Source organism: Mytilus trossulus, chromosome 1, assembly GCF_036588685.1.
Source record: "Mytilus trossulus isolate FHL-02 chromosome 1, PNRI_Mtr1.1.1.hap1, whole genome shotgun sequence".
Taxonomy (NCBI): Eukaryota; Metazoa; Mollusca; class Bivalvia; order Mytilida; family Mytilidae; genus Mytilus; species Mytilus trossulus.
In genome coordinates this window covers 7,136,453-7,208,541 of record NC_086373.1, presented here as the reverse complement: position 1 = coordinate 7,208,541, position 72,089 = coordinate 7,136,453, and the positions used below count along the sequence as shown (strand labels likewise).

The window sequence follows — 72,089 nt, the reverse complement described above, 5'->3', positions numbered from 1 at the left end:
AGTCTAAAACCTGCATGTAGTGCTGAGGTACATATATTTATATTCTGGGGAAAACCGTTAATGTACTCTGTGTAAGTGCACTAAGTGATCCCAGAGATAACAGGAAACGATTACCTGTAGGTATATATAGGTGTTTTGCAGCCTGAAGTTTTACCAAACAAACTAAAGTCCGTTATTCTGTTGCCAAAATAATTTGGTTTTATTTCTTTACCTGTACATGATATTATATAAACTACAGAAATAAAGGACTTTAAAGAAACATCAACATTTGTAGTTAAGGGTGCAATATATAGCAGTTAAAGTACATACAAATGTTTATCTTTGCCGACACCAATTTGCATATATAGTAATGACATACATAATGACTTCCTTGTTTTGATTATCATTCTGTTTCTTGTTCTATATGACAACATGTCTGCTTATTTCGACAATCAATTAAAACACAAGGATGTCTTGGAAAAGATGATTGATTGATTGTTGGTTGATTAACGTCCAGTGGCAAATATAACATGCATGTTCAGGACGAAAACAAGATAACAATGAATATAATAGGGTAGGTCTTGTAATAGAAGCCATCCGGGATGATTGTCGGGGAAATTTGGACTGCCATTGGAAAATGAGGGTATATTGGATAGGCACAGAAATTTACCCTCGTTTTTCAGTGGCAGTCTGAATTTTCTGTCTTGCATTCCAGAATATTTCAGGACTTGCATGACATATATGCCACTGGACGGATTGATGTTGAAAATTTGAATATGACCCGTGCCTCGATGTATTGATGTACTGCTGAAAACAGCCGTCAATATTGTAGCTAACTTACAAACAAAAGATAATTATGAAATACTTGCCACTGGACGTTAGGAACACTATAAAGTTTACTATCAACATATTTATTTGCGATTGTTTATTTGAGAATTAATATAATGTGTTAAAAAAACGCTTTTTGGTGTTTAAAACAGTGTACATATGCAATTGAAAAAAATCAACTTTCCGAAAGGCTTTCATTTGTCATGCAAAAGGAATCTTGATTTTATTTGTATTTTTATTAAAATAAGGTTTAAAATATCAAACAAGTTTATCTGATAATATGTACATATTGCAAAAATAGCAAAAAATCAATACCACAAGCATGTTACTATACAATCGATGGTAATATGTTGAATCAACTTACAAGTATGTGCTTTGTAACCTTATTTTTTATTACCCTATTTCTATATAAAGTATTATATCTATATAACTCATGACTAAACGTACAACATATTTTGAGTCTTGTACTAAATTTAGAACTAAATAGGGATAAAATAGAACGATATTTGTTAAATATCTTAATACTATAAAAGGAACCATAAATCCAGTATGAAATAATCATTATTTTAAACTTTTTTCACTTGATAGATCTGAACATAAATATAATGAATATTTCCTTCTTTATAACGGTCGGGTAAGTTCTTAAAATAGTAAAATAAAAGTTTCCTAATACGGTAATGGACATAAGGGACAACATAGATTACCTTCTCAAAATGATAATGAAATAATGAATAAGTATGCATAGGGTGTACATATATGGTTAGAGTTAAATGGCGTGACTATATACGGTTGTTGATATATCTACCCCATGGTCTATTATAACAATCTAGGAGATACCTTTAAAGTTGTATGGTCTATAACAATCTATGATCACCCCGTATAACCCCGATACAAATGAAACCGGACGTTGACGCGTTCGAAGCGATAATCAGGACAACATTTGGGATGACAATAACTTTGAATGCCTCTCTAGAACTTATTTGAGTATATATAAATATGTCAATGAGCATGTTAGTATCTTTATTCAATTATACAGTTGTTGTGAGTTTTAGATATTGTTTAAAACGTTTGATTAAACTGCTAGATGCAAAACGCACAGACATGGTGCAATTTCATACGGTTTACGATGTAAACAATGCTGAATATCTTTTCGTGCATACACCTTTGTGTATTAATACCTTAAGCAATACTAAATAACTATACATTGAATTACTACGTGCCTTCAAATGTGCCCTAGAACTTAAAATAAACGCAATATCATACAAAATAAATTTTCTCGGACTGTATTGTTCGTTCCACCAAATGTGTCGCGTTCGTTGTGCGTTTTGAAATAACCACTGTACAGTTCGTTGACAAAAACCGTGACAAACACTTTCTTGTCAAGGTTTTCGATATGGTGTCGGCGACCCTTTTTCTGTATTTTATTGTAAATGTTTATCTGTTAACTTAGTCAAAGTAGTTGAACTTAAAATATCTGTCATACAAAGCCAAATTTGAAATATGTAACTCGCGTACATGTACATCTGCTTGGAATGTTTCTATTGAAAATTGAGACTTTCAATGTTTTTCCAGATGAAATGAACAGTTAATAAATATATTCCAGAGGAAAGAAAGTTTCAAAAAGTATAGTACAGTCATTAAAACTTTAATGACTTCCTTTTCACAATTTGAGGCTCTTCCAAATGCCGATGTTGGTCCAATTTTGCCTATACGAAAGCAGACATACATGAAGGAGCTCGTTGAACTTAATTTGCCGAATGCCATAGATGGCATTCCAACTGCTTTAAATTTTTTATTACTTTTTGTTACACGTGGAGCTTTGTAGATGTGGTGTGATGGCCAGTGAGACAACTGTCCATCAAAGTTTAAATGAAGTTGAGGTATAAACTATTATAGTCCAATGTACAACATTTAACAATGAGGGAAACCTATACCATACAGTCGCCTAAAAAAGGCCCCGATATGAAGAAAAAAATATGAAAAAAAAACGATAAAACTTACGGTTAATAATTTATAACTTATGAATTATGTAAAGAAGAAAAAAAAATGACAGATTTATATAACCAATGTACTACAGGATTCTGACGTTGGACCGACAAAACAAAGTGCGGCAGGTTTAAACATGTGAGCCCCCAACCCCCTCCTTAACCTAGAACACTGGTGTAACAGCACAACATGATAAAAAAGTTCAGTTGCAATTGGCTAAACTCAAAATGTCGGTACAAGGCACAAAAACCATATACATAAAATATCGACAAAGGAGTAATTGTAGTAACTGATAGTTATTTCAAAGCGAATTACAACTAAGAAATAAATCGTGTATCCAAAGTGTTTTAATCAGTATATCCTACACTTTTAGGTAAAGACGTAATAAAACGCACGAACTTGTGCAATGCCAAATATGAACAGTATCGAGTTTGCTCAATCCATAATTTACCAATGACGCCAAGGGTAACTGGGGAATATAGATATGGTCCCTGTGGTCTTCTGTGAAAAAAATCAAAATTTGAATGAAATGCATATGGGTGAGTATAGACTTTAAAGGTGTTTATAATAACCAGAATGACCTGACCAATCATTTAGATTTTTGCACCACAGTAGAAAGACTGTAATGTTCGAGGAATTTAAGCATAATCTTTATACCTTAAAAATTAAACAAACACAAAAACATAATTGAAGAAAGCAAACCAGTTAATATTGAGTGTTGTCTCTTCACCTTTATATCTTCACATTAAAGTTACTATTGATGGCTATCAGTTACATGTTCCTTGCATACACCTATTCTCGAGCCTTAATGTAACTCTATGGTAATCTATGACCCCTAGGCCTTGGACCCGCCTCTGAGATTCAGGCCAAAAGGATTAACCTATAATCCATTGATTATTTTTGATTGCTTTCTATATCAAATAGAAGATGCGGTATTGAAACAGCTCTCCGCAAGAGACCAAACGAAACAAAAATGAACAACTTTAGGTCACCGTACGGCCTTTAACAATGAACAAAGCCCACACCGAAATAACAAATGTAGTCAGTGCATACCAGAAAACTAACGGCTCAATTTTTGCACAAAAGTGTGAACAAAAAAATATATACAACCACTGAATTACAGGCTCCTGGCTTTGGACAGGCACATACAGAATATGTCAGGATTAAACATGTTAGCGGGCACCCAACCCACCACCGAACCGTACATTGACTGTTGTATGGTAAACACTTTCAAATATGCTATGAAATTAGAAATCGGACGTGTGTATCTGTATGCTTTGTCATATATATATAGTTGCATCTGTTGAATTATTGTATTTTCCTACCAATTCACACTTTTGTATACATAAGGATTTTTTTAAATGTAAAAATTTCCTTCAAGTGTTTTTCAACAATACAACTGACATTATGGGTTGCTGTCTGCATGTTATGGTGTTGAATTATTTTTTTCAAACATGCATATTGGTTATAATCATATCAAAGCATAATCTAATACATGCAAAATTCATTGACAAACGCAATATTTTGTCAACGAAGCGTACAGTATAAAAAGGTGTAATGACAACGAATCGTACACAACATGAAAATAGAGACATTTTAAAACGTGTATTTTTTTGTTTCTAGATACAACATAAACAAACGATCTTTATAAGTTTGTTAATTTATACTATGAAGTTTTCAAAAATGTATGTTTTAAAAACTATGAGGTACGAGAAACATTAAGTTTTGAATGTTTAAAAATATCAAGCACGTTTTACCATTGATATCGTCGTGCGTTTTTTGATGTTTGTATAAAAAAATGTCACATTTTTGAAAAACCTTTTAGTAACTCATGAGTATTATGGCAAAGAATATATTGGCGCAAAATATACGAAGAATAGATATTGGATTGTCTTTAAAAGTATGAATTCCTTACTGTCTGAACTCAGCGCTATACGGTGTGCTCGACTCGAACGCGTCAACGTCCGGTTTCATCTGTATCGGGGTTATACAGGGTGATGATATACCTTTAAAGTTGTATACGTCCATATACAGGTCAATGTTATACCCGATATTTTCCTTGTTTACATTTCAGTTTGTTTTTCTACATTGCAATTGTTGCTATATGCCCTAAATATGTATACTGGTATGTAATTCGATGGTGATATCTTAGTGATAAGAGGGGTTAAAAAGAACGACACTTTAATTTATGAAAGAAGAACGAAGAATACCACTGGATTCAAACTCATAAATGGAAAGTAAAGTGACAACGCCATGGCTAAACAAGAAAATGATAGACAAACAGAAAAACAATAATTAACAAAACACAACATAGAACAATAAAGACTAAGCAACACGAATCACATACTGTGGGTGAATCTGTCTAATCTTGAATATACTGCAGTTTGATTTGTTCAACTAACTCGAATCTTTCGCAGATTGTATGCCATTATTTCATGCAATATCTAAAAAGCTAGACAGCAGTATGCATGACCAAACTACACGATACTTGAGAATTGCATATACATATATATATATATAATTGTATAAATGTGTTTATGTCCTTGATCTAAGCCATGAGGATATATATGTTGTCTCAAAGGTCGATGTAAATATTTGTTTAACATCAAGGTCATTTCAAGTATCAAAATAAATGAAGTCGTGCCAAGTTTATAAAAGGCTCCAATTTTCACAGTCAGGATAAATGTTAAATTAAAGGCTAATAACTTATATAACAACTATAACTAGAAAGAACTAGTTACAAAAAAAGATACATCTTAATACCCAAATCATGTAAATTAGTGAAATGATTTCGCAGTTTGATATTTATCTAACAGTTTTTTTCGTGGAATGCGTTTGACAAGTTTTAAGTGATCATATTTTGCATCTGTGTATAGATTGCATACCAATATTTACTTCTTAGCCTCTAGTATGGTATTGACTATGAAGAATACAAGCACCCAATAAATAGACTATGCTACCGCAATATTAATTGACTATTGCTTAATTAATTCTTATTCAGAAAATGACAATTTTTATTTTTCCCTGCATAATATTGAGATAAGTTTTGGTTTTTAAGATTACTTTGTTGCTTCTATTATGAATTAACCAAATTTGAGTGAAGACAACGAAGTTTGATAAAATTGCTTGCACAAAATTCAAAAGTTTCAAGAAACAACTCAAAGAAAATACTCGTCACTCGTAAATTTTACGTGCAGCTAAAAGAAGAAAATAAGCCCAAACCATTGAAAGGTTGTGGTCAAACCAAATTAATTGCCTGAAAACAAGTAGAAACAGAAAAACATATATATTGATGAACCAAACTGAACCTATAGCTTATCTGAAAGGATATACAATGTTATGAACTATATAATTCAATCATGATGGTATACATATTTTAGGAAGTAACAACAAACCTTTTAACCTGTTTCTGTTTCATAGAATTTCCATAAATGTACATATTTTTAGCATTAACCAGAATCCTACTGTATAAGCTTTACGTTAACAAGGAAAATTTATGGATTGTATAAGGAGTTTTTTTTAGTTGTTACCAGATGATACCTGTTTCTGTCATATATAAATATAGTGTCAATGGTTAAGTTCATGATCCACATTAACATTGTTATTCGACATAACAAAAAAAAATCGTCATAATGTACCATGATGTGCAGTTTCAAAACATACAAGCTCATTAATTGGTTGTGTTAGCGTCCAGTGGAAAATATTTCAGGAATATTCAGAACTAGTGGAACACACGAACGACTTTAAAGAAAATGCTCTGACGTGAAATAAATGGAAATAAAGCATAGAATCTACGTCTTACATGTCCTTTGGTTTCCACTGAAACAGGATATCTTGGATAGGAAGATCCGTTGCCCTAAAAGAGGGGCAAAAGATACCAGAGGGACAGTCACACTCATAAATCGAAAATAAACTCACAATACCATGGCTAAAAATGAAAAAGACAAACAGACAAATAATAGAAAAGAAATAACATATAAAACTAAAGACTGAGCAACATGACGTCCACAAAAAAACTAAAACCTAGGTTCTGGGTTACTTAAATGTTAAAATAAAAACACAGGATCTGCACTATTCGGTTTTTAAAATAAAACACAGGCCCTGCATTACCCGGAGGTCCAAATAAAAAAACAGGTTCTGCGCTATCCGGATGTCAACATAAAACACAGGTTCTATCCTGTGATAAAAAAAATACATGTCACATGATTGTTTACAGTTCTGCATAGTAACAGTCCACTTGTTAGTTCTATTGTGCCTTAATTTAGAAAACACTCTTTTTTATCAAAATATTTTAGTTAAATTAACAATTGCCTTTTCTTATTTTCTTTTTGATTTACTTGTTAGTTCATTGTCCTCGTCTACTGGAATTAGCTCGTTGACGAACGTCATATGATATAACGTATTGTTTTCTGTGCGTCTGACAAAAACAAATCAAATCGAATGTGTTGCTTGTTACGATGTCAATTAACTAGCTATCTCCAATGTTAAGTAATTACGTAATAGTTCAATGACATCAATGATATACTTTTAAAATACAGTCTGCAACCGATATCACAATTAGCAAAGTCGTTAGGCGGAAGGCGGATAAACCGTTTGTCGCATCAAGTCAGTAATGCCGACTAACATAGGCGGCTGTATGAGGGAAGGGGCAGATATCCGAACCCCCTTGTTGAGCTTCATGTATGATAAATGCATAGACTTTTATATGAATAGCTCTGAACGTTGGAATGCATATCCGCTTTTCAAACTCCTGGATCTGCACAGGACTAATTTTTCAAAATGCATTGCTTTTGTATAACTTTAAACTTGTATATATGGAATGTAAAAACGATCGTCTTCCAAGAACTCTTACATAAAGTCCAGTTGTATAAGCAGCTCAGTTGCACCTATGTTGTCTAATCTTATCTACATATCAACAGGTTCTTGTTGTGTAAAAATTGAGTTTAACGGACATTTTCTGTACCAAGGAATGTTATATAAAACATCATTTAAAAAAAGAAAACTGTGTATCCGAAATGAAAGCACAATTTGCATGAATTGTGTCTCGTACCCACCCCACCCCCTTCCCAACCAAAAAAGAATAAGACTTTGTTTTAATTGAGATTCTATAGAATTTGTTTTAACTAAGTGATTTACAATGATTAAATATCCCTTCTTAGTTTCTTTTTTATATGTAATTTGCTTTTCTCCTTTGTACCCTATCACAGAAGTCTATTTGAATGCCTCTGACTGTGTCTCGTACCCACTCTATTGTAGGTTAGCATTCAATATTGGTTTCCTGTAGACACGTGGCCAATTTTTAGCATTGTGCCTTGATGATAATTCATTTGATGTAATATTGTCTGAAAGAGGGGATGCACCGAAGAAACTTGCGTTTTCTGTCGGCTGATACCTTGCACTTAAACACATTATTTACTATTTATAATGTTACTGAAATAATTCGTTTGAAGCTGTTTTTGTCATCAAACTGTAATTCCTTTGATTTTCCCGATGAAGCATAACCTATTTAACACTCCTCGCTCTTCATTGTAAGGTCTCATAGAGTTCAGCTTGTTTGTTTCGTGAATTGTTATTCATATGTATCTTATATAGATTGTGTATATCAGTAGGTAACTGGACTTCATGCAGAGTCCAATTTAACGGTTTATTTTAGAAACCCAAGGTAATCAATCATTGACTTAAATAGTCTGTTATTAAAGTATAATACACTCCTCCCAGACACAGATAAGCCGCATAAAGTCTTTTTATCTCTATATTTCTATACAAGTACTGAATGCGTTATAAGGCAAAACATCCGGTACACGTTACTTTTATCTCTTTTGCAACAAACTATTGAGAACTATATTTGAACCAAGAAACCTTTTACCTTAGGATATACTTACACAAAATTATGAACCACAAAAGTCGGTCTTAGCAATTGTATACAGTTCAACATCAATGAAGGTCACTCTCCCGCTAAATAGATTCTCTTTTTTTATGAAACTTCGACTTTTTTGGATCTCCTGATGAGCGAGAACAGTTGAATTTGCAGGATATTAACTAAGGAAGCATCGATCGTCGCATCTTGAAATTCAAATGCCCCGTACGACAGCAGCTCTTTCAGGGGTTATCTGGCGACCTTTTGCATGACCAATTGTCAGACCCGCTTTCTAGTGGCATTCCAGACTCCTTTCCTCCAACCTTCCATTCATCCTAGTCGGTCAGCTTTCGTAGTGCTTCAGGTATAATTGATTAATTGTTGAAGTAAACATCATCAATTTATTGGAAATTTCGTCGTTTAACTACCAGAAGGATTATAATACAGAACGAAAAAAGAAAAAAAACGTTCAGTATGTGAAAGACACCGACGATATCAGATATATTGCACATTACGGAAACAAACAATGTGAGAGGACAAGTTGCATTCCATGGCAAAATATTGACAAATTTTACAATTTAATGAAAACGGTCTGGGAAAATTACTAATTGCATATCCAAAGTGCAAATGGATTACAGAATACATTGCGTGGGGCATCACTGATGTCTTTTTTGTAATTTTTATTATTTAGCGTCGGTGTGTTATATAGATAATATCTTAACCTTTAATTGGTTTCCTCCAATTGACATTTATCTGTAGTCTAGTTAATATTCCCTAAAGCACAAGTCGTGGTAGATGGTATTCAACTGTCATTTTTAACATTTCAAATCCCGAAGATTATAAAGTTTATGTTTTCCTGCTATTTATTTCCATCTATTACATTTTCTTCAGTATAAAGTGATCTGATATTTTCATTCGATTTATGTAATTTCTGACTTATATATTTTAAACTTTAACGCATATAAACTATGTCAACCTACTATATATATACGTATCCTTTATCGATACACTTTGTCAGCGATTTACAAGCGTATTTTTTCAATCATGTTATGTAGGATCAATATAAAAACAACACGAATTGAGATAAAATTCTAATCAATCTTTTTATCATAAAAGTATGTTGACTGTACATTTTTAGATGACAAGTCTGAATATAGTAACAGTTTTCTATATATAGCTTGAACATGAATAAATGTTTCCTAATAGAATTATTATCAAAGAAACTTTTAAGTGATAACTTTATTTTAAGAAGTCATAGATTAGAAATTTATAATTATTATTTGACAATTCAGCGAAGTAATTATGTATAATTTAATCTGTAAATGTATGCTTTTGTACTATTCAAAATTGAGGGGGAAATTAAAAATAAAAACATGTATTCATATAGTTTATGGTTCTGATCCTGTCCTGTATAGAATGAAGATAATAACATCTGTCTGAACTTTTTTTTAATGTTTCATTTTGGTATATAAAAATGTTTTTCTGTTACAAATCATGATGTATTGTTTCATGTGTACATGTTATGCTGCCCATCAAGGGCCCTTGATTGGAATAATAAATATTCTTGTTCTTATATGTATAACAATATAATATTTTACTATGACGCAAACATTTTGGTGGAACCCAGGTATAATCCGAGAAAGCATGTACACCAAAGTTTTTAAATCTTTTTTTATCAATAAATATAGCATATGATGATCAATTGAATATGTAAACATGAAGTGAAAGCCCCTTATTCTAGTACAGCAGTTATCATATTGTTTGGATCAGTAGGTAAATTGTACCACAAGTACGGAGGTAGTTAAATGTAAAAAAAAAAGTAAAATCACAAAACTACTGAGGAATTTTCGGAACAAGAAGTCCCTTATTAAATGTCAAAATCAAAATATCAAACACATCCAACGAATAAATAACAACTGTCGTATTCCTTACTTGGTACAAGCATTTTCTTATGTAGAAAATGATGGATTAAACCTGGTTTTGATGCTAGCCAAACCACTCAACATTATAATGACAACGGTGTGTGAACAAAACAAACAGACGTAATAGATAAAAATGTCAATAATAGGGGTACAACAGTTAAAGTTGTGTTATAATCATAATCACTATAAAACAAACAAATATGTAACAAAGAAGCACAAAATAAAAAAGACAAATAACCAAAATGAAAGACAAGAATTTAGAATTTCGCCATTGCATATAACATGACGAATTTCAAATATCGTTCTTCTGCACATCTGTATATAGTGTAGAAGTCCTGTTGAATGTTACTCTTGATTTTGTCATGTGATTATGGACTTTCCGATTAGATTTTCCTCTAAGTTCAGTATTTTTGTGATTTTACTTCTTAATAGTTATCAAAGGTATCAATCTAACAATTCGAGTTACCAAAAAGTTAAAAAGCCACACAAGTATAAAGTTGGAGAGCATTGAAGACCCCAAATTCCCAAAATGCCTGGGATAAGACACTTTTTTAAGACATGGCATCATATCATCAGTTCAACTATAAAAGACAGTTACATCGTCTGAGGCAAAATCATTATGTTTGGAGCATTAATTATTACTGCTTATTGTTCGAAAGTTAAAAACAAATATTTTTGCCATCTAACAAAGAATGAAAACAGAAGTTTAAACAAAGTAAAGTTAGAAATGTTTGGAATATGTAATTGAATCAATAATTCAGCGACATATATATTAACTAACGTAGTCATTCATGCAAGAACCATTATAAGCACATATAGCAACAATAAATCAAAGGACCAACGCTTTTGTTCGTCATTTTTTATGACGACTTTAAAATGAGGAACACAGATGCGGATCAAAAGCAACATAGTGCATACATTAACGAACACAGACATCTAATAAAAACTACCGTCATAATTCATACCACAATTTCAGAGTAAAATACAGAAACGGAAACTTGGAGAACAAAATGTATCGACACAATTTTTGAACAAATTCAGTTCATTCATAAACCCTGACTACTAATATGTCTCCCATGTGAGCGTATTTAACAAATCAACAAAACTGAAGTAGTGTATATAACCGTTATTTACATACATAACAACGCACCATATCACCTCATACGATCTGTTTCCAATTATATTTAAAGTCACGAAGATTTGACGTCACAAGATAGAATACGTAAACAGTAAATGTCGGCAAATAGCTATTTGACAATTCTTCACGATTTTATGATATTAAAAGGGAATAATTTTGATTTTACAACATAAATGATTTTCCCCGCGAGAGCACGAGCATGTGTTCTAAAGTGTCAAATGGCATTGTGATGGCTTCTAATTAACTGTCACGAAAAAAGAACCATTCTTAGAGAAACAATACTTGTTTAATGGTATCTTTCTTAATACCAACATGGTAAATGTTTTGCAAAGAAATTCTGATTCCCAATATCAAATCAACGTACTAATCCTATAAAATATAATATTTTAATATTCATCAAACAAGAGCCATAGAAAGGCATATAGCACATAAACAATATCAGTGTAAACAATAACATATGCAATGAATCTAGATAATATATATCAAATAAAAAAAGAAAGAAACACATACACACCAAAATACAATGACAACAATATATTATATTTCAATTAATATTATGTTGACATTGACTCAAGTAAGTGTATTTTTGCTATTTAAATAAACAGAAGACTCCAGTAGAATGTTGCTTAATGGAAACATATATATACACATGAATTTCGGTTGCATTTAAAGATATATTTGAAACATTAGAGTAATAATAAGTATCTATACAACAAAACAAATATGTTAGAGTCAATGGGGTTTTTTAAGCGACCGACATATGCAAGTGCAATGGTACTTTGTTTTACCTTATATCAACAATGATTTAAACCATGTAGTTATTGATATTATACACGGATAGAGCGATCGCTATGTTGGCTAGCGTAATTAAAAGGTGGCCTTGAACACTGTCAATACATTTTTTTAATTACGTAATTTTAACTGTAAACAGCGTTTGTAACAACAATTAATTGTGTCATTCTACTGCAAACAAAATAACAATTTATAAAATTACATTTAACCCTGTTCTCGTGTAAACAACCCGTATCTTACTGCCATTGGAGACGCTCACAGATATCTTCCATTTCTTACTACCATTGGAGACCCTCATAGACATTTCCCGTATCTTACTACCTTTGGAGACCCTCAAAGACATCTTCCGTATCTTACTATCATTGGAGACCCTCAAAGACATCTTCCGTATCTTACTACCATTGGTGACCCTCATAGACATTTCCAGTATCTTACTACCATTGGAGACCCTCATAGACATATCCCGTATCTTACTAACATTGGAGACCCTCATAGACATTTCCCATATCTTACTATCATTGGAGACCCTCATAGACATTTCCCATATCTTACTATCATTGGAGACCCTCATAGACATTTCCCATATCTTACTACCATTGGCGACCCTCAAAGACATCTTCCGTATCTTACTACCATTGGCGACCCTCATAGACATATCCCGTATCTTACTAACATTGGAGACCCTCATAGACATTTCCCATATCTTACTATCATTGGAGACCCTCATAGACATTTCCCATATCTTACTATCATTGGAGACCCTCATAGACATTTCCCATATCTTACTACCATTGGAGACCCTCAAAGACATTTCCCATATCTTACTACCATTGGAGACCCTCATAGACATTTCCCGTATCTTACTACCATTGGCGACCCTCATAGACATTTCCCATATCTTACTACCATTGGAGACCCTCAAAGACATTTCCCATATCTTACTACCATTGGAGACCCTCATAGACATTTCCCGTATCTTACTACCATTGGAGACCCTCAAAGACATCTTCCGTATCTTACTACCATTGGAGACCCTCAAAGACATTTCCCATATCTTACTACCATTGGAGACCCTCATAGACATTTCCCGTATCTTACTACCATTGGAGACCCTCAAAGACATCTTCCGTATCTTACTACCATTGGAGACCCTCAAAGACATTTCCCATATCTTACTACCATTGGAGACCCTCATAGACATATCCCGTATCTTACTACCATTGGAGACCCTCAAAGACATTTCCCATATCTTACTATCATTGGAGACCCTCATAGACATATCCCGTATCTTACTATCATTGGAGACCCTCTTAGACATATCCCGTATCTTACTACCATTGGAGACCCTCAAAGACATTTCCCATATCTTACTATCATTGGAGACCCTCATAGACATATCCCGTATCTTACTATCATTGGAGACCCTCATAGACATTTCCCATATCTTACTACTATTGGCGACCCTCATAGACATTTCCTGTATCTTACTACCATTGGAGACCCTCATAGACATTTCCCATATCTTACTACCATTGGAGACCCTCATAGACATTTCCCATATCTTACTATCATTGGAGACCCTCAAAGACATTTCCCATATCTTACTACCATTGGAGACCCTCAAAGACATTTCCCATATCTTACTACCATTGGAGACCCTCATAGACATTTCCCGTATCTTACTACCATTGGAGACCCTCAAAGACATCTTCCGTATCTTACTACTATTGGAGACCCTCAAAGACATTTCCCATATCTTACTACCATTGGAGACCCTCATAGACATTTCCCGTATCTTACTACCATTGGAGACCCTCAAAGACATCTTCCGTATCTTACTACCATTGGAGACCCTCAAAGACATTTCCCATATCTTACTACCATTGGAGACCCTCATAGACATATCCCGTATCTTACTACCATTGGAGACCCTCAAAGACATTTCCCATATCTTACTATCATTGGAGACCCTCATAGACATCTTCCGTATCTTACTACCATTGGAGACCCTCAAAGACATTTCCAGTATCTAACTACCATTGGAGACCCTCATAGACCTTTCCCGTATCTTACTACCATTGGAGACCCTCAAAGACATTTCCAGTATCTTACTACCATTGGAGACCCTCAAAGACATTTCCAGTATCTTACTACCATTGGAGACCCTCATAGACATCTTCCGTATCTTACTACCATTGGAGACCCTCAAAGACATTTCCAGTATCTAACTACCATTGGAGACCCTCATAGACCTTTCCCATATCTTACTACCATTGGAGACCCTCACAGACATCTTCCGTATCTTACTACCATTGGAGACCCTCAAAGACATTTCCAGTATCTAACTACCATTGGAGACCCTCATAGACCTTTCCCATATCTTACTACCATTGGAGACCCTCAAAGACATCTTCCGTATCTTACTACCATTGGAGACCCTCAAAGACATTTCCAGTATCAAACTACCATTGGAGACCCTCATAGACCTTTCCCATATCTTACTACCATTGGAGACCCTCAAAGACATCTTCCGTATCTTACTACCATTGGAGACCCTCAAAGACATTTCCAGTATCTAACTACCATTGGAGACCCTCATAGACCTTTCCCATATCTAACTACCATTGGAGACCCTCATAGACCTTTCCCATATCTTACTACCATTGGAGACCCTCATAGACATCTTCCGTATCTTACTACCATTGGGGACCCTCATAGACATATCCCGTATCTTACTAACATTGGAGACCCTCAAAGACATTTCCCGTATATTACTACCATTGGAGACCCTCAATGACATATCCCGTACCTTACTACCATCGGAGACTCTCAAAGACATTTCCAGTATCTTGGTATTTCAACCAAAGATGAAGAACTGGATCTTCCATCACTGTATTGGATACCTAAACTACATAAGTGTCCTTACAAACAACGGTATATTGCTGGGTCTTCAAAGTGCTCCACGAAACCCCTTTCTAAATTATTAACATCCATTTTATCAGCAATCAAAGACGGGCTTCAAAGTTATTGTGAAACTGCCTATTCTAGAGGTGGTGTGAATCAGATGTGGATACTTAAAAATTCCAAAGATCTTTTAGAGTACATACAATCTAACTCTCTTTCATCTTGTAACAGTATTAAAACATTTGACTTTTCTACTCTTTGCACAAGTATTCCACATTCCAAACTAAAAGACAAATTAAAAGAGTTGGTATTACTTTGCTTCATAAAAAAGAATGGCCAACGTAGATACAAGTATCTTGTCTTAGGGAGGGATAAATCATACTTTGTAAAGAACCATTCTGATTCAAACAAAAAATTCTCTGAAACCGATATTATCAAGATGCTTGATTTCTTGATTGACAACATATTTGTTACGTTCGGAGGACGTGTTTTTCAACAGACTGTCGGCATCCCAATGGGAACAAACTGTGCCCCTCTACTTGCTGACTTGTTTCTTTATTATTATGAGGCTGACTTCATGCAGGAACTTCTTAGGAAGAAAGATAAGAAGTTAGCAATATCCTTTAACTCTACTTTCCGCTATATAGATGACGTTCTTTCACTAAACAATTCAAAATTTGCTGACTATGTGGATCGCATCTATCCCATCGAATTGGAAATAAAGGATACTACAGATACAGTTAAGTCGGCTTCATATCTTGACTTACATCTAGAAATTGACAATGAGGGTCGGTTGAAGACAAAACTTTACGACAAAAGAGATGATTTCAGCTTTCCAATTGAGAACTTTCCATTTCTAAGTAGCAACATTCCAGCAGCACCTGCATACGGGGTATATATCTCACAATTGATACGATATTCCCGTGCTTGCATTTCCTATCATGATTTTCTTGAAAGAGGGTTACTGCTCACAAGGAAGCTATTAAACCAAGAGTTCCAAATGGTGAAGTTGAAATCATCCCTTCGTAAATTTTACGGACGCCATCACGAGTTGGTTGACCGTTATGGAATAACCGTTTCACAAATGATATCAGATATGTTCATTACGTCGTAACTACAATCCCCTTCCCTTTCATGAATTTGACCTACCGAATTAGACTATTTACCGGATTTGTAATCACATAAGCAACACGACGGGTGCCGCATGTGGAGCAGGATCTGCTTACCCTTCCGGAGCACCTGAGATCACCCCTAGTTTTGGTGGGGTTCGTGTTGTTTATTCTTTAGTTTTCTATGTTGTGTCATGTGTACTATTGTTTTTCTGTTTGTCTTTTTCATTTTTAGCCATGGCGTTGTCAGTTTGTTTTAGATTTACGAATTTGACTGTCCCTTTGGTGTCTTTCGTCCCGCTTTTACTACCATTGGCGACCCTCATAGACATTTCCCGTATCTTACTACCATTGGAGACCCTCAAAGACATCTCCCGTATCTTACTACCATTGGAGACCCTCATAGACATTTCCCGTATCTTACTACCATTGGAGACCCTCAAAGACATCTTCCGTATCTTACTATCATTGTAGACCCTCATAGACATCTCCCGTATCTTACTACCAATCGAGACCCTCAAAGACATTTCCAGTATCTTACTACCATTGGCGACCCTCATAGACATACCGTATAGCGGTTTATTTTCGCGGGGTGCAAATTTTCGCTTATTTTCGCGGACAGAACTTAATCGCCAAAATAAATTCCGCCAAATTAAAAGTGTACATACAAAGGTATTAATAAAAGTTTTTAATCCGCCAAAATAATAATCGCCAAAATATTTCGTATACCTTGTTCAATGAAAATCGCGAAATTTTACACCCGCGAAAATAACCCGCTATACGGTATCCCGTATCTTACTAACATTGGAGACCCTCAAAGACATTTCCCGTATCTTACTACCATTGGAGACCCTCAATGACATATCCCGTATCTTACTAACATTGGAGACCCTCGTAGACATTTCCCGTATCTTACTAACATTGGAGACCCTCATAGACATTTCCCATATCTTACTACCATTGGAGATCCTCATAGACATTTCCCATATCTTACTAACATTGTAGACCCTCAAAGACATTTCCCGTATCTTTCTACCAAAGGAGACCCTCATATACATTTTCCTATAGTAGTTGTTTTATTTCTCCCGATTTTGTTTTGTGACCCTGAATAGTTTCAGTTAAATCGATATGTAGATATAGGAAGATGTGACTACCGGGTATTTAACAGCAGTATATACAACTGTTGCCTTCACTATATAAACATTTTGAAATTAAATACTTTTTGGTAAACAATGACATTGCATCTTTCTGTACAGGTTGCTAGCAAACATAATTAATTTGTGTAGATCTTTGGACGCATTTAAAATAAAGTTTATATCAACAAGATGTTATATTTTATAAATAGACCAGGTACCTTCTTAGTTATTAACAATCCCTTACTACTGGTGTCTGTATTCCAATATACACTGACTATGATTCGATTTCAATGTATAATGTCAAAGGATTTCACACAAAGGATAATATTGTGTTTTGTTAAGTAGATGTATATTATAATTTTGACCAGATTATATCGTTTACACGAAAGTGTGAATGACCACGAGGTCAACAAGGAAGAATCAATATCAGAGCCGATAACCACTGGCTATCAAAATCGGTTAACAGCAAGCCACTGACTTTATATTTCCTACTGTGATCTGCTTTTATTAAGTTGCAGCATTAATCTCATTGGGAAAGATCAAGTATCATTACGCGCGTCTGGTGTATATACAAAACTTAGTCCTGGTATCTACGATGAGTTTATTTACAACCACCGGGTCGATGCCACTGCTAGTGGAGATTAATTTCCGCGAGGGTATCACCAGCACTTTTTTGTGCTAACATGAATTATCAGTGATATGGTTATATTTATAAATTAACTGTTTACAAAATTTTGAATTTTTGAAATACTAAGGCTTTTCTACCTCAGGCATAGATTACCTTAGCTGTATTTGACAAAACTTTTAGGAATGTTGGTCTTAATGCTCTTCAACTTTGTACTTTATTTGGCCTTTTTAACTTTTTTGGACTCGAGCGTCACTGATGAGTCTTTTGTAGACGAAACGCGCGTCTGGTGTATGTACATAATTTAGTCCTGGTATCTAAGGAGTTTATTTACAAAAGAATGTTCCATTCTCATTGCTTTAGTATTGGAAAAAATGGTGATTGTTACGTTTATTAAAAAAGTAAAATCACAAAAATACTGAACTCCAAGGAAACATCAAAACGGAAAGTCCTTAATAAAATGACAAAATCAAAAAATAAAACACATCAAACGAATGGACAACAACTGTCATACTTCTGACTTGGTAAAGACATGTTCAAATGTAGAAAAATAGTAAATAGAACCTGGTTTTAGCGCTAAACCTCTCACTGGTCCAACAGCCGCATCAAATTCCATTATATTAACATCGATGCGTGAACAATCTATCCATTTCATATTAACCCTTATAGGATTCTTCTCATTGATATTGCGACTCTTGTATTCATAAGCAGAAATTAATACACATATTTGTATTACCTCCTTTACGATATAACTTTCCACTTCTATCTTTGACCATTTTTCTATATTTAGCATGCAATTTCTCTTTGTGATTGGATATATCATATTATGCTAGAAAGTGCAATTGTTTTTATAATAGATTTAGATGGTTTTTACTGAATGATTAGATGAGGTATAAAATAATATCCCCCTTCGATTTTAAAATACTACTAATTTTTTGCTCCCACGATGATTTATATTCGTATATATCATTATACGTCCAGTGGGGGAACTGATCGACGAAGCGGGTTTTAAAGACCCCCTAATGTGTATAGTATTGTTTGCTGTCATATCAAATCAACCATTCAATGCAGGTTATTGGGTGAAACAATTTACAAAATAGCGTGTATGACAAATTTAAAATAAATGATTCCTTTGTATTTGCAATGACGTTTTCAAACTTTCATTCTCTAGGCTAATTCATTGGGGTGTTTTCTAACAACATATTTACCGACTATTCAAAGTAACGGGTTGACTATTTTCAGAAGATATACACAATATTTCTGATGACATTTACGTACAATCTAGATATTGCTTAAATGACACAAGAAGATTGAGGTACTCCTGGTACGATGAAAAGTAATTAAACAGCAATCAATCTATCAATCGTTATCTTAGAAACCTACCGTATCGGGATATTTTCTTTGTTTTAGAACTTCTATTTGCATTTTCTTTCTTGTAGTTATAATTGTGTTTTCAATGTTCTGACACCTTCTTCTTATATAGATCATCTGCTTGTTAATTCATGCATAGCAGAAGCTGATTTGCAAGCTAATAAACATGTTGGTGTTTATTTGCTCAGTTGTTTTCGTTTGATTACCGTCTAGACATTTACCTTTTTGAACCTTGCAGTGATACTATACATGTATGATATGATCACATACAATTATATTGTTTTGGTAATAATATTTTTACAACTTAATGGAATCAAGTATATCGGATTTTTTTCCATTGACGTCTATATCGTTGTTGAATATACGCACATTAAAACTTCGTGATGCTCTTCTTTAAATTTCAACCTAGATAGCTTGTACAAGGTTTAAATTCGTGAATAGTTATCAGGTACCAGGATTATAATTTAGTACGCCAGACGCGCGTTTCGTCTACATAAGACTCATCAGTGACGCTCATATCAAAATATTTATAAAGTTGAAGAGCATTGACATCATCATTAAAATTTTGCATATCTTATCTGTGTATTGTGTTACATTATCCGAAAACTTATTTTTCATAAACATACACTCAAAAAGATTTTGAATAAAGAATGTAGAAGTAAATTAAAATCAACCTCGTTAGTTCTTAAGTTTTAGCCTACCAATATAGATCGATACTTTTGTTTTACCATGTGGTGACATTTTCAACATAACATGATTTGAAATGAAAATAATATTGTATACATTCCATGCATCCGCTGACCTGGATTTATCTGGATTTTCATACACCAGGAATGCTCAAACCAAAATATTTTAAAGCCAGAGATGTATCGAAATAGGAATAGTCACGTTCGTAGCTTTATGACAAAAATGGCCCTCAAATAATAACCAAATTCATAAAAGGTCAACCTCGCCTCTTATTTACATGGCATTTTAGATTTAGATGAATGTATAATGATTCATGTCAGTACCAAAGCACTGTATAGTGAGCTGATGACACTTGCGGGCGACTAACAGTCAAACAACAGTGTTATCAACCAAGTGCTTATAAGTGAAAACAATACCTTATAAATCTCATGCATTCGTACCACTTATCTGCATGCATCTTCACACGCAACGCTTAAAGCTAAATATTTGACAGACAAGAATATAATATAAATAATTGTTTGGTGAACATTTGCCTTAAACAAGAAATCAGTAGCTTAAGTACTATGAGATGGCTGATTTGCGTCTTAGGTCATTTTTTTTACTGATTATAAAAAGAAAATCACAACAATACTGATCTCCGAGGATAATTCAAAACGGAAAGTCCCTAATCAAATGGCAAAATCAAAAGCTCAAACACGTAAAACGAAAGGATAACAACTGTCATATGCCTTGCTAATGTGCTTACTTTCGAACTAAGGGTTTGTTCGTTTGTTGTGCTTAAATAAGAACAAAAATGAAAACAAGACGTTAAAAGTTTTATTGCTCCGAAATGTGTTTTTTTCTTCTTCTGGATTTACCTTCATCAAGGAAACCAAGGATATATAAGAAACGAAACATATCAAGATCTAGTTGACCAAAAGAGGACTTATATTACCATCCAATTCAACTCAAGTTCAACTTAAGGGAGTTTAAACATATCTTTCGATATACTAAATTCATAAAATCATAAACGGATAATTAAAAAAAAAACGATTGTTTTAAATCATGTCCGTTCTGCAGAACTTTTCATTAGAAATGGTATCACCCAAACTTACATTTCGGTTTGTAATGTCTAAATACGTAAAGGGCTACATTTGTTTTTTTTCAGGATTTGATTTATCATAAACAATTGTTTTCCCTTTTTTATCATCAAAAACCCAGATTGGACTGCTTGCCTACATCATGTAAAATTTCATTTTCCGAATTTGTTTTGTCCATTCCTTATCCATTTCTTATCAATTAATAAACAGATCCTATTTCTAAGACGATGATTCACACTTCATCTAATAGACATCAAAAGTGGGATTTAATAAACTCATCATAGATACCAGGATCAAACATTTATATTTACACAGACGCGCGTTTCGTCTAAAAAAGACTCATCAGTTACGCTCGAATTTTTTTTTAAATGCTTAAAAGGCCAAATAGAGTACAAAGTTGAAGAGCATTGAGGACCAAAAAGGTAAAGGAGGTAAAGTGTTTTAAACAACAAATTATAGCCGAATTCAAATTTATTAAAAAAAAGACATACGATTAGTTACGTCATGATGCAGTAGAAAAAAATCAAATGATACATATATTGAATGTTAGTCGAATGTCGTAGATAGTTTTCATTTTTCATTTATTTACCAATTCTAATTAAACATTAGTATTATCATTGCTTTTTTACGGGTTTGTCTTTATCTTTTTTTTAAATTAATTATCATGTTGTATACGTTTAAGAAGTTGACATTTTGATATATATTTCTGTGACTCGAAGGCTTTGTTATCATTATCATGAATACAAATTGAAGTATAATTTATTACGATCATTGCCATTGTCCTACTTTACAAATTGGCTTGAGCGGTTTTATATTTGAATGGACACAACCGTAAATTACAAAGAGTGAACGATTTAAATGGAAATTGAATAAACATTTTTGTAAAACTTTAGTTTTTGTTCATTTTGACACAAAGCATTTGACATTATTATGCTTATTTTTTTTGGAATCAGTATCGTTATAATGTCAAGGACCGAAATGGACAACTGCAATTCCTAGAATAGAAATGTTAAGTTAATATAGAAGTACATTTACATAATTGTCAAAAGTTTTAAAAAGCTGTAAATAGTCATGCCGTTGGTATGTGTCTTAACGGTTGTGTACATTTATAAGTAAGGGAACATGATTGGGTGTTAATGTTGCAGTCCTCGTCAATAACTTTAAATTAATCAAACAGTCTAATACATTACAACACAATGCAGGACAAAATACATCAAGATGCAGATTCAGAGAATATCATTGAACATGGAGAAACTTGTTTAAGACAATACAAAGGTACAGAAGACCAAACAACACATGTATCACAAGTAGTAGAATCTACCTTCCAATCCAAGGAAGTAACACTGGCTGTCTTTGTAGTTTTACAAAGAGCATTCGATAAGGTATGGAGAGCTAGACTTTGTCCAAAAATACTTCGATATGGCACAAATGGGAGAATGTACAAATGGAGCAAACCATATTCGTACAATAGATCAGCTAGAGTACTGGTAGATTGACAATGTGGACGAAATGTACTCTTAAATCAAGAGTCCAAAAGACGAGTATTACCGCCATCGATATACATACTATTTATGAACGACCTAGTACCAGATCTTCCAAAAAAAGTAAAATAAAACAATACTCCAAAGAAAATGCAAAACGGAAAGACCCTTATCATGAAAATGCCTGGTGAAAGTAAGAAATATCCCAGCTGTTATTCATCCGTTTGATGTGTTTGATCTTTTGATTTTACCTTTTGATCTTAGCCTTTCTGTTTTGGATTTCATGGAGTTCAGTATTTTTGTCATGTAACTTTTCGAGAACCCCAACGTAGATCGAAAATCAGACGCAATACCAACAGGCCTACATTGTTGAAAAAAAGAGGGACAGTCAAACAACCAAGCTGCACACTCCATCAATAACAAATTTGATAACGCAACTCAAGTAGCGTTCCTAACTGGAGCCCTCTCTGTGTTACAAGCTTAGAAAAAACAACAAGAAACCTCAACTCCAACAAGATTTATACACCATATCAAATCTGACAACACTAATATAGTGTATCTTTTCTCAGTGTGGAGGTTGAGGTTATTAAAAAGCCTATAAATTAGCAATGCATTGAGCTGAACTACAACAGGACGAAAAGAAAGCCAGACTGCTATACATAAAAGATAACTATCATAAAAATCTGTCCAACATTTCTCACCAATAAGACAGTTACCTCCAGCTAATAAGATCTACACAAAATATTATATTTTGACAAGTGATTTTGGTTTGCTTGCATACCTTTGATAATATTGCATATTTCCAAATTTCTCTTTGTCCATTCTTTATCCATTGATCTATATGTCCTGTTTCTAGAACGATGATTCACCCTTCATAGAATGGTCGTATTAAAAGTGGGATGTCAGCGTTAACTACAAACAATAACCGAATTCAAATTCTTATGAAAAAAGACATAAGATTAGTTACGTCATAATGCAGTAGAAAAAATATTTAAAGTAGTATAAATAAATGATTGATATATTAAAAGTTAATCATGTGTCATTTATTATTTCTTTTTTCAATTATTGACCAATTTCCATTAAACATTATTATCATCATTGCTTCTTTACGGGTTTGTCTTTATTTTCCTGAGAGATGAATTCATCGTCATGCTGTATACTTTTTAGTGGTAGATATACTTAATATATTTCTGTAACTTGAAGTCTTGTTATCATTATCCTCAATATAAATAGAAGTATAATTTATTAAGATAATTGCCATTATAATGAAGAGCAAATTGGCCTGAGTGGTTTTAATTTTGAATGGACACAATCGTAGATTACAAAAGGTAAACGGTTTAAATGGAGCTAAGATCAACATTCTTGTAAAACTGTAGTAATTGTTCGTTTGGACACAAAGTATTTGACATTATTATGATTATTTTCTGTGGAATCAATATACTTATAGTGTCAAAGACTGAAATGGAATCATTAACTGCGACTCCTTTTTTAGAACTGTACATTATATATAGAACTATTAGTATATTTACTTAATTGTCAAACGCTTTAAGAAAGCTGTATTTAGATTTGCCGTTTGTTTTTACTGGTTTTTGTACATTATTTGTAAGTGATCATGATTTGATATCCATGTTACTGTACACATCAATAAGTATATATTGTGCAACTAGTTAAGTAAATTACAAATCAATGCAAATAATTTTTTAGATAACAATGCATGCATTTGCTCAATTTTTAGATAAATATTTTGGTGTTAAGATAATTCGACCACAGAAAGTTCTAACATCTTCCTAGAATCAACTGAAACCAAAACATGCCTGTTTACCTATCTCTATTATTTTCTTTTTTCGAATTCCGTTTTGTCCGTTCCTTATCCATTAATGTACAGATCCTGTTTCTGGGACGATGATTCATCTTTCATTGAATGGTCATATCAAAAGTCGGATGTAAGTGGGACCAGCAATAAAAAAGAAAATCACACAAAATACCGAACTCCGAGGAAAATTCCAAAAAGAAATAGCCGAATTCAATTTCTCATAAAAGAATAAATAAGAAAAGTTTTGTCATTATGCAGTACAAAAAATAATGAAAAATTTCAAGAAACAAATATTCTAAGGGTTTTTTTCCTTGATTTATTAACCTTAATTAATAATGTTTACCAATACATCTTTAAGGTCGTGTCTTTACTCTTTTAAAGGAGGAATTCACCCTCATGCTGCATTTTTCAGCAGGAATAGAGACATTCTTAATGTACACCTTTTTACTTGAAGCTTTATTAGTTGTTTCGATCCAAAGTTTTAGTACCTACAATGTAACAAATTTCATTAGCCTGCATACACAAAGGAGTAATGCGTGAAGGGTCATTGCCATTACTATATTGAATGACAAATGGCCTCGAGTGGTCTTTTATTTGTATGGACACAATTGATTACAGAGTTGAAATAATTTAAATAGAACATAAATAAACTTAAACATTTATTTAAACACCTTTTTGGTTTTTGTTCGTTTGGACTGGATGCATTTGACATTATTATGCTTATGTTATTATCCTTTTCTTTGGGAATAATAGAGTGATAGTGTCAAAGACCGAAATGGACATACCAACTGCGATTCCCGTTATAGAACTGTCAGTTATATATAGAAATATCCGTACATTTCCTTAATTGACAAATGCTTTTTTAGTCCTGTCGTTTGTAAATACTTGTTTTGTACTTTTATGATTAGGATATTGATGTTGCAGTACACTTCACTAGATATTATGTTAACATTAAAATTAGTTACAAAATAATGCAAAAATTTAGATTTTATATATCCCGTATCAATTATTTGTGGCCAATTAAAATCTGTACATATGGCACAATGTTTACATTTCAACTTTGATTTCGATATATCGTGTATTGCATAATATTAACGGTACCGGATGCAGACTTAAGGAATGAATGTTTGTCTAGTTTTAAATTGTTTGTATGGTGTGTATATAACATGAACAACCAGTATATGAATAAATCAAAATTTCCTTTTTTTTCTGTTTTAAATGAACATAAAACAAATGATATATCGTTTATTAAACTTGTGTAGATAGGTTAAAAATATCATTCAACAGTGACATGTCAACATAGTTCTAGTTTGTGTTCAACCCTTGTCGAAAGGTTAATGCAAACATGCACATGGATATCTTTAATTCTGGTAACCTTTCACACATCAAGTCTATAAGAAAATTACATGTCTGTCTTTATATTTTAGCATTAATTTTTTTACATTTCTAAATTCGGTTTTTGATGAAACTAAAAATAAAGAAATGATAGATTTCAGTTTATTAGAAATATTGATATGATTAAAATCAATATTATAGTGGATTTTTTTATGAAATTAGCCAAATCATTATATTTTTTTTCAATCATATATAATGCACCACCCCTGGGTTCCGTCTCTTCTCCTTGAAATAAGATAAACACATCCTTTGTTAGTTAAACGTTAGTCCGCCGTCTTAAATGTAATCAAAAGAGTTATGTTCTTCTTCGCTATACTCATACGAACATAAAAATTGTCTTAATAATACGTAAATAAAACAAAAGAGTTAATCACTGTGAAATGAACTGTAAAATAAGGTCATATCGTAGATAATTTCATTCACTAAAACCATACAACGGTAATATTAAATCATAGTTCAGTTCAGTGGTTGATTCTTGTTGGATTTTAAACCCGATCGCATTTCATTGTTTTACCACTGCAATGGAGTACTGATCGGAAAAGTACATGTTATCGTTTGTGGTATTTCACAGCTGAACCCATTTGTTTTACTTAGATAAGATACAAGTATAAAGATTGTAACTTTTTTTTGCCTTTAAAGTAATTTATAGGCATTTAGTAAGCGTAGATTGCTGTATGGTTAATACTTACTTATTACCTATAAATTGTAAATTGTTATTTTTGATGATGTGTGGCTTTTTGACATTGGGCTGCCATAATTAGTTTCAGTTTTAAATTTCTTTGGACACTAAAACACATTTTTTCCAATGCCTAATGGCTTCGGGGGTGTTTAAAAATCAATCTATTCATGACAGAACAAAAAGCACTCGTAACAAGCACTACAATGCGGATACTTGAGTCATATTTTTTATTGCATACCAGGATCGAAAATTATTCTTTTTTGTTATATATATGTATTGCAAGACAGTTGATGATCCTGTTACAAACAACTTAATTCTTCATATAAATTACATAAATTTAGTGAAAAAATATACAAATTTCAATCCTGGTTTCTATGATAAGTTTAAAAATAACGCTCGAAGCATTATTTTGTATGTAGCTTAACTTTGAACGCAAAATACAAAATCTTTTGATACCCAGCGATGAACTACATTAAAAGAAAGACCGCAACCCCTCTAAACTAAGTCAGCTTTGACTATTGTCCACCAACAACTGACTTAGTGCTTTAAGATTGAAAAACACTTTTTGTGCGTTAGAAGACATTTGCTGGATCTACCTTCATCGAGAGCAGTAAAACCCAAACATTTTGAAATCAAGATATGTATATAAGCCTGAAGAGAAAAAAGGATAAAAAAGGAAATAAAAGAATAGCCTAAGCCATTGAAAATTGACTTCACCTTAACTTCATTGCATTAGATGCGCACTTTGACAACTAACTAGTGATGATGTAGACCTAAATGTTTGAACAGCCGAAACTTAATGTAAACATTAGAGGGCTAATTTAATCGAAAAAGACAATTTGTTTAGCCAAACCTGGACAAAAGTCAGCGTTTTGCAGGATGCAAATTAAAAAACTATCCACATTACCATATCAGTACGGACTACTGATCTATTTAATGATACGAAGATTAACAATCTACCATCATAGATAGAGACATTATAACTATAGTAATAGTTGTTCTGTATTTCACAATTGATGTCTTTTCAGTGATGCTTGAGGCGAAATCTTTTTTAAACCCTTACCGTAAAAATAAAATAATTCAATAGATTCGTTTTAAATTTATACCAGGTGAAACCAAACAGCTTTCAAATTATAATTTCTTCTCAAATAAAACTAATGTAAACTGTTGTATACTGCATGATGTGCTAAATATATTAAAACATTAAAATTGATTTACATACAAATCGGTCTTTCTCTCTTTTTTTTCAAAAGAACTTAGTGAGCAAATGTCATAGTTTTTGTCGAACATCTTTGGAAAGGTTAAATATAATCATTTATATAACATAATATATATTTAGTTATTGACACCTTAACCAAAGCTTATTTCATACCATTTTTTTCAAAATAGAATCCTTCTAATGAAAACAGTTTTGGTTACAACGCTCTGTTCGACTGTTAATGAAGATCTTTAATAAAAAAAATGTAGAGCACATTCCTTTATAAGAAAGTTTTATATAAACATAGCATGCAACTAATGAGTTAATTATTTACACCACTGGGTCGATGCCACTGCTGGTGGACGTTTCGTCCCCGAGAGTATCACCAGCCCAGTAGTCAACACTTCGATGTTGTCATAAATATCAATAATGTGGTCATTTTTATAAATTTCCTGTTTACAAATCTTGGAGTTTTTCGAAAAACTAAGGATTTTCTTATTCCAGGCATATATTATCTTAGCCATATTTGGCACAACTTTCGGAATTTCGGATCCTTGATGCTCTTCAACTTTGTACTTGTTTGGCTTTATAAAAATTTTGATATGAGCGTCACTGATGAGTCTTATGTAGACGAAACGCGCGTCTGGCGTACTAAATCATAATCCTGATACCTTTGATAACCATTAGCATTGAGGCATAGCATCTGTAGGCTTAAAAACAACTACTTTTTTTTTTTTTTTAAACAAGCAGAAAGGTTACACATTGATTAAATCGTGTAATGTGCAAACCCGTGTGGTCTACCGACGTCTAATTATTAAGTTAAACCATACCATGATAATATACAATCACAGTTCATTATATTGGTTCATACTTTGACAGTCGATCAAGTTTCAATACTGTTACTAGTACAATGCACAGATTGGCAAAAAATAATTGTGAATGTTTAACGTCATTTTCATTTTGAACCTATCTATATCTCGAAATGAAATATAAATCTATAATTCATATTTTTATTGTATTTTTTCTTTATATGGATAAGTAAATATAAAACTAAAAGGATGTAGTATGATTGCCAATGAGACAACTCACAACAAGAGGAAAATATGACACAGAAGTTGACAACTATATGTCACAATACGGCCTTCAACAATGAGTAAAACCCTTTTTGCATAGTCAGCTTTAAACAGTCCCGAAATGCAAAAGATAAAACACCTCAATCTTAAAAAATTGATGATGTATGTAAAACACAACAAGCACTGGATTAAAAAGCTTGGAAATATCCGTATATGAATATACGGTTTTAATAAATACAATCATCAAAGATTCCATGCCTGTAAATTTGAAAACCATACGCTCATTTCGTGTTCAAAAGACTCGCAAGTGACGCCTCAATCAGAAATATTAATATGCAAATATAAAATGCAAAGTTGAAAATCATTGAAGACTCAAAATTCCAAACGGTTTTACCAAAAACCACATCAAGGATATTTTAAATTACTACATGATGATTGTATTTTATGTAAATTATTTACTTTTTATGATATATTACTCAAATCAGTGGACTTCTAAAAGTGACTTTAGTTTCAGAATTCTTTAAAAAATTCACCTAATTTTACTCCATTCCATGGGCTTTTCGCTTTACAGGCGTTTAAATGTATAATAAAGTCCAAATATCGAGCATTTCAATCCGGATTCTTGAGTCAGTGTCTTCTTAGAAAAGAAAATCGACACCTGTTATATATTTGATATGTTTCCTTCATTGTTATGTGTACAGGTACGTGTGGTATAGTATTATTCAAATATTGCAGAAATGTCGCCTACAAGTTTATTTAAATGCTGATATTGCACAATAGTTTCAACAGGATTTAAATCATAACATATTTGTATATAAAAATAATGAATCAATATTTTGTATGCCTTATTTGGTACGGGTATTATCAAAGGCGAGTGATTAGACTAGATATTTCAACACCGAATATTAATTCATGGGACTTATTTAATCACGCAAATAATCAAGGAAATATGAATACATGTTAAAAGAGAAAATATGATAAGACCACTTTTTGACCCCTTAAATTCAAATATCGAAAGGTGAATTTATAGATCTATCAAATGAAATTCGTCAGAAGTGTTTTCACATGACACAATGCTTGTATGTATTGATATTCATATTTTCAAATTGTGCAGGACAAAGTTTGATTCGGGCTTCTAATTTCGACAATTTAATTCAATACTACATTGCTAAAATAGTTTCTTGAAACATTGTCATTAGTATTTGAATATGATGCGCAGCCTGATCAAAAAAGTAGTTTGCTACAAGAAAAGATAAGTTCATTGCTAAAATGTCGGGTATCATCAAATCAAATAGTTTATAGAAAATATTTACCCCACCTAGTTAATAATATCCTTAGTAAGTATTTTGCAAAACCTTTCGGAATTTTAGTCCTGAATGTTTTTAAGCTTTGAACCTTATTACTTTTGTTAATTCGAACGTCACTGACCATGATGAGTATTTTGAAGACGAAGCGTGCATCTGGCGTACAGAGTTATAGGCCTTGCTTTTTTAATGATTTTCTTTTATTGGTACCATACATATTAATACGCATATATTTTTCTGCTTACATATAACCTCAAAGTAATATTATAATAGTTTTCATATAATGTTGGATGTTAAGCGTCTTCTGATTGCCTGACGATGTTTATGTAATCAGCTCATTGTTTAGTCATGTGACCGTGACGTCGTTTACGTTTTTTCATAGTTTACTCTGGTTTAAAAAGGAATTTAATATTAAATTAGTAGAACTAAATGTAGTATTTGATATGCCTATTCGAAATAACATGAAAAATGTGGTGCACACTAAATAACTCGCGTAGCAATTATTCTTTGCCAATCCGTAAATTGCAGAATAAATACTACTGAAACTTGATTGGCGTGAAATCCACAATGTATCAACAAATGAACTGAACTGTCTTAACGATATAATTAACTGAATAGATCAACGTCGTATTTGATTTGGTCTACAACTAATGATTTAGGTACACGTCTTGTTCATGTAAACTCATTGACTCATAACTGAGTTTGCTATAAAACTACAATGCAAGCAAAAAGCCCGTAACATGTAAAAAAAAAAGGATTGTCCTTATTCCTTGTGCGGATTCGGGTGTTATTTGTCTATTTGTTTGTTTGGTTTTATCAGCTCGTCAATTTGTATAAGATTTTGAATTTTATAATATAATATAATAATTTTTTAAATATGTTGGCCATACGCTTCACTGGAGAGACATTAGTTGTTTAAATGCGCGCATATGGTGCTATAAATATGTATAGCACCGTTAACATTATTTTAATATGTTGATGACATAGTGATTTGCAAAACAGACTTTCTGTTTCAATCGTTGAGTTTAGTTATTCACTAGACGATATCATCCTAAGTTTATTTATCAATATATTTATCAAAATATTATCAATTTATTTGTCAATATAGCTAATATTATTTTACAAGGATTAAACAAATTTACTATTTTTGGAATTAATGGACAATAACATTGCTCTCATACTTCCTTCTTTTAATGAATTGATAAATGAGACAGTTTAAATATAGACGATCTGAAATATTTATAGTTTGATATGTTTTCAAATATAGAAATGTGGCAAGGGACATATACAATCCGATCTTTTTCAAAGTGAATGACAATAAACAGCAGACTTCATAGACACATAAAGTTGTGGTATCAATAGCACGTGATTTATAAATCAAATTTCGATCACTGTCATCATACATAACTCCCTGCAAGTATTACAAGTGGCGTTACTTGAATTAAACATTGAATCTAAATCTTAATATATGATAAAAACAAGTATCTTCAAATTAAATGTTTCGTTCATACTTAAAGTACCGTCGCTTAATTAAGCTTTCCAAATAAAATACTGAATTTTGTTTGTTTCATTTACTGAATATCTTTTATTGTTTATAGCAAGATGTCTGCAAATGTCTGAAATTTCCTCAAACACAAAAACATAAAAATAAAGTTATATTTTGATTTTGAAAAAAAACTTCCTGTAGCAAATTTACATTGCCTATTTTAAGTGACTTACATGAATCTAATTATAACTTTAGGAAATATTTAAAGTTCGAGTTTAGTTTGTATAATTATAGACACGATATAAATTTTTTTATATTAGGCATACATTTTGAAGGTCTAATTAACGCTAATCGTAAACAGGAAAGATGAGTATTTTTCTTAGACTAGATGAAAAAGCATTATTTAAATTCGTCAAATAACACCACTCAATGTTCTAAAGACACTTTTGCTTATACATAATTTCCATAAACTTAGTAACATATGTCTAATACGACATGTGTCCTTTATTATAGGGACTTGAAACTAATGTTTCTGCACTTAAAGTGTACTACCGATATTTTGATATAATTACAATCTAATTAACTTATATTTCTGCACTTAAAAGTTCTATTGATTTTTTGTATATATATATTCAGAATTTACTAAACTGATATTTCTGCACTTCAAGTGTAATATAGATTTTTGTATATAGTTCGAATCCATCTAACTGATAGTTCTTCACTGCAGGTCTGCTATTGATTTTTGTATATAGTAAGAATCCATGTAACTGATATTTCTGCACTTCAGGTGTACTATAGAATTTTGTATATAGTTAGTGTCCATATAACTGATATTTCTGCATTTCAGGTGTATTTTTTGTTTTTGAATATAATTAACACCATTTTAAAAGGTAGAAAGAATGTAAGTCGTTTCTCCATTTAGGAGTCATGAAAAGAATCTCAAAGTACCATCTTTTCCCCTATGTATAGTGTCTGCATAATGGGGAATACATAACGTTGAATGTATAAATGAATGCAACTAGTATACCGCTGTTCGAAATTCATCAATCGATTGAGATAAAAACAAATCTGGGTTACAAACTTAAACTGAGGGAAATACATCAAATATAAGAGAACTACGACACAACAGAAACCCAACACTAAAATGCAACACACACAGAAACGAACTATAATATAACGAACTACAATATGTGTACCAGGGTAAATTATTTCAATTGATCTACTAGAATGACATACGTGTGTCGGATTCGAGATTTGATATAAATGAACAGAAGTTATTGAATTAAGTCCTTCAATTGAGTGAAAACGGAAAACTAACATGTGTCGCCCAAATCGTTATCCTAACTTTGTTCACATAAATAACAAACATTAAAAAGCTACAGTTTTACATCGTTGTCAATATAATAGAATTGTTTGCGACTGTTATACAAGTGAGATATTTAGCTAGCTATAAAACCGGGTTGAATCCACCATTTTCGTCAAAGAAAATGCCTGTACCAAGTCAGGAATATGACAGTTGATACCCATTCTTTTGATATGTTCGGGCTTTTGATTTTGACATTTGATTAGAAACTATGTTTGAATTTAATTCAAGTCATCTTTAGTTATGTCCTCCTTTCCCTCCATTTTGTTTAAAGTAAATAAAGAAGTAAAACCAAAAAAATATATAAAATTTTTAATTGCATATAAATACAGATTTGTATTAAGAATAATGATTGTCAGTAGTGAAATGTTACAAATGTTACACAGTTTTCGAGAAACCGAATCAGTACTGCGAGACCGAATCAGTACTGCATACTCCTCCTCACGTTAGTTCTGAAGTACAGGTTTTTATTGATAACCATTGGTCGAGTTTTCATACAGCAACATGCTATCACCAGGTCTTATTATTAGGTGCATAGGTCACAAGAACTCTATATTGATCGTATAAATAACGAATCTTTAATGACTTCTAAATATCCAGGTTTGGTTTCCTGCAAAAAAAATGAAGTTATGTTTATTACAAATAATGTACTTGCACTCAATCATCATATTCATGTTGAATGCAATCTTTTGCATAACAAGAAATGCTTAAAATGTTTAAACAACGTTGGTTTGTCATATATTAGCATTTATGTATGTTGATAGTTCTATTTTACACAACTGATTCAGTGCTTCAAACTTCTTTTATTATTTGAGAACTCCGTTAATACTGGTCTCATTTTGTGATCTTGTTATCAATAAAGCAACAGCTTTAAATACTTCAAGATGATTCATACAAACAACAACAATAAGCGTCTGTACAAAAATACTCAAAGGTCAAATATAACGAAGAACAACATTTTCATGACATCATAGAGACATCTCAACATTTCTGCGTATTGTTTTTATATTATTCTAACTATAAAAATAACACCTTTATATAAATGCAAAATTTTTATTATTTTTGCATTTTAGAAGTGAAAATTGTGAGATCATGGCCTTTTTCTCGATATTGTTTTTACATTATCCTTTGTTTTGCTTCTAACTGGTTTTTGTTTAATCTTAAAACTAATTATGCAGAGCTTTTCATGTAATTACCTGGTGAAAGGTCATAGGCACTGTAATTATTATCAATCAGGTAACCGGACAACTGTACACTGTGACATGGGGTAGTAATTGTTGATGAACTCTTCAATACTGTCGGAATTATCATTGTGTATCAGAACACAGTCTATTTCTTCACTGCCATCTGCTTTATTTGTTGGTGAAAGCACGCTTTCGACAGTTTTCAAACAATCGACCTAAAAAGCAAAATAAATAAGGTAAGTATTGTGAATGTCAATTCAAACCTACGAATTAACATTATAATCATTTAGATTTTTATCCATTTTCTTTTGACAACACAAAGTTTACTATTATTTGTGATAATAGAAAATAATTCTTTACTTTTTTTTCAGCTCTGACTTTACTATATTTCTATGTTTTTTGATGACCTTTAATTTTTAAAAACAATATATTCATAATTAATCACCTTGATAACTTCAATGTCGTTTTCCCAACAAAATGCTTCCACAAGTTTCTGATGAATTTGCACTGTAACATCTTCTGTTTTATTTTGCAGCAAGCAAAGTCCAACATTTTCTGGGGAGCTACAATAGAGAGTTTAAGATTAGTATTAAAGTTATAACATTGATTGTTTTTTAAAATAAATATTCTTTAGCAATATTCATTAAAAGATTTTGTTCTTTATTAAACTTTCTAATGATATAAGATACTCGAACATAATAAATTCGGGGATTTTTTATCACCGTGTGGTTATTACGTTATTAGTGCAATATAATCTGAATTTTAATCAAATTGCGCATTAACATATCTCTATATATAGAAAAAAAATATATTCTCCAGAGTCTTAGTCAGCGACCTTGATTTATTTTCTATATATAAACATAATATTGACCCAAAGATTTTTCAAAATTGCTTCTATTGTTAGTATGCATAATTTTTCCCATTTATTTTCTTTTTACATTGTTTACAAAAAATCGACTTACTTCTGTAATATTTTGGCACATTCATAAACACCAGCAACAACTCTGTCCTCTTTTTGACCTTTTTTTAAGACTTCTTTCAACGCAAATCCCAAATTGTTGACAATATTTCTGTAAAAATAAAAGGTAAACAACATTAAGGTAAATTCCCCATTTCTATTTATAGCACACCTTCCACATCAGCTGATATGATCTGGCAGTTTAAATCAGTCAATACGGTTTGACGTCATACAACAGCAGACGTGTCTTGGGTTGATGTGTACTGGGTTAGAACGAGCAAGTTTTATCACGAGTTTTCATATATAGACACCAGGAATCACGAGGACTTGGTAATATGCAAATTAATCTTGTGTTCCATCATGTTCATGTCATTTTATTCCTAGATGCACTTTAGAAATTTATAATCTGAATTTATTTTTTTAATTTCGATCAAGACACTATGAGCATGTCAATAGCCTAATTCATTACCATATTTTTCATTAAATATATCGTGAACTGCAATTCCATTTCAAAAGGTTTCATGTAAAAGAATAGAACTAATGGGGGAACATACATAGGACATTATATTGACCCTGAAACATGGACAGTTCTGTTAAGAAAATCCTCTGAGAAAATCATATTCATTATAAGTAGCCCAAACAGTTAGGAAGAATGAATACTTCGTGAGGGAATTTTTCTCAGCAAAAGCGGATTCTAACTCAGGGTTGCACCTGCTCGGAACGATTGTGTACACTCTTTACCCTTTTTAAAAAAATAAATTACACATTTTTCAAAGTAAGTATTTTTAGCGCTTCTTTAAATGCATTCAAAAAGAATGACCCCATGTCCTTGTGTATTTTCCCTCGATGCATCATTGTTTAAAATATTTTGACTGCAGTTTGCTAAAAAAAAAATCACAGTCTATATATCTTCATAAAAAAGTAAATCTATAATATATTATATTAAATGTCTTACCTGTTTGAATCCATGAGAACATCAATTTCTTCAGGAAAAGTCATTTTGTAATCTCGTACCAATAAAGAATAAAAATTTCGTAACGCAGTAATCCACGTGCTTTATGAACAATGATATATATATTCTGAGTTCCGTTGAAAAATCACTTCTCATTTATACGTACAACAACAAAAAGGAATTTTACTGGATTTTGATTGGCCAATATTTATCAAAGTCGAAGGTATTTGTCCTTGACACATATACATTTTCATTTTAATTTTTTAATTGCATATCAAATAAACAATACAATTTCCAAATAAAGCGTAAAATAAATATTTCTTTAACCGTGCAGTCATAAAATATTATAACTACTAAAGTTATGTTCTTCTCAGTGAAATATGTCAAATTCTCCCAACATATAGAGTGCATTAACCCAATGAGAGTGCTCGGTTAAATCAGACGTTCAGTGCACTGTTCTACATTTGATCGGTAGTACAAAGCATGTCTGTAGTCATTTATCTTAGTTTTTAAAGTTCAATTACACGCTAAAATTCATAATCAAGGAGATGAAATAATGTAGAGTGGAGAGAAAGGTGGAGCAATAATAGTAGATGACTATATATATGACAAGACTTAAGATCTTTAAAACATGTTTGTTGTAATCGATTATTCATTGTCTTATTTTTTTGGTAGAGTAAACAGATTTCATTTAAACCTTTAGCTGTCTTCATAAAAAAAGAGAAATTAAAATGCATCGTTTTCCTAGATAAATTTTTTTTTCAGGAATTCTCGGATCATTGTCTTTATATGCAGACAAAAGCATATATATATATACATATACATATATGGTGAGCTAAAACACACCCCCATAGATAGTTCAAAACATTTACAATCGTCTCTGGTCAACCGAGAAAACCCTTTGTTTATTTCTGTACAAAGTTAAAAATAATTAACGAGCGTTATTCACATTACGACACCTAGATCGTTATTAAAATCGTTTTACGGTGAAATGTCAATTATTCCACGTGTTGTTCCATAAAATATCAACTATTTGGAAAGACTACCAATTTCCATTTAACAGTGTAACATATTGCCAGTACATCTTGTTTGGTGTGTTACCAATGATTCAGTGTTGCATGAGAATGCCAAAACCCAACATCATCAGGCGTAGATTATGTTATTCCATTTAGCAGTTTAGTTTTGGTCTCGGTAAGTTCTCTACATACGTAAATCATATAGCCGGGGCATTCCAAAATTTTGCAATGAAAGTAATTTTTGCGTTTATTTGTTTATTTAGTGCGATACTTTAAAGTCCCAAACGGTGAATCCCGAAAACGCAATTATGAACTCCGATTTTTCAAATAATCTATATATAAAGAAAAAGAAAAAGAAAGAAAGATGAACACCAGTTAGATTATTCAACACTATTAAAATGTCCAACAAAAAACCCGTCCTTTGCAAGGTAAATTGAAATGATCCGAAAAAAAACGAAAAAAAAACGGAAAATGAGAATTTATCGCATAATTGAAAAAAGGGGAAAAATTTTGCGTGGTATATGATGACCAAACATAATAGACACTCAATTGTGAAGACAGTTAGGAAACAACACAGCATACAAGATAATAATTGTCACTTTATTGCACATTCTTAATTATGTAGTAATGAGTCAATGTTTTACCCAAAACAACACGCACCCAAATTAAAATCTCTGAAAAAGATATCTTGTAGCAAATTATCTTTTGATCAGGCTGCAATTTATATGACCAAATGTTCAAATGAGACTATTTTGTGATGGTCAAAGTTAGATGCTCTAAAGCAAATACAAATACATATACAAGACACAATTTTAAAATATGATTATTGATATCTGATAGATAGTGTCCTGTGATAGTGCATCACGCAGATGTTATTTATGAGAATTATAATTACACATTTTGATATTCGAATACAAGGGGCAAAAAGTAGTCATAACTTTTCTTTTACATGTATTCATATTTCCGTGATAGTTTAAGTGAACACATAACTCCAAATAAGTAAAGATTTGGGACTAAAATATCTTGTTTAATCTCTCGCCTTTAAAAATACCTGTTCCAAAAAAGGAATAAACAATATTGATTCATTATTGTCATATACAAATATATAATGATATAATGATATAAATCCTGTTGGGCTAGTGTACAATAATTTATGCCAACATTTAAATAAATTTGTAGGCGTCAATTTTTGTTATTATTTAAATTCGACTATATCACTCATACCTGTGTATTAAAATTACAGTTGTTGATTTTCTTTTTCTATGAAGATAATGACTCAAGCATCCGTATTGTAGTACTCGATATTAGGACTTTATTGTGCTGTAAGTTTTAAACAATCTTAAGCATTTGAACGCCTCTATCCGTCAAGTCCCGGGGTAAACAAATCCTTGGAAAATATTCGTCACTAAAGGATGTCCACTGTTAAAATGTCCCATGTTATGGGAGAGTTGGCGCCTCCAAACATGTTTAACCCAATCACAATTTCTAAGTGCTGTGCCAAGTCAGGAGAATGTAATTCAATGGTTGTCGTTTTTTGCTTTAAATCATATTTGTTTTTGTTCATTGTATTGTACTTTAATCAGACCTTTAGTTTTCTTGTTTGTATTGTTTTATATATGTCATTCCGGGGCCTTTTATATATAGTTAGAAATGCGGTATTGTGTTTGCTCATTATCGAAGTCCGCATGGTGACCTTGATATTTTAACTGTCAATTGGTCTCTGATGGATAATCATCTTATTTGCAATCATACCACATCTATTAATTTTTATATCAAACTTAATAGCTTACATGATAGTTGTCCATTCGTTTGATGTGTTCTATTATTTGATTTTGTCATTTGTTTAAGAACTTTCCGTTTCGTATTTTCCTCGAAGTTCAGTATTTTTGTGATTTTACTTTTTATATTTTTTGTTTAGTGTTTCGTGTTCTGTTGTTTGTCTTTTCGTTGTTTGTCAATGTTTTGTCGTTGCATTGTCATTGTTTTGTCGTTGCATTGTCATTGTTTTGTCGTTGCATTGTCATTTTTTTGTCGAATATCCATTTGTTATCTTTCGTCTGTCTTTCGATTTATGAGTTTGACTGTCCCTCTGGTATTTTTCGTCCCTCTTTCATATTCGAATTACTTCTACGTGCCTTCTTTAATTCAGACCTTTGATACTTTTTGACAAGGTCAACGGAAACCATCAGCCATCAACTGTTGGTTATAAAAGCATATTTTGTAGATATTACTAATGAAACATAACAATATGACATACGACCTTGATGAGCTTATTATTGACTATAACGTAGTATATCTATTTTTGCGTTTTTGCATAACAAAACAGGACTTCATCATATTAATACATGGCACCTGTACGTCTAATTATGGAACATGCCTGCAGATACGATAAGTATTGTGGAATTAAATATACAATTATTACTTAACATAACTGAACTTTTAACGCAAAAAGAGTATGGTATGGTCGCGATGTTGCAGGGAAATCAATACAGAGCTAATAACTTGTTTTTTTTACATTATGTGAATAAAAAGAAGATTTTTGAGAAATGTCAATGACAAAATCAACCGACTTTTAGAGGTCAATATACGATCTCTAAGAACTATATGTGGAGTTGTAAATTCATTCCGTTGGTTGACATAGTCTATAGTTTGGTTTTGTCAAATTTGATGGACCACTTCCTTTTAAAGTTTACCTTGATATTTTTTTGTTTTTTTAAATATTTTGTTTACGTATGCTTCACTGACAATTTTCGATGATGAATCCAGTTGCCTGGAACATAGAAATAAAGGCATTATTGGACTTCATACAAGCAGTACATCCATTTGGTAGGGCAGTACAGGACGTGTTAATACGCAGTCACGTCTGGTCAGAGTGTGGAGACGTTAAAAGAGAGATATTCCGATACATCGTGAGGTTAAAATGTATGGCTCTCTGCACACCAAAGAACCATTGAAAGAACTGCTTGAGGGTTCTATAGTTTCTTCCTCTATCATAGCCCTTATTGGATATTCAAAAATATATTTGCTAATTTGTTCTCGTCTTGATACACTAGAATAAGTCAAACGGTAATCAATCATCATTTTGAAAATAGATTAAACGTTTACTTTAGTAGTTTGCTATACTTTACAGTTAAGATGTTCAAAAGACACAAAGAAGCGACACGATTAAAGACACTCCTGTCCATGTTGAACTATACAGGTTCCCTTTGGGTCATTTACTCAAAATTACATCCCATACGCAGTAAGTCTCTTTATCTTGTTATCATACAGTACTTAAAGTTAATCGGATGGTTGCATTGTAATTGTTAAAGTCAGTAATCCGTCATTATTTGGAATAAGTATGATGAAATATGACCTGACCGTCTGACCTTACACTGTCTGACCTCACATAGTGGTCAGTTTATTCAGTAAGTAACGTTATCTTAGTACACACAGATTATTGGATCATCAATGAAAATAGTTTTATTCAAATATTATTGAAAAGACTACCGATATTTTCCATAGAGAACCCATTGTAGTCCAACTCCTTAAAATAAAAAGGACATGCAGTTTTTGTACTATTGATGATAATAATTCATTTAAAACACATACATACAAAAAAACTCATAGAATAATGCTTTTATTATAAATTATAACAATAGTTAATAATATAATCATATGTATATCATTTAAATGAAGAATGTATTAGAAGCAAGCAGCCAGCATTATATTCATAAATTTTCCTGGGAGTTTAATGCTTTTGTTATTTTACTTTTTACATCCTTTTCTGGCATTTTTCACTCAATTGTGAGGAGAAAATTTAATTCTACAATATTTTGAAAAAAAAAAAAAAAGTCTCTTTAATTTATTCAAGGACTCAGCTTGTCAACGGGGGGAAAACAGTGGACGTGTATGACGACCATGGGGAAACAAATAAAAAGGCCGCAAAGTAATAGGAATATTAAGACGTATCTATCAGCATGCAGCTCAGTATAATCAAATACAGGAAATGTACAATGGAAGTTATAAATATATCTCAACACTGTAAAGGTACGTGCCTTTCTGATCATGATATTGAATGTCGTCCAGTAAAAAGAACAAAAACTAGCAGTGTGATTTACTGTTAAAATTGTACTTTTATGGTTTTCTTAAAATATAGGCTTACAAAATATTGATTCAAATTTTAACTTTTCTTACATGGGACAGTGACATAGCTTTAAAATGTCGAAATTAGTTTGAAAGGTTGATAAAATCGTATCAGTACCAATAGATAAGAAAGATAATACATATATAAAGAAGCAATAAAGTAAAAAACTAACTAGAAGAACAAAAACACAATGTACATTCAGTCTTTATAGTCGAATTTATCTTATCAAAGTAGCAATGCACAAATACATTATAATCACAAATGGACAAGAAACAAAACCGCTATTATTATTTGGTTAGACAAGAGCAGACGAGTGTAAATGGGTATGGTATCATAGTGTTTCTTTTTTCTTGTTTTTTATATAGTTAGACCATTTTGGCGCCCTTTATAACTTGATGTGTGGTGTGAGCCACGACTCCGTTGAAGACCGTACCTGGACATGGATGGACAGTAACTGTTGTCTTATTGACACTCATACCACATCTTACTATATCCATGACAACGAATCGTCGTTAATATTGCTTTTTTTTCAGCCTTCGCACCGTAGACATATAATTGGAAGAACAATGTAGATATAATGATGCTCTGTGCTATAGGTTTACTTATAATAATTGATGATTATGATTGTTATTCGCATTGTTTCCAGAGGTAAATACTTTACCAGACACAAGTTGGTTCCTTTTTCCTTTTTCCTTTTTCGATATTCAAATTTTGAAAAATATTACAAGTCCAAACTAAATTTTTTTTTGCTTCAAATTTTTTTTTCCTCAAAATTTTTTTTCCTCAAAATTTTTTTTTCCTCAAAATTTTTTTTCCTCGAAATTTTTTTTTCCTCAAATTTTTTTTCCTCAATTTTTTTTTTTCTCAAATTTTTTTTTTCCTCAAATTTTTTTTTCCTCAAATTTTTTTTCCTCAAAATTTTGTTTTTCTCAAATTTTTTTTCCTCAAAATTTTTTTTCCTCAAATTTTTTTTCTCAAATTTTTTTTTTCCTCATTTTTTTTCGTTTCTTTATTCAATTTCTTTTTCCTTATTCGGTTTTTATTTCCTTTTTCATATTCATTTCCTTTTTCGGTTTCTATTCCCTGAATCGGATTCTATTTCCTTATTGGGTTTCTATTTCCTTATTCGGTTTCGATTTCCTTATTCAGTTTCTAGTTCCTTATTCGATTTTCATTTCCTTATTCGGTTTCTTTTTCCTTTTTCAATATCCATTTCCTTTTTCGGTTTCTAATTCCTTATTCGGTTTCTTTTTCCTTATTGGATTTTCATTTCCTTATTCGATTTCCATTTCCTTATTCGATTTCCATTTCCTTATTCGATTTCCATTTCCTTATTCGGTTTCTTTTTCCTTTTTCAATATTCATTTCCTTTTTCGGTTTCTATTTCCTTATTTGGTTTCTATTTCCTTATTCGATTTTCATTTCCTTATTCGATTGCTGTTTCCTTATTCGGTTTCTATTTCCTTATTCGGTTTCTATTTCCTTATTCGGTTTCTATTTCCTTATTGGATTTTCATTTCCTTATTCGATTTCTATTTCCTTATTCGATTTCAATTTCCTTATTCGGTTCCTTTTTCCTATTTCGATATTCAATTTTGAAAAATATTACAAGTCCAAACTAAATTTTTTTTTGCTTCAAAATTTTTTTTCCTCAAAATTTTTTTTTCCTCAAAATTTTTTTTTCCTCAAACATTTTTTCCTCAATTTTTTTTTTTCTCAAATTTTTTTTTCCTCAAATTTTTTTTTCCTCAAATTTTTTTTCCTCAAAATTTTTTTTCCTCAAAATTTTTTTTTTCTCAAGTTTTTGTTCTCAAATTTTTTTTTTCCACATTTTTTTTCGTTTCCTTATTCAATTTCTTTTTCCTTATTCGATTTTCATTTCCTTTTTCATATTCATTTCCTTTTTCGGTTTCTATTCCCTGAATCGGATTCTATTTCCTTATTGGGTTTCGATTTCCTTATTCGGTTTCCATTTCCTTATTCGGTTTCGATTTCCTTATTCGGTTTCTAGTTCCTTATTCGATTTTCATTTCCTTATTCGGTTTCTTTTTCCTTTTTCAATATTCATTTCCTTTTTCATTTCTATTTCCTTATTCGGTTTCTGTTTCCTTATTTGATTTCTTTTTCCTTATTCAATTTTCATTTCCTTATTCGGTTTCTATTTCCTTCTTGGATTTTCATTTCCTTATTCAATTTCCATTTCCTTATACAGTTTCTTTTTCCTTTTTCAATATTCATTTCCTTTTTCGGTTTCTATTTCCTTATTCGTTTTTTTTTCCATATTCGGTTTCTTTTTCCTTTTTCAATATTCATTTACTTTTTCGGTTTCTATTTCCTTATTTAGTTTCTATTTCCTTATTGGGTTTCTATTTCCTTATTCGGTTTCGATTTCCTTATTCGGTTTCTAGTTCCTTATTCGATTTTCATTTCCTTATTCGGTTTCTTTTTCCTTTTTCAATATTCATTTCCTTTTTCGGTTTCTATTTCCTTATTCGGTTTCTATTTCCTTATTGGATTTTCATTTCCTTATTCGATTTCCATTTCCTTATTCGATTTCCATTTCCTTATTTGGTTCTTTTTCCTTTTTCAATATTCATTTCCTTTTTCGGTTTCTATTTCCTTATTCGGTTTCTTTTTCCTTATTCGATTTTCATTTCCTTATTCGATTGCTGTTTCCTTATTCGGTTTCTATTTCCTTATTCGGTTTCTATTTCCTTATTCGGTTTCTATTTCCTTATTGGATTTTCATTTCCTTATTCGATTTCCATTTCCTTATTCGATTTCCATTTCCTTATTCGGTTCCTTTTTCCTATTTCGATATTCAATTTTGAAAAATATTACAAGTCCAAACTAAATTTTTTTTTGCTTCAAAATTTTTTTTCCTCAAAATTTTTTTTTCCTCAAAATTTCCTCAAAATTTTTTTCCTCAATTTTTTTTTTTTCTCAAATTTTTTTTTTCCTCAAATTTTTTTTTCCTCAAATTTTTTTTCCTCAAAATTTTTTTCCTGAAAATTTTTTTTTCTCAAATTTTTGTTCTCAAATTTTTTTTTTCCTCATTTTTTTTCGTTTCCTTGTTCAATTTCTTTTTCCTTATTCGATTTTCATTTCCTTTTTCATATTCATTTCCTTTTTCGGTTTCTATTCCCTGAATCGGATTCTATTTCCTTATTGGGTTTCGATTTCCTTATTCGGTTTCGATTTCCTTATTCGGTTTCGATTGCCTTATTCTGTTTCGATTTCCTTATTCGGTTTCTAGTTCCTTATTCGATTTTCATTTCCTTATTCGGTTTCTTTTTCCTTTTTCAATATTCATTTCCTTTTTCATTTCTATTTCCTTATTCGGTTTCTGTTTCCTTATTCGGTTTCTTTTTCCTTTTTCAATATTCATTTCCTTTTTCATTTCTATTTCCTTATTCGGTTTCTGTTTCCTTATTTGATTTCTTTTTCCTTATTCAATTTTCATTTCCTTATTCCGTTTCTATTTCCTTATTGGATTTTCATTTCCTTATTCAATTTCCATTTCCTTATACAGTCTCTTTTTCCTTTTTCAATATTCATTTCCTTTTTCGATTTCTATTTCCTTATTCAGTTTCTATTTCCTTATTCGGTTTCTATTTCCTTATTCGGTTTCTTTTTCCTTATTCGGTTTCTTTTTCCTTTTTCAATATTCATTTACTTTTTCGGTTTCTATTTCCTTATTTAGTTTCTATTTCCTTATTGGGTTTCGATTTCCTTATTCGGTTTCGATTTCCTTATTCGGTTTCGATTTCCTTATTCGGTTTCGATTTCCTTATTCGGTTTCTAGTTCCTTATTCGATTTTCATTTCCTTATTTGGTTTCTTTTTCCTTTTTCAATATTCATTTCCTTTTTCATTTCTAATTCCTTATTCGGTTTCTGTTTCCTTATTTGATTTCTTTTTCCTTATTCAATTTTCATTTCCTTATTCAGTTTCTATTTCCTTATTGGATTTTCATTTCCTTATTCAATTTCCATTTCCTTATACAGTTTCTTTTTCCTTTTTCAATATTCATTTCCTTTTTCGGTTTCTATTTCCTTATTCAGTTTCTATTTCCTTATTCGGTTTCTATTTCCTTATTCAGTTTCTATTTCCTTATTCGGTTTCTATTTCCTTATTCGGTTTCTTTTTCCTTATTCGGTTTCTTTTTCCTTTTTCAATATTCATTTACTTTTTCGGTTTCTATTTCCTTATTTAGTTTCTATTTCCTTATTGGGTTTCTATTTCCTTATTCGGTTTCAATTTCCTTATTCGGTTTCTAGTTCCTTATTCGGTTTCTATTTCCTTATTCGGTTTCTTTTTCCTTTTTCAATATTCATTTCCTTTTTCGGTTTCTATTTCCTTATTCGGTTTCTATTTCCTTATTGGATTTTCATTTCCTTATTCGATTTCCATTTCCTTATTCGATATCCATTCCTTATTCGGTTTCTTTTTCCTTTTTCAATATTCATTTCCTTTTTCGGTTTCTATTTCCTTATTCGGTTTCTATTTCCTTATTGGATTTTCATTTCCTTATTCGATTTCAATTTCCTTATTCAAATTTCATTTCCTTATTCGGTTTCTTTTTCCTTTTTCAATATTCATTTCCTTTTTCGGTTTCTTTTTCCTAATTCGGTTTCTGTTTCCTTATTTGATTTCTTTTTCCTTATTCAATTTTCATTTCCTTATTCGGTTTCTATTTCCTTATTGGATTTTCATTTCCTTATTCAATTTCCATTTCCTTATACGGTTTCTTTTTCCTTTTTCAATATTCATTTCCTTTTTCGGTTTCTATTTCCTTATTCAGTTTCTATTTCCTTATTCGGTTTCTATTTCCTTATTCGGTTTCTTTTTCCTTATTCGGTTTCTTTTTCCTTTTTCAATATTCATTTTCTTTTTTGGTTTCTATTTCCTTATTTAGTTTCTATTTCCTTATTGGGTTTCTATTTCCTTATTCGGTTTCGATTTCCTTATTCGGTTTCTAGTTCCTTATTCGATTTTCATTTCCTTATTCGGTTTCTTTTTCCTTTTTCAATATTCATTTCCTTTTTCGGTTTCTATTTCCTTATTCGGTTTCTATTTCCTTATTGGATTTTCATTTCCTTATTCGATTTCCATTTCCTTATTCGATTTCCATTTCCTTATTCGGTTTCTTTTTCCTTTTTCAATATTCATTTCCTTTTTCAGTTTCTATTTCCTTATTCGGTTTCTATTTCCTTATTCGATTTTCATTTCCTTATTCGATTGCTGTTTCCTTATTCGGTTTCTATTTCCTTATTCGGTTTCTATTTCCTTATTGGATTTTCATTTCCTTATTCGATTTCCATTTCCTTATTCGATTTCCATTTCCTTATTCGGTTCCTTTTTCCTATTTCGATATTCAATTTTGAAAAATATTACAAGTCCAAACTAAATTTTTTTTTCCTCAAATTTTTTTTCCTCAATTTTTTTTTTTTTTCAAATTTTTGTTTTCCTCATTTTTTTTGTTTCCTTATTCAATTTCCTTTTCCTTATTCGATTTTCATTTCCTTTTTCATATTCATTTCCTTTTTCGGTTTCTATTACCTGAATCGGATTCTATTTCCTTATTGGGTTTCTATTTCCTTATTGGGTTTCTATTTCCTTATTCGGTTTCGATTTCCTTATTCGGTTTCTAGTTCCTTATTCGATTTTCATTTCCTTATTCGGTTTCTTTTTCCTTTTTCAATATTCATCGTCCTGAGCACTATGTGTTTTATACCAAGGCTAAACTAATGAGCACTATGCTTATAATGTCTAGATCTCAACCTATAACCCAAACCATACGTAAAATTGAGAATGGAAATGGGGAATGTGTCAAAGAGACAACAACCCGACTAAATAAAAAAAAACAGCAGAAGGTCACCAACAGGTCTTCAATGTAGCGAGAAATTCCCGCACCCGGAGGCGTACTTCAGCTGGCCCCTAAACAAATTTATACTAGTTGAGTGATAATGAACGCCATACTAATTTCCAAATTGTACACAAGAAACTAAAATTAAAATAATACAAGACTAACAAATGCCATAGGCTCCTGACTTGGGACAGGCGCAAAAATGCGGCGGGGTTAAACATGTTTGTGAGATCTCAACCCTCCCCCTATACCTCTAACCAATGTAGAAAAGTAAACGCATAACAATGCGCACATTAAAATTCAGTGCAAGAGAAGTCCGAGTCTGATGTCAGAAGATGTAACCAAAGAAAATAAACAAAATGACAATAATACATAAATAACAACAGACTACTAGCAGTTAACTGACATGCCAGCTCCAGACTTCAATTAAACTGACTGAAAGATTATGATTTCATCATTTGAGTTTTGAAAAAAGTCAACAATATCACTGATATCATCTGAAGCGCTAGACATTATATCTCGAGCCTCAATTACAATATCTTGGGCGCCCAACATAATACCTGTAGCGTTCGACTTAATTATAAAAACAATCAAGTTACTAACTAAATATCGGAAGTGTTCGACTTGCTATCTCGGACACTAGCTTAAAAATGTCGATTACTTGACCTTGCGTGGCACGAGCAGTCGACGTTATATATTGAGCGATGTAGACATATCAAATCGTTTTTTCAACGCTGAATTCATTATTGTCTTTAAATTTTGCATTGTTTATTCTACTAAAGAACATGTTTTTATGATAAGAGAAAAGGTAGATTGATTGATATATCAATTCGAACACTCGAGATCAAATGTCAGTTCTCGACTCTCATCCTCATTTGGGCGTATGACATTTGCGCCGATTTTGAACATTTTCGTTCTTTCATTGCGCCGATTTCATTTTTTCATTTGCGCCGATTTTTTTTATTTGCTCCTAATTAGATTTACAGGTAAGTTAATACTTGTACATGTACTATACCAGTGGTAAAATTTGGTTCTAAATGTTTTTCATTTATGTTTTTAAGATAATTTTGATTCATATGTTTCTGCAACTTCATTGTAACATGATAGACATATTGCACACTGAAACTAGCCGCGGAGACAATTCTTTAATCATCAAGGGCCATACATATCGGAAGATAAGTGTCCTGAAATATAACAACATATCTTACTAATGTACTATAAAACTGTGTAAAGCCAGAGTCACCACGGATTTTATTGTCAAAACACAGATCGAGCATAAATATGTGGCAGATGTCCGAAAGACAGAGGGTGAAGAACTACGGTTACGTTCAGGGAAAATGTCTGGAGATGTATCTTGTAGGCCTTCTTCCACCTCCCCACTGTGAGCAGGGGACAACAGTTATATACATGTTATGATTGACAATTCATAAATTTGTACAAGTGGCTAATGGAAGAGGTCTATAATGTAAAATGAAAAATAACATGACTTGGATGGAGAGTTCTCTCATTGGCACTCATATCACATCTTCTTATATCTTTTAAAGAATTGAATGCTTCTTTTTGTAAATTTATTGGGGTGTAAAAGCGTTGACCGAAGTACATTTTGTATGAAGCGCTTCCGCGCTTCATTCTTAAAATGTACGCACGGTCAACGCTTTTACAACACTATAAAGTTACAAAAAGAAGCATTCAATACTTATAATTACATTTTTTAGCTAGGATCATGAAAACACGATTGTTATCCAGTTTTATTTAATTCACCTGTGCACTTTATTGTGGGACCTTGTGTCATCATGCATGATAAATGTTATTGTCTCATGCAATTGTTTACGGAATAACATGTGATGTACTGTTAGCCAATTAGAATAACGTATTACAATGAAACATACATCTAATGTAATTATTATATGTATAGCACTCTCAGCTAATGATTATAAGTAATTTAAAACTTTTGACCATTTTAATTCCTGTAAATACATGTACATGCAGTTTTTTTTTTTTAATCGGCATTTTCCTACACCCTAGCACATATAAATTATTATATATTAAACAAAAAAACACAAAAAAAACACAAAACTTTATGATGACAATCCTATGAATTAATTATGATATCTATTATTTAGTGATCATTATGACCAAATTCAGTCATCTGTATATAATATAATTAATTGTTTCCCTATGTTTTAAGGTGTAAATAGTTGCTCAAACTATACCCTTTGGGTAGTGCTCCACATTTAATGGAGGAATATACAAGAAACTGAACTGAACTGAACTGAATTGAATTATTCACCTGTAATTTACCTGTAAAACAATCGGCGCAAATGAAAGAAAATATCGGCGCAAATGAAAGAAAAAATCGGCGCAAATGAAGTGCAGATCGGCGCAAATGCAAAATGACGCCTCATTTGATTTTTAAATTTCAAAATCAAATACGGAATTATACAAAATTAACCTTTCTACTATCGGTGTGAGTATCCAAAGAAAGTAATCAAAGCACTATAAGCGATGTAGGCAGTTAACCAAAAAGCAAGGCAAACGTAATTATGGAAACTGTGGCAGTGTTGCTTCAATTTATTTCAAACATTAGACATTCGTTTATTGTAAATTTATGTTTATTTAATGGCAAATTAATTAACAATGATCCATAAATAACAAGAGGCTGTCACAACGACAGCAAACCGGAGTTATTAACATTTATTTGTGTCCTGCCAATATTACAAGAACCATAACTGATGAAAGGTGAAAGTAAAAATCGTCAATATCAAATTTGACCTCCATTGTGTCATCAGTATCAACATATTAAAGTTTGAAAAGCTTAAGTTGAATGGTTCACGAGTAAATGCACGGACACGACTTAAAAAGGCCATTTTTCAATCTTTCAAGAACCATAACTTCTGAACGGTTAAAGTCAAAATCGTCATTATTGAACTCGACCTCAATTTTGTCATCAGTAACAACATATTGAAATTGGAGAAGCTTTGGTTGAACAGTTCATGCATAAATGCACGGACACGACTGAAAATGCCCATTTTTCTATCTTTCAAGAACCATGATAACTCCTGAACGGTAAAAGTCAAAATCGTCATTATTAACCTTGACTTCCATTTTGTCATCAGTATCAACATATTAAAATTTGGGAAGCTTTGGTTGAACAGTTCATTCGTAAATGCACGGACACGACTGGAAATGCCATTTTTCAATCTTTCAAGAACCATAACTCCTGAACGGTAAAAGTCAAAATCGTCATTATTGAACTTGACCTTCATTTTGTTGTCTGTAACAACATATTAAAATTTGAAAAGCTTCGGTTGAATGGTTCATAAGTAAATGCACGGACAACATTTGGTTGTCGCCCGCCCGGCCGCCCGCCGTACATCCCCAAATCAATAACCGACATTTTTGTCACAAAAATCCGGTTAAAAATTGTGATAGGCCCAGAAATAATTCCTAAAATAATTAAAGTAAATTCAATTAACCTAGTCTCATTTTATGCACCAATAAAAATTTATAATAATAATACTATTTGTAACGGGATTCCGTTACGAAGTCTCCCAAATAAAGCTCCAACAATTCGTCATTCACGTTGAAGCCTGACATTGGACAAAGTCCAGTACACATTGGTTAAGAGTAGTAAAGAGATATACATATGCGACGCATAGGAGAATGATCTTGTATGACATTCAAATCTTTTTGAAATGACGAACAGGAATAAATACGGTTTAGGAGTGGGGATCTTGACCGTTTACAAGTTCTCAAACAGGAAGGGTGAGGTGACCTCCAGGGACTCGCCATAAACCTTATTATATTTGTTATACATGATATAAAAAAGAAGTTGTGGTATGATTGCCAATGAGACAAATATCCATAAAAGATCAAAATGACACACACATTAAAAATTATAGGTCACCGTACGGCCTTCAACAATGAGCAAATCTCATACCGCATATAGTCAGCTATAAAAGGCCCCGATAAGACAATATAAAACATTCAAACGAGAAAACTAACGGCCTTATTTATGTAAAAAAAACAAGTGTGGACACAGATGAGTGTGGATAGTATGTATGGATGTTTGACAGTGTTTTATGACAAAATGAGTTCTGTTTTTCCTATATGGTGTTATTAACTGTGTTGCACGAGGACAACCATTCTAAGCATTATGAGTGTTATTTATTAATTTTTGTATGCCCCCACCTACGATAGTAGAGGGGCATTATGTTTTCTGGTTTAAAAAAATGAACGAAAAACAAATATGTAACACATAAACAAACGACAACCACTGAATTACAGGCTCCTGCCTTGGGACATGCACATACATAAAAAATGTGGCGGGATGAATATATATGGTTTGGGGTTGGGATCTCGATCATTTCCAAGTTCTCTAACAGGTATGGGTGGGTGACCCAAGGGACTCACCCTATATTTCATTTGATTTGTTTTATTTTCTCATACATAAATATATATAGTTAAGGATTGGGATCTCGACCAATTCCATGTTCTAAAACAGGAGTGGGTGGGGTGATCACAGGGAATCCCCTCATATCTCATTTGATTTGTTTATTGTCCCATATATGTGGTTAAGGTGTGGGGGACTCGACCGTTTACAAATTCTCAAACAGGATGGAAATAATGACCCACGTACTCCCTGAATATATCATTTGATTTGTTTTATTGTCCCATACATGACAACCAATAATTTAAGAGTGGAGATCTACCATTTACAAGTTCTAGAACAGGAGGGGCTGGTGACCCCAGGGACTCTTATTATTTCATTTGATTTGTTATAGCATCCCCCACGTAAAAATGTATGGTTCAAGGGAAGAGGATCCCGACCAATTCCAAGTTTTCAAACAGGAGGGGATGTTGTTACCACAGGGACTCCCCATTTACTTCATTGATTTGTTTTATTGTCCCATACATGAATATATATGGTTTAGGGGTGAGGATCTTGACTGTTTACAAGGTCTCAAACATGAAGCGGTGGGTGACCCATGGGACCCCCCTTATATTTTGGTTGATTTGTTCACTGTCTTTTACACGAACATATAATTTTTTCGAGGTGGGGATCTCAACCATTGCTATGTTCCCAAACGTGTGGGGTCGTGGTGAGTCCTCGGACTCCCCTATATTTTAATTGATTTCTTTTATTGTTCCATACATGAATATATATATATGGCTACGAAGTGTGATCTCGACTGTTTTCAAGTTCTCAAACAGGAGGATGTGGGATGACACCAGGGATTCTCCCTATATTTTACTTGATTTGTCTTATTGGTTATATATTATAAGTTATATAGTTCGCTACTGACCCCCTATGGATCCATAGAGGGTTAGTAAAATCCATAGGGAGTTTTAACCAATTACAACGTGATAATTCATCTGTGGTCCGATAAGAATATATATATGGTTTAGGGGTGGGGACAATTTCCAAATTTTTAAAACAGGAGGGGTGATGTGACCCAAGGGACTCGTGTATTTCATTTGATTTGTAATATTGTCATGAATATATATGGTTTAGGGGGATCTCAACCATTTCCAAGTTCTCGAACATGAGTTGGGGGAGTCCCTTAGGTCACCCGGCAACTCGAACAGGAGTTGGTAGGTGACCTCATGGACTCCCCCTTATATTTCATTTAATTGTTTAATTGTCCCATACATAGATAAATATGGTTTAGGAATGGTTATCTCGACAATTCTGAATTCTAAAACAGGAGGGGTGAGGTGATCCTAAAGACTCCCAACAATATTTCACTTGATTTGTTTAATTGCCCCATATATGACTATATATGGTTTAGGGATTTGGATCTCGACAGTTTACAATTTCTAAAGCAGAAAGGTGCGGGTGACAATTGGGATTCTGCCTATAATTTATTTGATTTTTCTAATTTTCTATATATGGATATATGGTTTGGGGTGGGGATCTCGACCAATTCCAAGTTCTGAAACAGGAGGGTGTTGGGTAACCCCAGGGACTCTCCCTATAATCTATTTGATTTGACTTATTGGTTATTTATATATATATATATATATGGTTTAGGGGTGGGGATCTCGATATTTTCCAAATTTTAAAACAGAAGGGGTGATGTGACCCCAGGGACTCCCCTTATATTTCATTTGATTTGTCCCATACATGACTTCACATGATTAAGTGGTTGGGAATTCGACCGTTTACACGTTCTTAACAGGAGAGGATGGGGAAAACCACGGACTCCTCCTATATTTCATTTGATTTGTCTTATTGTCTATACATGAACATATATGGTTTTAGTGGTAGTGATCTGAACCATTTCCAAGTTCTCAAACAGGAGGGGTTTGAGTGACACAAGGGACTATTTAATTTTATTTGTTTTGATATTTAGGAATATATATGGTTTAGGGATGGGGATCTCGACCAATTTCAAGTTCTCAAACGGGAGGATGTTTGGTAACCCTAGGGACTCCCAATATATTTCATTTGATTTGTTTTATTGTTTACAGGTGGGGATCTATTAATTATTGTAGAAAGATTATTTCCTATGACCTGGTAAACGGACAGAAAGTCACAGGACAAAAAGTCACAGGACATAAAGTCACAAATTTTGGAAGGACAAAAAGTCACAAATAATTTGTTGACAATTGTTTGAATATATAAGAGAAATATCTTGAAATATTTACTTTTTAAAACATATATTCAAATTAAAGTTTAGGACATGTGTCATTATACTAGAAAAATCAAGATTTATTTAATTTTAATAATGCAAAAGATATATCTCTTGGCACCATGAAGCCATTTAAGTTCCAAGCCACTTTGACATTTTGTTTTTTTAACAATTATTTGATTATCTTTGATATATTTTTGATAATTTTTGTTTACAAATAGATAAAGGAAGATGTGGTGTGAGTGCCAATGAGTTGGTATATATACAATAGTTCAAGAAAAATTCAAAAATATTTTTGTAGAAATAAGCTGTTTTTCTTTAAAGAAAATAATCAGAAAAAATGAACTGTGACTTTTTGTCCTGTGACTTTTTGTCTGTGACTTTTTGTCCTGTCACTCTCTGTCCTAGATTCTTTTATTGTTTACCATTTATGTCTATGAAATGAACAGCTTTTATTGATATGTTCATGTTTAGTAATATTTTTAACAATAATTTCATTAAATATAATAAACAAAATGTTTCATAGATTTCCGTATAAAAAAATGAGTGTCTAAAAAGATATGTACCTTCTTTAATCTAATCAAACGAAACAGTTTTCTTATCACTGGATTGTGTCTTGCAAGTTTTCAAGTAAAAAGGTTATTATCAGAATAAAAGATTAGAGAAAAAGATAAAACAACAACCGTATAAGAATATAAATCTTTCAAAATTTCTTTTTCGTGCACGAATTAAATTATAATTGTTTTGAACAGTCATGAAAATAACTTTTATTGCCTTTTTCCTGTTATTATGGTTATGTCAACATTTATTGGGGGCAGTTGTTATAGAAATTAAACGTCAGTCATATATCACAAGTAAACCTTTGATAATTTGGTCACCTGAAATTACATAATCATTTACCTGTTAAAATCACACATTTTTGTTCCGGGAAGATTTAGAAACAGAACAAATAGCTACTCTAGCCGTGGTTTTCTCTTCTTTCTCAGCGAGTACACATACATATAGTATTTCCGACAATGTACATAAATTGTTTATATTCTACAATATACAACTTAGGCTTTAAACTTTATTTTTTAAATCCAAGTCTCTGATTCTTAACATTTTTCAAAGAAATCTACATAGTTTAAACGCAGACCGCGAAGTGGTCACGGCAGAAACAAAAATATTCTCATTACCGTTTGCTGATCTTTGCTCAATATGGAGTTGGAGTAACAAGAGACTTTATTTGTACATTTAAGAAAAAACAAAACTTTATTTTTCAACTTGTTATTTTAACAATAATTGGCTGATTGTCGGATAAAAGCAGGTGTTTCGTAGATGTTTTTGTTATTCATATTTTCCACCGATCTAGTTCAGCTACATGCTTGCAGTAAGGTATGGTCATCGTAAATAAAAGCGCTCAAACAACTCTGATATATAGGTGGCGTATTTATTAATATTAGAAAATGATTTTTTAATATTAAAAAATCAACCTGAATATTTAATATTAAATATTCATTTTTTAATATTAAAAAATAAGACCATTCATTAATATTAGAAAATGATTTTTCAATATTAAAAAATGATTTATAAATATTAAAAAATGAATATTTAATATTAATAAATAGGATCTATTTTTTAATATTAAATATTATTTTTTAATATTAATAAATCGAATATTTAATATTAAAAAATGATTTTTTAATATTAGAAAATAAAACCTATTTATTAATATTAAAAAATGACTATTTTTTAATATTAAAAAATATTTATTAATATTAAATATTCGATTTATTAATATTAAAAAAAAATATTTAATATTAATAAATGATTTTTTAATATTAATAAATAGGGAATAAATTCCACAACGGCTTACCATACTGTCACACATGAAAGCCTTGTTCACACCTCAACGGATAGCTCGAACGGATGCCTAACGATTTCCATTTTTTTCAATTCGTTCATGCCCGTTAGACGTCCGTTCATATCCGTATCATGCCCGTTAAGCGGACGTTATATCCGGTGGAAAATTTGAGCATGTTCAAAACTTTGAACGGACATTCAACGGACAATTTTGTCAGCGGACAACTTTAATTTTTTATCCGTTAGGCGTCCGTTCGTGCTATCCGGTAAGGTGTGACCGAGCATTAACGGATAGCTCGAACGGATACCTAACGATTACCTTTTTTTCAATTCGTTCATGTCCGTTATACATCCGTTCTCAATCGTTAGGTAGCACTCCACAGTTAGAAAATAATATTAAAAATGAGACCGCAACATGTCTAAGTGTCAAAATGTGTATATTTGGTTGCTAAGGACAGTAAGCAATAAAATTAACATAAATTGCATTCTTAGCAGTTTTTTTACCTTCAGAACTAAAACAAGAACATAAAAGACTAAAGATTTGTGGTCAATTCTATCTTAAAAAGTGCATTTTTGTGCTTTCTGATGTGCCATAAGGTAGCACTCCACAGTTAGAAAATAAAATTAAAAATGAGCCCCAAAATGTTTTATCATCTCCTATTCCTGGATTTCTAATACATTAATCTAACTGTTTGTGTTGTATATGTGCATATGTATGTAATCAGTATCTTCCATAGATTCAATTTTCAAAAGTTAAAAGGATGAAAATTTATTCCTTTTATGTGTATCCATGGCAACATTCTGCATTTATTTACCATAAAATATTGTAAAAAGGGGGGTGAACATGTCATATATCCCCCCAAAATTTGGATCAAACTAGAATTTCAATGCCTTTGAGTGATACCTTTTTAGAAACTATTTTCTTAAATCTTCCTAATGATCAAATAAAAAATCGGTGTCTTTCGCCTCATTTTTTTCGTAAAATCCAATCACAAAGTTCGTGCGATAAAAAGTTGGAAAAAAACATTGCAATAATTGCCGGACCAATGTATGGTATGGACATGCAAATACGGACTGTCATACAGAAAACAGCCTATATTACATACATAACATAACCTTGATGTTCATATAAACCCAATACAAAGTCTATTTTAATACTCAGCTATCCAAAAATGAATTTTATTGCACACTAGCTCTCATATTTGAAAAATCCACAGGGGCCAAAATGCGAAACTACACACCTAACTGTGGAGTGCTACCTTAGACGTCCATTCATATCCGTTTCGTTCCCGTAAAGCGTACGTTATATCCGGTGGAAAATTTTGAGCATGTTCAAAACTTTCAACGGACGTCCAACGGATGAAGTGTCCGTTGAACGTCCGGTAGGCGTCTGTTTTGGACGGTACTCGTCCATTTCGTTTCAATTTTGTATCCGTAAATTGTCCGCTACAGTTCCGTTGGAGGTAAAAAAGACAAATTCATTAACGGATTTCGACCGGATGTGTCACGTATAAAACGAATGTTGAACAAATGTGAAACGGACCTCTACCGGACGTATAACCGACAAAACGGATGATGAACGGATCTGCGAAAAAAATTTGGCAGAAAAAAAATAATCAGAAAAATATCAAAAGGTCTTTCCATTGAAAATTGGAAATACCTTATAATAGTCAATGATCAGAAGAAAATCAAATGGCTTTTGTTGAGTTTTATTTCCCCATTTGATATTATATTTTAACTTCAAATATCTCATAATTTATCATTTAAAGTTTATTCTGTAATTATTTATCATTTGAAATTTCAAATGAGAAAATTATGAAATATTGGAAGCATTTCCTAGAAATTTCTAAAGACATTTATTTATAATTTAAATGTATTGGTCTGTCAGTTTGAAACGTATCACACTATTAATAACCTTAATTAACACAAGTATTGAATTGTAAACATATTTTTATTTATTTCAAGATGATAATGATTGCTGTGTATAGTCTCGCGGCACATATGCTGCGGCACAGATATGCTTTGAAGATGTTGAAGGCTTTGCCATGCGGGCATAAAAAAATCTCCAATGTTATTACACCATATATGTACACACATACGTTTTTGATGAATGTGACAACTATATAAGCAATACAATGTCAATGTAATTTTTCTGTATCATTCACTCTTTATATTCAGTATAGCTATGACATATAAATACGATACTATTATAGTTTTTGAATATAATATTTGAAACAGGATACATTAGGTACAAATACACACCAGAAACGCCTCAGTTATTATATGTATGTAAAAGAAAATATCATATATACGTCTGAACAAATGAACTCGTATAAGATATAAGATATCTCATAAAAATGAAATTATATAAGATATCTTATATATTATAGGAGATATCTTATATATTATAAAGATATCTTATTTAGTTTATAAGATATCTCATAAAGTTGATAAGATATCTCATAAAGTTTATAAGATATCTTATATAGTTTATAAGATAAGATATCTCATATAGTTTATCAGATATCTTATATAATTGTCTTTATAAGATATCTAATATAATTGTCTTTATAAGATATCTTATATAATTGTCTTTGTAAGATATCTTATATAATTGCCTTTGTAAAATATCTTATATAATTGTCTTTATAAGATATCTTATATAATTGTCTTTATAAGATATCTTATATAATTGTATTTATAATATATTTCATAAACTATATTAGATATCTTATAAACTATATAAGATATCTTATAAACTATATAAGATATCTTTAAAATTATATAAGATATCTTATATAAAAGTTGTTTATAAGCTTTATAAGATATCTTATAAAATGTAGAAGATATCTTATAAAATGTAGAAGATATCTTATAAAGTATATATAAGATATCTTATAAAGTATATATAAGATATCTTATTAACTTTATAAGATATCTTATATAACATTAAAGATATAGTATATAACATTAAAGATTTTTTATATAATATATGAGATATCATATAAAAATGAAATTATATAAGATATCTTATATATTATAGGAGATATCTTGTAATTAGAATAAGTAGTAAAACGGCTTGCCATATATAATGGAATATGCGACGTTCACACAAGTGAGAGTTAAGCTTGCTATGCAACAAAATTGAATGAACCATTATTTATATAAGGAATTGCCTGTTACAAGCTTTTTCTGGGAGTTCAGGTTGGGGCATGTTAAGTTTGTAAGGGAATTCAAACTATTTCTCTTCATCTTGAGATAATGTATATAAAAGTAAAATTTTGTTATTCATATTTCAACTCCATTTATAGAGGTGCACCTGAGTTCTACCTGGGTTGTTAGAAGGGAAATGCAATCGAGTGAAATTCCTACTCTGATCATGTTTTAGACACAAAATAAGGTATGATCTGTCGAGACCAAAATTTGTCTAAAAAATGCATTAACTGCAGTGCTTCCCTTAGCACATTTGTGCTTTTCATCTTTTTTGTTTGTTTAACTTTGATAATATCTCAAATTGATAAAAGAATTTAAAACGTCAACCCCTTTTACGGTAGTTTTTATGGCAAGTTACTGATAGTCTTTGATTGAAATAACAATATAACTCTTGATATGCTTCATTTAGTTATAAAAGATTTAACTTAAATTTCAAGCCTATGCATATATCTGATCTTTCATCCAATAGCAATTTTAAACACTTCTGTTCGTAAAAATTCTAAAACTAGAAAAGTTGTCACATTTTAACTTTTTACCTAGTTTTGTTTATCCAAGTCTGTATTCTCCGTTCTGTCGCCCCTTTCTCCTTTCTCTCATCCCGTTGCTCATGAAAGTCTTATAAATGGAAAGCTCATTTAAATTGAAATCGATCAAATATGTGGGTTTTGTTATGGCTAGTCCCGGTCTTGTCCTTTAGCAAGTTTATTAGTTAGTCAGTTTGTTTTAGATTTATGAGTTTGACTGTCCCTTTGCTATCTTTCGTCCCTCTTTTAGCAAGATAGAAGTCCTGTTTCTTCTACGTCAAAAACCTTAAAAGAGGGACGAAAGATACCAAAGGGACAGTCAAACTCATAAATCTAAAACAAACTGACATCGCCATGGCTAAAATAATAGTACACATGACCCAACATAGAAAACTAAAATATAAACAACACGAACCCTACCAAAAACTAGGGGTGATCTCAGGTGCTCCGCATGTGGCACCTGTCGTGTTGCTTATGTGATAAAAAATCCGGTAAATAGTCTAATTCGGTAGGTCACAGTCATGAAAGGAAAGGGGATGAATTGTATTTACGAGGTAAGGAACATATCCGATATCATTTGTAAAACGGTTATTCCATATTGGTCAACCAACTCGTGATTGCGTCCGTAAAATTGCGAAGGGATGATTTCAATTTCACCATTTGGAACTCTTGGTTTAATAGCTTCCTTGTTAGCAGCAACCCTCGATCAAGAAAATCATGATAGAAAATGCAAGCACGGGAATCTCGTACCAATTGGGAGTTATATACCCCGTATGCAGGTGCTGCTGGAATGTTGCTTCTTAGAAATGGCAAGTTTACAATTGGAAAGCTGAAATCTTTAATGTTTAATAGGTTTTTACTGTTTGTTTGCATTGAATTTGATGCACTCTATTTCCAGACGATATTTTTAAAAGTAGGTATCAAAACGCTGCTAATAAAGACCAAAAATTGAATTTGGTTATTTGGCCGCACGCCTTTCCCTTTTTCCATTTTTCGAAAATAATAAAGCAGTACAGAAGAAATCAAATGTGGTTTCGGAAGAGTCTCCTCTTCATAAGTGAAATCAAATTCAAACCATTCTGTTTATTACAAGAAAGGTAACATAGATTGGTCTTTGACCTGGTTGATTTTTGATACAGCTTCATATTAATTTACGCTTGGTGTGGAGGGTTGGTTGTATTTTTTTTGTTCGAATTGGACATGCTGTAAAAGTGCAGATGGTAACAAATACACCATTTCAACACATGCATTGGGAGTAAAAACCAATCACAAATGATCAACAAAGGTGTCTTTTTAGGGAGAGCAACATTACTGACATGAGCGTTAAAAAAGTAAGAAGGTATTCACGATCCTTAAAGAAGGTTTTATAAGAAGTACACATAAAAGGATGTACTAGCTTATGTTGAATTAAAAGTGTTGTCATGAAATGGAGACATGGGAAGTCAATAAGACTGCAACTGGCCAACTAACGACTCATAACTTCAGTTACATCTATATTACACAGAACAAATACATAATGGGCGAGAATTTTCAAACTGCTTATTTGAAGATTTCATAAAGATTGATTGGTCATTTGAACTGGAATATTTACTAGAGCTATTATAAAATCTATCAAATGATAGCATCACTCGTTCAAAACATTGTGCTACAAGACGTTGCGAGGTAGCCGATATTGACCTTAAAATGGTTGTATTGACTTTTGTTGTAAAAAAATAGACAGATTGGAATTTTATTTCATGACCACTTAAGTAAGGATTTAATTGTAATCATATGCAATACAAAGTCTTACCATCAAGAGTCTACATAATTATTGATTTTATACAGAAAATTCGCCCTTTTAAAACATTAAATATTTTACAAATGATACGTGAAGATTTATTAAACTCTTTTCTTAAAACATTGCAAAACAAGAATGTGTTCCCAGTACACGGATGCCCTATCCGCACTATCATTCACTATATTCAGTAGACCGTGATAATGGGGTAAAATCTCGAATTTGGCATTAAAATGAAACAACCATATCATAGGGAACATGTGTACTAAGTTTCGGGTTGATTGGACTCCAACTTCATCAAAACCTACCCTGACCAAAAACTTTAACCTGAAGCGGGACAAACAGACGGGCGGACTCACAGACCAGAAAAGATAATGACCATAAATGGGACATAAAAATCATTCTGATTGGTATAGTTGTACACATATATTATCATAAATTGCGATGAACAGTGATATAGCAATCACCGAATTCCCACACAAATGTTAACACACACTATAGTCATATTAATTATAATTGTACACATATATTATCATAAATTGCGATGAACAGTGATATAGCAATCACCGAATTCCCACATAAATGTTAACACACACTATAGTCATATTAATTATAATTCAAACATATGTCAATTTGAATAAGGTTTAATCCACCATTTTCTACATTTGAAAATGCCTGTACCAAGTCAGGAATATGACAGTTTTTGTCCATTCGTTTTTGATGCGTTTTGTTTTTTGATTTTGCCATGTGATTGTGGACTTTCCAAATTGATTTTCCTCTGAGTTCGGTATTTTTGGTGATTTTACTTTTTGAATAATACATATTTATTTGTCTTTAAATCTCTCGCATTTCAGACGAAAATTCAAATCATTATGAAACAAGCATTCTGCGAGTATTACATGGCAAGACATAGTCCGCTACTTTTTTCAATGTTTTAAAACTAAATCCTTATTTGATCTATAACTTGTTATGGTGTAACCTTCATGACAAATATCAAGTCAGTATCTTTAAGCATTACGAAAAAGTGTTGAAACGGGTTGTTTAATTGATTTTTTTTTAAGTCAAAGGATCATAACTCTGCACAAATCATCAGACCAGACAGAGACAAAATTTGAACTTAACCTGTAATTAAGTTATCATGACAAAACTATATACTAATTTTCAAATCAATATCAGTGGCGGATCCACTGACTGACCTAATAGAGGGCCCGCTCCAGGCACGCTTCAGTGATTCTCTATATAAGCAACCATTTTTTTCCCAAGAAGGGGGGGGGGCCTGACCCCACTAAATCCGCCTCTGAACATAAATTATGTAATCATGACAAAAAAGTGTTGAAAATTGATTATGTGAGTTAAGTTTTTAAGTCAAAAGACCACAACTCCGCACTAGACTGGAACACAATTCAAATTGTCTGTGTACCAGTTATTACATCAATATATTCAAGAATGACTTATATTTTGAAAAAAAACCACATATAGCTGTGGTTAAAATCTGTTCGCATTGACAACAAATACTGTAAAGCTGCTTTTACTTTCAATTTCTCGTTCATTTATTCATACTTCGACTCTTTGCCAAATGCTTACATGTAATTTATGATGAGCTTACCCTTTATTTATTGTTAAAATGAATTTCTTTAAAAACTCCTTTACATAAGACAAAAAGAATCAATGAAATAATTTACCTACCCTCGTGCTGATACTTCGTCCATTGTGCTGCAAAGTAACTTGTGCAATGAAAGGTTTACCGAACAGAACAAAAGTCTACAGAAAAAGGATGCTGCCAATTCCCCGTCACGTGACCAATACTTTTTTTCATGGGAATGTTGAACATAAAAGGGTAAAAAAGGCTTTGATCTGTAGTATCAACCATGGGAAAATTTGACTTCAAAGAAGTTCAATAGGTACCATCAAAGATTCTTTGACTAATTTCGTGTTTGAAGTTACTACACTGTCGTTGATTGTAGATTTCATCCATGCATCAAACGAATAGCACAGTACCATGTCGTTTGCATTGCTAAACATTTTTTATTTTATTTTTTATTGTTGCATTAAATTCACAATTCTCCTTTCCTTGCCTTCTTCTAATTTAAAATTGATGAGTTTAAAGTAAAAAAAAAATTATAGTAATACAACTGACATGTAACTGAGAAGTCAGGAATTTGTGGTTCTAACCCATAATTTTATTTGAAAGTATTATCTCAAATATTTTAAGATACATTATTTAACTAATTCTCTCTTATTAAAATTTTTCAAATGCTATCAATGTGATTTAAAAATGATAGTAACGTATATATGCACCCACCCCACCCCATTTATATGTATCTGTATTGGGATACTATTATAGAGCGGTAAAATCATATAAGATAATATGAATGATCTGTTGTTTCAATTATTACTGATGGTTCATGTTTGTCCATCGGCTTTAGAATTGGGCGTTTTCAATAAAAACGTCATTTCTTGTCCAAGCTACTATTAAAAAAAATGTGTTTGATCTTTACAAGTATTTTTTGTGCAGTCAATACATTGAATAAGATAATGATTTAAATGTGTAAGCAAAGAAACATACTATTTTAGAGGGATTAATAAGATATTTGATTCCTGCATGGTTCAAAATTTCCAAAATGGCATGTCCCTAGTCCTCTAGTTCAATTGATACCTTTGTATACAATATTTTACAAGTACTAATGTTAAAGTTTAATTTAACTTAAATGGGTTGTAATTTCCCCTTTTTGATAGCAGATGTTATATTTGTATATGAATGTTTTATTTAATGTTTAATCATTACAAATTCTATAAATTAAATAGATTTTGGTATTTATAAATGATTTAAAAAAACATATAATTAATATACAGAAATTATTAAAAAAAATAATTGGAAAGTAACAAAAATTTAATTACCAAAATTTAAAAACCTTTAATATTTATAAGAAGAAGTAGAATACAATAATTGTTAAATGGCTGCTACTAAATGTTACATACAGAGTTTATCTACCACTTTGTGACGCGCGTATTTGAAGCAAACTCTTTTGACGTCCCATCTACTACCATTAAAGGTAGATTAGAAAAGAAAGATGCTGATGTAAGGAAAATGTTCAAAAGCAAGAACAATCTCCGATTTAAAACTTTAATTATCCTTTAAATTTGATTTAGGTAATTGATTAGGACGACTACTTTAAAGTCGTTTGAGTTTTAATATTTTTCTTTTAAAGAAACTTTCATTACGAACTATACTGGTATTATGTGACCAAAACATGTTCATTAATTTTGTTATATTCCAGGACTTATATCTTCTTTATCATTAAAGTATAGTGGGCCCCTAATTAGGAAAGTTGTTTAAAATACAATAAGATATTTCCCTTTTAAGTTATAAAAAAAATCATTGTTTTAAAGTTTATTCATTAAAATGTACACTCTTAAATAAGTTTGAGAGAATAATCATTGACACAATGGAGCAAAATCATCTTATTTAAGGGAAGAGGGAGGGGGTTAAAAAAAGGTAAATTTTAAACGAAAAAATATATTTCTTGTTATTTGGCGAAAAAAATAATAAAGTGGCGAAAAATATATTGTTTTGGCGAAAGAGGTGGCGAAAAAATAATTGATCAAGGGAAAACCCTGGTATCTAGTAGTTATGGAAATATTACAGAAATATGCAAAATAAGATGTTCATAAAACAATGACAACTTGTACAAAATATCTGTACAAATTATAATTTGTACAATATTACATCTTGTACACAACATATATATATGCAACTGGTATAATCCCTTAAATTGTCATTTCAAAGAAAACAGTAGACATAATACAGCGAGTCTTTAAATATTAAAGTAGTATAATCGTAGTTTATGTATACAGATAAACGCGAAAAATAATTGTCTTTTCTATGGTGGTAAGATAGTAGTGGATCTAAACACCATAATATGGACAACGCTCTGATTGGCTAATTTATTTCTCATTTGTGTTATCTATCATACGAGTGGTTGTACTTGTGTGCATGTTTCAAACCGGAAGTCTTATCTATGACTAAAAGTCAGTCTGATGACGGAATTGATATTCGGACTCCTTTTTTTGTTGTTTTTCTCCAAAAATGAACCATAAGAATGGACGACAAATGCGACTATGCATGTCATCTTTAAAACCCAGAGGCATGATGATTAATTTATCATGGAAGGAAGAGAAGCGACACACAAAAGGAGGTCTTCTCGTTTAATAGTATAAAAATACAAATATAGTACTAAACAATACAGTATACATAGCTACAAACACAAATTAGAAACAACAGTTTTTATATATTAGTATTTCTCTAATTCTATGGAAATTTATCCCTTTTCGAACCCATTGTATAAAAAAATTTAATCAACGTGTGGTTGCTGGTGATCTCAGAAGATCATTGGATGATTTTAAGGAAATAGAAACCAAAAAAGGAAATGAATATTGAAAAAGGAAAAAGAAACCGTATAAGGATATGGAAATTGAATAAGGAAATGAAAATCCAATAAGGAAATAGAAACCGAATAAGGAAATGAAAATTGAATAAGGAAAAAGAAATCAAATAAGGAAACAGAAACCGAATAAGGAAATAGAAACGAAAAAGGAAATGAATATTGAAAAAGGAAAAAGAAACCGAATAAGGAAATGAAAATCGAATAAGGAACTAGAAACCGAATAAGGAAATCGAAACCGAATAAGGAAATAGAAACCCAATAAGGAAATAGAATCCGATTCAGGGAATAGAAACCGAAAAAGGAAATGAATATGAAAAAGGAAATAAAAATCGAATAAGGAAAAAGAAATTGAATAAGGAAACGAAAAAAAATGAGGAAAAAAAAGAATTTGAGAAAAAAAATTTGAGGAAAAAAAATTTTGAGGAAAAAAAATTTGAGAAAAAAAATTTGAGGGAAAAAAAAATTTGAGAAAAAAAAAAAATTTGAGGAAAAAAATTTTGAGGAAAAAAAAATTTTGAGGAAAAAAAATTTTGAGGAAAAAAAAATTTTGAGGAAAAAAAATTTTGAAGCAAAAAAAAAATTTAGTTTGGACTTGTAATATTTTTCAAAATTGAATATCGAAATAGGAAAAAGGAACCGAATAAGGAAATGGAAATCGAATAAGGAAATGGAAATCGAATAAGGAAATGAAAATCCAATAAGGAAATAGAAACGAATAAGGAAATAGAAACCGAATAAGGAAATAGAAACCGAATAAGGAAATAGAAACCGAATAAGGAAACAGCAATCGAATAAGGAAATGAAAATCGAATAAGGAAATAGAAACCGAATAAGGAAATAGAAACCGAAAAAGGAAATGAATATTGAAAAAGGAAAAAGAAACCGAATAAGGAAATGGAAATCGAATAAGGAAATGGAAATCGAATAAGGAAATGAAAATCCAATAAGGAAATAGAAACCGAATAAGGAAATAGAAACCGAAAAAGGAAATGAATATTGAAAAAGGAAAAAGAAACTGAATAAGGAAATGAAAATCGAATAAGGAACTAGAAACCAAATAAGGAAATCGAAACCGAATAAGGAAATAGAAACCCAATAAGGAAATAGAAACTAAATAAGGAAATAGAAACCGAAAAAGGAAATGAATATTGAAAAAGGAAAAAGAAACCGAATAAGGAAAAAGAAACCGAATACGGAAATAGAAACCGAATAAGGAAATAGAAACTGAATAAGGAAATAGAAACCGAAAAAGGAAATGAATATTGAAAAAGAAAAAAGAAACCGTATAAGAAAATGAAAATTGAATAAGGAAATGAAAATCCAATAAGGAAATAGAAACCGAATAAGGAAATGAAAATTGAATAAGGAAAAAGAAATCAAATAAGGAAACAGAAACCGAATTAGGAAAAAGAAACCGAAAAAAGAAATGAATATTGAAAAAGGAAAAAGAAACCGAATAAGGAAATGAAATTTGAATAAGGAAATGTAAATCGAATAAGGAAATGAAAATCCAATAAGGAAATAGAAACCGAAAAAGGAAATGAATATTGAAAAAGGAAAAAGAAACCGAATAAGGAAATGGAAATCGAATAAGGAAATGGAAATCGAATAAGGAAATGAAAATCCAATAAGGAAATAGAAACCGAATAAGGAAATAGAAACCGAAAAAGGAAATGAATATTGAAAAAGGAAAAAGAAACCGAATAAGGAAATGAAAATCGAATAAGGAAATAGAAACCGAATAAGGAAATGAAAATTGAATAAGGAAAACGAAATCAAATAAGGAAACAGAAACCGAATAAGGAAATAGAAACGAAAAAGGAAATGAATATTGAAAAAGGAAAAAGAAACCGAATAAGGAAATGAAAATCGAATAAGGAACTAGAAACCGAATAAGGAAATCGAAACCGAATAAGGAAATAGAAACCCAATAAGGAAATAGAAACTAAATAAGGAAATAGAAACCGAAAAAGGAAATGAATATGAAAAAGGAAATAAAAATCGAATAAGGAAAAAGAAATTGAATAAAGAAACGAAAAAAAATGAGGAAAAAAAAAAATTTGAGAAAAAAAATTTGAGGAAAAAAAATTTTGAAGAAAAAAAATTTGAGGAAAAAAAAATTTGAGGAAAAAAAAAATTTGAGAAAAAAAAAAAATTGAGGAAAAAAATTTTGAGGAAAAAAAAATTTTGAGGAAAAAAAATTTTGAAGAAAAAAAATTTTTGAGGAAAAAAAATTGTGAGGAAAAAAAAATTTGAAGCAAAAAAAAATTTAGTTTGGACTTGTAATATTTTTCAAAATTTGAATATCGAAAAAGGAAAAAGGAAAAAGGAACCAACTTGTGTCTGGTAAATACTTTCTGCATGTTTATGAAGACAGCAAATTATCAATTAAAACTATAGGTAAGTCTAGTTACAGAGGAAGATAGTAATGCAGTGCAGGAAATTTGGGTTGCAACTGACAAATGAGGGTATATTGGATAAGGACAGAAAAGTAGCCTTGTAACATACAAACACCTCATAAAGTTGTTACAATGTCTCTTTAACATGCAATTGTAGTGTAATTCTCTCTAAACGAGGCATTGGATTGAAAGTCCATATTTACACCTGACTCGACTACGTATTTGTATATCCCGCACAACCAAACGGACGCCCCACAATGGCAAAGGTTTCACTGTTTGTCGGAAGAAAACCAGAAGTGACCATATCTATATACCGCAGTCACAAACTGTGTCCCCGTTGATAATGTATATTTGTTTTATCTACAAAGCAATAAGGCATTTCATTATTAAGCTAGCAATAAACATAACATGCTGTAATCACCATTTGGGTCAAGATAAATGTTAAGTATTCTAATGAAGGAAATATATAATAGATGCTATCTGAAAAATACGTGCACTTCTTAACATAAAAACTTAAAGTTAATCAACAATCTGGCATTAAGGGTCAGTCAAATGTGCATAAGTAGTTAAGATATAGTAGAACTTTACATCGAAATAAATGTATATATATATTAATACCAATTTATTATATTAAAGTCCAAATTGCCCACTTAGTTATATTTATTATTAGTTAATCGAGGTCTGCTTTAATGTTTGACTTTACTCAATTCAACTTTGATTTTCAAACTTTCAAACTTGAGTATTGTGTTAAAAAAAATAACACTTGTTTTATAATAATTGAAATATTTTTGAAAGTTTATGTATTTTTTCACGACCGTATCTGTTTTACTGTTGTATTTTTTTTTTAGGAAATCTTAATATATGGCTGGAGTATAAATATGGTCACTTGATCGGTCTTGTCCTGCAGTAAAATCAATACTGGAGAGGCGGCATCTGTTTTGCCTTGCTGGATGTATTAATGCGCAGTCCAATTTGGTTGGATCGGGGGACTTTTATTTTTCTTGCCACAAGTTGCAAGAGTTTTTCGCAAATTGATTAAAACAAACTTGCGTCAACGTTTTTGTGGTCTATCAGTTTGTCTGATACCTGAATATTTTATAAACATTTGACACTAAATGATTAGATGACAATAATTAGTCCATATATTTACAAATTTTTTTCTTCTTTTTTTTTCATTAAAGATCTAATAAATATGAAACAAATTGTTTGTAGTTTTTCTATCAATCAGGGTCAATAGTTATCAAAGTTACCAGAATTCAAATTTAGTACGCCAGACGCGCGTTTCGGCTACATAAGACTCATCAGTGACGATCATATCAAAATATTTATAAAGCCAAACCAGTAAAAAGTTGAAGAGCATTGAGGATCCAAAATTCCAAAAATTGTGCCAAATACGGCTAAGGTAATCTATGCCTGGGATGAGAAAATCCTTAGTTTTTCAAAAATTCAAAGTTTGGTAAACAGGAAATTTATGAAAATGACCGCATTATTAAAAGAGGTTAAACTCACACTTTAAGATGGGTTTTAGAGTCGAACTAATATTTCAAAGTTAACAAATAGCCTAGAATATATTGCTGTTCTAAGTATATATTACAGGGCCAAACATAAATTACATTACCAAGCCTATACCCTAATGCAAATAATTTTATCGAAAATAATCTCTAATTAACCTGATTGACTATTGGATTAATATATGTATATGGTTGTATGGTAAAGGGAAGACAACTCTACTGTAAAAATGGTGTATTGCATATTGTACTATATAAAGCCAATAGTAGTATAACGCTGTTCAAAAGTCATAAATTGATTGAGAAAATACAAATCCGGGTTACAAACTAAAACTGAGGAAAACACATCAACTATAAGAGAAAAACAATGGAACAATAGAATCACTGAAGTGTAGCAAAACAAAACGACAATGCAACACACAGAGAAACGAACAATAAAATAACAACTACCATATTCCCGACTTGTTACAGAGGATTTTGTAAACATTTGTTTATTTAGAAATGTGTTGTAAAGTGCTTAGATATTCATATATATCAGTATTTAAGTGAGTGTCCTTTGTTACGCATTTGCTCTTGTTGACTCCTGCATTTGGATAACTAAACTGTGCATATGTATCATCCACGAGGAGGAATTAAATCATAAAAGCTTATTCCATAATGGATATGATGTTGCTTAGGTTGCATGGTCAACGAACACTGAACATAATGGTTTATATAGTAGCATTTTTAACTCATGTTATGTTTTATTTTTGTGCTGGGTTTCTTTATTTTGTGTGATGTACCGTAGCGATATGTTGTATGATTGTTTTTAATGTGCTTCATAATCATTATACTGATTTTCCCGTAATGTGTCTTCTATTGGAAATACAATTTTTCCTGCCTTACCGTATATGTGCATTATACCTGTGCAAAAAAAGTACAGTACGTTAATTAAATTAACTGGTTGTTCAGCAAGAATGCCAGTACATTCTCTTGAAAAGGATTCATTTGATTTACATAGATCCAATGTAGTCTTTCCCTTTATGTCAGAATTGAGTTTTGTGCAAGACGAAGAGATTGAAGAATATTTTGTTGCCACAATTCTGTCTGTTCACATTTCCGACCTAAAAGCCTTACAAAAAATCGTGATTTCCTTATATACTGTGCTTTATTCACGCCACTAATGATGTTTGATCATCTATCATTGCTCAGTATTTTTATTCAGAATTATAAATTAAGCGTTACAAAACTTGATAGGAGCAATAACTAGTACACAATATAAGCCACTTGCTTTGGAAAATGAAGAAAATATATCATTCAAAATCACAAAATCTAAATTCTCTCACAAATCAACACTTTTGTGTTAATTTCTCTATTAAAGTGTTTTTGATTATGTTTAAATAATAAATTCAAACATGCCAGAATAACCTTAATTTGAGGTGAGGTCATTTATACCTAGATTTGACCCACAAACACTACCTACATACCTTAACGTACTAAGGTGATTATGTATAAGATTTTGTTTAGCTCAAATATGTAAATTTCGACATGTGTAAGACGTCATCGTGATAGACGATCAACTTTTTTTAACTGAATTGTTTGCATTATATCGAACTATCTATTTACCAATAAAATTAAACATGCACATATTTTTAAAAGATTTACTATTAATGTTACTATTTTGTCAATTTTAATACGCAAAATATTTACTCAATATTTATTGAGTTAAAGGGCATTATCGTGATAAGGTAAACGGTATGATGAAATTAGTATATTACATATTTAAAACAGGTCTCTTATCTAAGTATGAGGACCTTTACAGTTGACAAACTGTTATATTATATAGGACTTCTTTTCAACATAGTACGTAGTTGGTAAATTGTAACGATATCCTGCAGGTTAAAGTAATAAAGAAAACTTAATTACTATTAAGTCAATTTTTTTTTTTTACTTATAACAGTTGATCAGTTTGTTTTTTGTTATCTTATTCACATGTATATCCACGTGTTTTTGTTTATTTATTTTGATAAACTTTTATAACTGGTCCGAATTGGACCCCTAATTTGTGATACGTTTTGGATTTAAAGTCATATGAAACGAAATTTTGACGAAATTTTAATGACCAATAAAATTGAGAATGGAAATGGGGAATGTGTCGTTGTTCTCCTCTTATATTTCATGCGTTTCCCTCGATTTTAGTTTGAACAGCTGTATACTACTGTTGCCTTTATTATTCAAACAGACAACAACCCGACCATAGAGTAGACAACAGCAGAAGGTCACCAACAGGTCTTCAATGCTGCGAGAAATTCCCGCATCCGGAGGCGTCCATTTATATTATTAAAGTCTTTCATGCACGACAAATAAGTGAATCGAAAGAGCCATGTTTTTGTTATTTTTAATATATTTTCCATTCTTTCCCATTAGTAAATTAGACTTTAATAGTTCCTCGACAGTTGTT

The 72,089-nt window shown here is 31.6% G+C and overlaps 1 protein-coding gene and 1 long non-coding RNA gene across 3 annotated transcripts; one reads left to right on the top strand and one right to left on the bottom strand.

Annotated features, from left to right (window-relative positions):
- Window positions 1–33,517: 33,517 nt before the first annotated feature.
- LOC134713766 (growth arrest and DNA damage-inducible protein GADD45 gamma-like) lies at window positions 33,518–36,460 on the bottom strand. The gene is made up of 5 exons (XM_063575057.1): window positions 36,303–36,460; window positions 35,352–35,459; window positions 34,835–34,952; window positions 34,402–34,604; window positions 33,518–33,815 (listed from the first exon to the last, which is right to left on the bottom strand). The coding sequence occupies exons 1-4, from the start codon at window positions 36,344–36,346 to the stop codon at window positions 34,434–34,436; spliced, it is 441 nt and encodes a 146-aa protein (XP_063431127.1). The 5' UTR covers window positions 36,347–36,460; the 3' UTR covers window positions 33,518–33,815; window positions 34,402–34,433.
- LOC134713777 (uncharacterized) lies at window positions 35,457–69,271 on the top strand. 2 transcript variants are annotated; one of them, XR_010106383.1, is made up of 4 exons: window positions 35,457–35,677; window positions 41,169–41,344; window positions 41,975–42,089; window positions 68,990–69,271. It is a non-coding gene; the product is annotated as an uncharacterized LOC134713777 (long non-coding RNA). The 2 variants fall into 2 exon arrangements; XR_010106382.1 differs by having other exon boundaries at window positions 41,807–42,089.
- Window positions 69,272–72,089: the final 2,818 nt, after the last annotated feature.

Excerpts from the sequence above, each read along its gene's own strand:
- LOC134713766 (XM_063575057.1), bottom strand. The coding sequence starts at position 36,346 with ATGACTTTTCCTGAAGAAATTGATGTTCTCATGGATTCAAACAG. Across the intron at positions 35,460-36,302 it reads GTTCTCATGGATTCAAACAG|AAATATTGTCAACAATTTGG; the intron begins GTAAGACATTTA and ends TTATTTTTACAG. Across the intron at positions 34,953-35,351 it reads TGTGCCAAAATATTACAGAA|CTCCCCAGAAAATGTTGGAC; the intron begins GTAAGTCGATTT and ends TCTCTATTGTAG.